At 41.9% G+C, this 69972-nt stretch overlaps 1 protein-coding gene across 1 annotated transcript; it reads right to left on the bottom strand.

Annotated features, from left to right (window-relative positions):
• Positions 1-21218: 21218 nt before the first annotated feature.
• Positions 21219-48652, bottom strand: hs3st1l1 (heparan sulfate (glucosamine) 3-O-sulfotransferase 1-like1). Its single transcript, XM_034609326.1, has 2 exons — positions 48149-48652; positions 21219-22999 (listed from the first exon to the last, which is right to left on the bottom strand). Exon 2 carries the CDS (start codon positions 22811-22813, stop codon positions 21872-21874), a length of 942 nt encoding a protein of 313 aa, XP_034465217.1. The 5' UTR covers positions 22814-22999; positions 48149-48652; the 3' UTR covers positions 21219-21871.
• Positions 48653-69972: the final 21320 nt, after the last annotated feature.

The raw sequence follows: 69972 nt of genomic DNA, 5'->3' as shown, positions 1-69972 counted from the left end.
TAGCCTCAGCTCCCATTGTAGAACGCAAGTAGTTTTGGTATGAAAATGCGAATTTTCTAAATGTAGTTGTATGAATGAAGCCAAAGCAGGAGTCTGTTTTCCGTGATTTACAAGGAAGATTTTTACATGTGTATGAATTTCTTATAATCAATGTTGTAAATACTGTTATTTTGTTGCTGTGTTCAGTTACACGCAGCATTTGTTGCCTTTCTGTCCGTCCTAGGAGAGGGATCCCTCACATGTGGCTCTCTCTGAGGATTCTACCCCCCCCGTAAATATGTACTTTTTGGTAGTTTTTCTCTTCCTCTTGTTGAGGGTTAAGGACAGAGAGTAAGGATGACGCACCTTGTTTATGAAGTGTTTAATGAAAATCTGATGAGGGTTCATGTCACCATCGGCACTTAATGTCATCTGGAGTGAAACTCTTCTTTCTCTGTGCTTGTGACTCACTGCCTTTCTCTGTCTCTGTGTCTCATTCTCTCCCCCCCCCCCCCCCCCCCCCCCCCCCCGCCTCCTCTCCCTCCGTCCCTGAAGGTGGCTCAATCAGGCGACAACGGTGGCTGTCTGCTGTTGTCAAAAGACATTTCAATTTGGAGACCCTCCCTTGAGTCCGGGCACATTACCACTTCAAAAGGCTGCGAGTCCCCAGGTCGCTCCCAGTAGGGCTGGCCCGGTATGCACCCCACACACACACACACACACACACACACACACACACACACACACACACACACACACACACACACACACACACACACACACACACCCTCTCCCTCACCCCGCCACTTGAGCCTGAGCTTGCTCATTCCTCCTTGAAACAAAGATCTCTCCTGGAGCATATGCGTCGTGCTCATAGACTGTATATAAAAAGGTCGTGCTTCATTACTCTGCATGAATAGTGTAACGTCTTAAATGTTCAGTAGAAGAAGCTTTTTATCCGCTGGAAAACTAGCACATGGGAAACTTTAGCTACTTTATTTCTTAGTAGAAATTCTGACAGGAGACACAATCAAGTTAGATGTTTAGTGTAGATCATACGTCCAACCTTAATAACCACAACAGCTAATACAATTGACTGGATGAGCAAAAAGGTCATTTAAAACATCTCTTTTATATAAGTAAAAGTTGTGGTTGTTGAATCTCATTTAAACTAGTGATAGTACATTTCTTCTGACATGGTACATTTTTGAATACTACCTGTAACAGTGGGCAAAGTTAGAAAATCTAAGTATTACTGTAGCTTTAATTGAATAGTGCATTTTATGTCCTTTCGTTGAGAGTTAGATGGAAAAGTTTATATGAGTCCAACAACTGTACACTGAGCTAGCAGGCAGCTAGCCTAGTGCAAAGCCAACACAGTGAGTCCAGTTTATGTTTTTGGGTGCTGGATGTGGGCGACTGTAAAGCTGCTGTCAGACATGACCTCCAGATGAAATCCGAAGATTTGGCTACTGCCTTTACCAGCAGTTTGCCTCTCACACATGCACAACACAGCAGGAGGTTCTCTGAGCAGACACTTTCACAATAGCAACACATCCAGCGTGGGGATCCCCTGTCGTGTTCACACATCCACTTCTCCTGAATTTCTACGGACTTTATAAGAGGGGGCCAGGAGGAGAAAGTCCGCAGAAACTGCGGAGCGTCTCACTCGGACATTTGTGTTCAAACATGATCCCTCTCCATAGAAAACACATAGGAACTGCGGAGTCCAGTGCATGTCTGAAAGCAGACACAGACAAAGATGTCAAGACAGTTTGTGAGGATAAGGGCTGACACCGGTGTTGATGTGCTGGAAACTAAATCCCGTGATCGCCGCAGGAGAATTAATCCGTCCACCTGCTTCACCAACCTTCACCTGAATACTGCAGAGGATTTGTTGCAGTTGTGAACGCGTCTTACTTTATTTTCCAGTTCCTGCCACTATCCAGAAATGAAACCGATATATTCAAATGCAGCTTGTTCATTTGGAGCCACCGTCTGCACTGTAGCAATCTGGGATCGCGCAGATCCTGCTGATACACATGCTTGAACAATCTCAGCAAAACAATCCTAAAAGAAATATATATATATACAACTAAAATGACAACCAATCAACTTCGGCATTATTCAATGAAAAAAGCGCTATCATGACACATTACATTGAAAACATCTGCCATCACATCATAACTTGAGCTTGTGAGCGCCACAAGAACAGGGACATTTTCATTGATTCTTCAGGGAATGATTCATGAAAACATCAGGCGTATTTTAGGGGACTGATATTTAGGATTTAAATGTAACCACATTTAAATAAGACTGTTGGGCCTTGGTGTGCATTGGGCTCTCAGTAGTCTCCCAATCTAGTTGAAAAATATGGTGAGCTGGCTTCCCTGATATCTAAAGAGAGGTTGCTCCATAGCTTTAGGGCACAAGTAAAAAAGGCTGCATCCTCAACCTCCAATAAACCTGCAGCAGATGATCACAGTGTTTTTCGAAGGCAAATAGTTGACAAGGGAGTTAACTGTGAAACTTGGTCCTGAGCCAGTAAGGGGTTTCTATACAAGAAGGACCTTAACATTAATTAAACGTTGTGCAGAGCAGCTTATACTGGAGTAGCATAGGACATCAGCACTATAAAGATATGAATTGAAGAACAAGCGTCCTTATTGCAGTGATCAGATCGATAAAAAGGGATGTGCGTAATGCTTCAGTTGTTTCACCCTGTGAGTTTTTGTTTCGTTGGGTAAATGAATGATGGCGGTCCCTCCAGCAGCAGGCTCCCAGCTTCTCTTGTGTTATTGGAGGGATGTAATAAGCTTTACAGTGAGTAGAGGAGACATTACAGATCTTGGCAGGGAGCTGACAGAGAGTGAAGGCACACTATTGTGTGAGATGACTGACACTCGTGGAGTTGCCATGCAGCACCACCACTTTAATGGGGCGCGCTTCTGTTGAATAGCTGTTTGGTTTAATCTGGACTAATGGTGCACTAATAGGGCAATTAACGATAAAATGCTAATTAATGAAATATTTAGTGTTCACACAATGCTCAGCCCCGCCTCTCCGGATCACGTCTCTGGTGCTTTGACTCAGCTGCTGCACAGAGGTATACAGGTCTTATCCATACACTACATATAAAGATGGAAGACAAAAGTGAAGCCAAAGCGTCTTGATCTCCCCCTGGTGGCTGGCTGCAGCATAGGTCAAAAACCCTGTATCCTCCCTATAAAAACTTTCTCTGAGATGGTTTCTGTAATTTTAGGTACTTCTCAGAACACTGACGCAGGTTTGAATGTTCATTATGGTTTTAAGTGCTTGAATTTTTCCTGTGTCCCTGGGACCAGTCAGCAGAAACGTAATAGAAAGTGCTATTATGTAGACATGTAGGCTTTTATTTTGGGATGTCGCAAGCTCCGAGATATATGTGGATTTATTGTTGAGACGGATATGAGGCAACACACAATCTGGTGGTGATTGAACTCCATTTGATGAGAGTGCATCTGTGACTTATATTCCTCTGTCCCCATTCATTCTTAATGTAATGTATGATTTGTTTGTCCTTTCAATATAATGCACAGACTGGACCTTAACTGGTAACTTAATGTAGGAATGAGGAATAGCAGAGGTGTTATAAATTTTGATTGTTATTAATCTTTTTATTTTTATAATGAATGTAAAAACTAAACTCGTCATTATATAGGGAAACATAATAAAATGGGTCCTAAAGGACACAGAAATGAATACTGGTGTAATTTTAGGAGGAAATTTAAGGGATGCATCTATCAGCTTAACATGTAGCGTGTGTATTGTTAAGTGCTCAAGGAAGTGGGCTGTCGAATTCTGTGCGATTTGGACACTTGAGACTTTCAATATTAATAAACTTTGAATAAACAGGAGACCAGCGCTCTGTAGCAGTGGCAAAGGCAACAACAACTGATTCTCCAGTTTGAGCTTCACTAAACTTAACAAGGTGAACAGCTCTTTGTGCAGCAGCAGCTTCAGGGTTCTCAGGTCTTCACTTACCACGACTCAGCTGCTGTAGCTCACTTTGACACTGTCAGAAAGAAAACTGCAACCAGCATCACCACAGACCGACTAGAAAGACTTACAATATAATGAGGCAAGAAATGTGTGCTTTTCAAAAGTGGCATCCAGACTTATTATGATTTTTTAAAACGTTTCTGAGCAACAGCTTTTATAGATAAAAACTGGAACAAGATGCCAAACTCACTTCATATCATTGTTTTATTTATGACAGAAAATAACTCACATATTATGTTTGGTGAGATATCATTGAAACTCTTCAGTTCATCATTATCTCTTCCATGAGGCATTATTCTAACACAGGCTCCAGGAACATCCCAGCTCTCGTCTGTTGCAACATGCTGACACACACACTGTTCGCACACACTGCTGTGCTGCTAAATTAACATGCATTCGAAAGTGCTCACTTTATGAGGCGTGTGTTAATGTATATGAGCAAACACAGACACAAATAGTAGCACATCGCAGCTGCTGATGGAAGTGGAAATACGGAGCTGTGGCTCTGCCTTTCTGTCTCTAACATCAAGTGGTGCCCGTGCTGTGCTGCGGGGTTCCAGAGGGGAGATGTGAGGGTCGGCAGGTTGTTTCTAGTTTTTGACTTTTCTCCTATTTCTTCCTTTCGATGAATCTCTCGCCCCGAGTGAGTTGAGATCTCTCTCTGTACTCCGTGTCCTGGCGGGACGGATGATCAGACCTGGGCATGGGAAAGCGGGGCTGTGGCCTTGCACGGCAGGGGCTCCCATCGCCCTCCTCCCCCACCTTATCCTCCTCCCACCACCTTCTCTCCCTCCAAGTCGAGTGATAAGAGCTGTATGAAAGACCTTCCTTTCCGCCGGTGGTGGGAACGCTGAGATAAAGTGGGCGATGGGGGCGGCTGTTTGCCCTCTCCAGGGAACAGGGAGTTCTCAGACTCCTCTGATACACTTGTACAGAGGGGATGAAGGTTGCACGGTGTGTATGTTGCGTTTGCGTGGTTGGTATTCGAGTATTTGTTTGCATGTGACATTTTCTCATGCAACATTGTCCCAGCCTGAAGATACCTTCGCTCAAGTTTTCGCCCAACAAATGAAAACTCCCAAAATACAAGTTCCATCCAGCCTCCATCCGTCTCCAACATCCTTGAGAGTCTTGCGGTAGCAGATCAACACCTAATATCTGATGAAGGTCGACCGAACCACAGGTCAGGTCGATCCTGCTTGCAGCCTTGACGTCATTTCCAAAGTATTTCTGCTTCACGTGGATTTTTCTCAAGTTTTAGGAACAGTCAAAGTCATTACTTAAGTCAGAGTGAGTGATAAATCATCAAGAGTAAGACAAAATTGCCCTTGAATAACTGAGTGGCTGTTAGAAGCTAAAGGAGTTGGCAGAGATCCCTTTTATGGTCTTATTAACAAAAATATAGTCCGTCACGGGAGGCGACTCTTAATTAATCTCTTCTCTTATCTCAAGAAAATGTAACTTACAGAACATTAAAGCCGGGACAATTACCTGCGAGGAGGAAACATTCAGAAAGTTCTACCTCTGTGCCGGTGTCCCTCCTGGTCTCAGGCCGGCGTGAATACAAACCTCGGCTTAATTCCTCCACTTTTACCTTTATTTTCTGAAGGTTGTTGTCTGTGTTAAGGGGAGGGTAATTAGCCGCCAATCAAATAACCAGGGTTTGATTCATGAGCAGCTTCCAGGGATGACAGAGTTATTGCTCCGGTGAAACCTGAGCTGCGATGACAGCTGATGCTTGCAGAAAAAGAAACAAACAGGCACATTTGCATCGCTCTAGTTTTTCTCTTTTTTTTCCTTCTCCGAACTGCCATCACCTATTCAGTGTGACAGAAAACGTGATTATCTCTCTCCCCCTCATGTGGCGTACGGAGGGAAAAGGGGGACGAGGTGTGTGTGTGTGTGTGTGTGTGTGTGTGTGTGTGTGTGTGTGTGTGTGTGTGTGTGTGTGTGTGTGTGTGTGTGTTGTTAGGCAGCAGCTTGATGAGCGGGTCCGTGGTCGTCTGTACACACCCCTCCCTCCCTGCTGGATGCACCTTGTGTCCCTGACACTTTCTGCCATTATTAGATACACTGCTTCCTGCTGGGGAGGCCAGGTGTTGCTGGGGCTGTCATACACACACCTCATATCAAGATGCCTCACACACGCAGACCGGCACATACATTAACAAACACACACACACACATATTCACACACACGGTGGCTTGGGAGAGGACAGATGTGATATGTGTCCGCCCATCACTACTACACAGAGGTGGACCTCAAACTTCAAGACCCACTTTTCAGCTATTAGCTGTGCAACATCAAGATGATGAGGACAAGCTGAGGACGTTCACTGGTCTTGGATCTGCTTTACGGAGAGGCCCACAACATAGAGAAAATCATCCTGGAAACGCAATTAATGCTCCTCTTGAGACCAAAAAGAAATGAAAAGTATCCACATATAAGGCATTGTACAAACAGGATTGTAAACCTGATTTAATTTGATTCGACTTATGAACACACAAAAGTCACCACCACAAGATATTTTGAAGAAACCCAAAATATTTCACAGAATTGAATTGCACTCAGTAGAACTCCACCAAGATATCATAGATATCAGTCCCCTATACACGCCTTGTCTTTTTCATCAGGATCCATTAATTATTCCCTCTGAAATTTGTAAAAGCAAATTGAAAAATACCATAGCATGCAATGTTAATTAAAGTGAAAAATGGCCGTTGATTCTTCCCCATGCCATGAAACTCAATGTGTTCTTCCCTGACCCACCACATCCTCCTCATGGTAATCTGCCCAGTAGTTTATTGGGCACTCTTGCTAACAAACAACAACAGACAAATGGACAGGGGGAAATCATAACCTCATTAGCGGTGTTAACAACAAAACTACACCGAATAATTCATATCCACAGCAAAACACAAAGCCCAACAGAAACAGATGAATGGCTCCAGTTAATAACCTGTCGTCTAAGCACATAAACAGGCTCAAACCTGACCTCTACATGTCCCTCTTATTTAAGTCTGCTTCATATTTAATGATACACAGTCCCACAACACATGCAACTCAGCTTCAGGCTGTGTTATTAACTCAAGGTATTTACACGAGTGTCTGGTGATGTGTTGCCATATTACGTGTGAGCACAAATATTCACAAACATGCCTAGTGATTGTAATAGATGCAGGATCTGTTGTTTGACCCTGGGCTGTACAGACAGTTCAGTAGAAATTACAAATTGTTTCAATGTCAAACTCAAGCCAAACAGACACCATCATCAAACAGTAACGCAGGTATTCATGGAATGCATCTTTCACTGGTGGATGGCACACAAAAGAATACAAAACAGTAAATAGGAGAAAATAAAATAATAATAATTTAAAATAACAGTAAAAGTACAGCTTTGGCAATTACAAACTAAACATTAAATACTAAACATAAAGTGCTGTGTGGGCTCAGCTCCTGAAGCCCCTCTGTTGTTGCTATTGAGCTGCATAATGACAGTGGGTTTACGAGCTTAGATAACTTCAGTAACAACAGATTCACAATAGAGTCACTGGTCCAGTGTTATTCCTAAACATGGAATGAGCGTCGATGTAGATTCAGTTCATTGTTGCCTGTTCTCGCTTCAGTCCAAACAGGATTGGTTCATTTTTCCTCAAACGTGTTGAAAGCTCTCTTACACATCTCAGCCCTTTATCTCTGTATCTTGCCAGAAAGCCATATTGCAGAATTGTTGGCACACAATAGAAGCTTGCATTTCACAGGAGCTGGCATGCCACAGAATATACAAAGAATAAAAGAGAGGCATCACTGTCAGGCTCCACACTCCACACCATAATCCTATTGGCAATGCAATTTGAAAAAAAATACATTTCATTTAATTAAAGTTGTAGTCCTTAAGATTTCTTAGGAAACCAAACCCTGGTTTGACTATTTATGGTCAGTGATGTTTCTGTAACCGACACTGAATTTATTTACCCTTACTAATTAAGTAGCTAGCCCTTTTTGGTCTGAACCTTAACTTGAATGAACCAATGTCTGCAGGTGCTCCATCAATATTTTTATTATTGATATCAGTTTGGAACAGTCATTTTTTTCACTTTCTAGTGAGAGGATCCTTTTAAAATGTTGCCAGCGAGTAATAGAATAAGAGGGAGCAGCCACAGTGAGCTGTTACATGAGCTGCAGGCAACATTGGAACAACGTAAACAACTTAACTCCGATCACTGTTGCAGTTTGGCTGAACTGTAAACAGATACACCACAGCCTGTTCTGCTGTGAAGTATAATTTAGTTTCTCTCTCATTTGTAAAACCACTTGCAATAAAGTAAAAAACGCAGGAGTGTCTCCTAATGTAGCACCTCTAGGGTGAAATGCGTGCCAGACCATCATGTCATAGTTACAGCAGTAAAAATACATACAAAATATTGAACTGCCATAGAAAAGAAAGAAAATGCTGACTATTGCTTAATTTTGTGGACCTTTCAACCCAGCCTCCTCCTCCTGACACAGACTTTGCTCCTCTCTACACATACACTTCTTTCCCTAAGTCATAATCACTACTGCTGCATTTGTTCCTCAGACAATACAACGTCACTGGGGGGGGGTCGTAACAAGCTGATTGCACCGACGACACACAGGGTTGATTTTACAGCAGGACAGTCTTCAACCCCCCCCGACCCTCTGGGCTGCTCTTGACTGCAGAGACATTGGGGATGAATCTCTATGATGAATCCACAGCGTAAGAGCTCTGGAGAAGATGTGATCGTAATAAGCAGCCTGCTAAAGTGGAAGATCATGTGCAATTTCATCCGGCCATTTATTCCAAACCCCTTCACGGGAGGATGGGCTCGCACACGTCTCCAGTGGCTCGGTGGGGAGTAAATATCTCACAGTAGGAGAAGCTTCCCTCTGAATCACTGCCGCTCTCTGTGTCATTATCACTATTTCAATTAAATAAATGTGCATTCTCATCTTCAGCACTGATACAAAACTATAAATCTATTTCTCGCCTCCCCCACCCCCAACCCCCTCTTCATTAACTTTCTTTTCAAGTCATTTCCCACCAAGGTTAGGGTTAATTCTTAATCTCTTCTATTAATTTAAACTGTGGGCCAAAATCTAACTTTGTAATTATGGGGCATTAATTATGTCTTATCCGTTAATAGATTGAAAATGGCTTCCTCGTGCCAAAAAGCCTTTTTTAATATTGAAAATTTGAAGCAAATCCACTTCACGGCCTACGTCTAATTAAAAAATGCAGAAAAAGCATAGTCGGTGGAGGTGCTTTTTAGACGGTAAGTGGGCCAAATTTCAAATTCCCTCCAAAAACGCAGCCTTTTGTGAAGTTTATGATGAAACACACAGTCTTATTAAAGGGGAGACACCAGGGGCTCATCTCATAAAGCAGGATTACCATGTCATCTGGTTGCTGTTATGGAATAAAAGCCATATCACATTTTTACGGCTATTTTTCACTCAGCAAAGTTATGCAGATAACTTTATGAAATGCAACAGTGAGACGGGTGCCAGATGGTTTGAGGGCAGGCTTCTTCTTCCGGTTGGTGCTCAGGGTGAATCCACAAACAAATAGTAATAAAAACCAAAGGGGCAATATCATACAACAGTAGTGGTGATACGTTGTTAAGATATTGTCGTCATGGACACAAATCCCTCTCGCAGCCCTTCCTTGATGAAGTGCTGGGGTGAAGTGCTCCCCAGCGACCTGTCAGAGAAAAGCACAACAGTAAATGGACACGTGGCCTCACACCGCCTCTATCATGGACCTTTAGTGTTATTACGAAACAGTGTTGCAACAGTTATGAGAAAAGGTTCACACGGATTGAGTTGTCACAGGTATTAAATGCTTTATTGTTGTACATGTTCTGAGCTTTTAAATCACCGAATGACTTACACACTTGTGGCAAAACAATATTGCAACACAATACTACAAAAATACCTCTTGTTCACTAAAATTAGTGGATATACACTGTAAACCCCCTAAAAAAGTGCAATTGCCTCCTTTCTCATTGCCTCTGGAGGAGTTTTCTGTTTTTTTATCCACTGGTGAGTCAGGTTTGACGTATATATATTTTTCTATATATTGTTGTATATTTCTATTTCTTTATATTCCTTCACCCAAGTACTGCATGCTACTTATGTGATGTCTTCTGCTGCTGTAACATTGCAAATTTCCCCATTGCAGGGACTAATAAAGGACTTCTTATCTTATCTTAACAAACGGGTCAGAGGAGCTCTCCCCCATTTGCTGCCTTGCCACTGTTGCATTTTGCACAAGAAGAAAGAAATCCATGCTGCATGTTGTTTCCAAGATATACAAAACAATAGGTGCAGGAATGTTCATGGCAATTTACGCCCCAACACTCGGACGTTCAATGCGGGGCCACATCGTGGATTGTGAATCATAGTGGCAGCTGATTACAAATAGATTTCTTAGATATACAATATGCCTACTCACATATACTACCATTACTGGGAATACCTCTATCATTACAACTGTCATTACGGCTCTATTCTTCTCTGTCAGGCATTTTCTTTTGTATAAATGAATACACCTCTCCATTCATGTTAGACTGTCTTTTTCTCATGAATGTTGATGTGCTCTGCTACACGTGGCATCTATTGCACCTCTGTCCGTCCTGGGAGAGGGATCCGTCTCCTCCAGCTCTCTCTGAATTTTTGAGTTTGTTTTTTCCTCACTCTATTCAAGGGTTAAGTGCGGAGGATGTCGCACCTTGTAAAGCCCTATGAGGCAAATTGTGATTTGATTGACTGATTGATAATGTAATGCAGAAAAAGTGTAGCGGCAGCGTCTAGACTGCTCAAATTAAAGAAGAAAGAAGCTATTTAATGGGTCCACTTGTGTCTACTGCAGAGTCTTTTGACGTGGGAGTGAATAGTTGCTTTCAGACACGCACTGAACTCTCACTGAGCTCATATTTTCTCCAGAGGACGTGCATGTGTGAATAAATGTCCCAGTGAGACGCTCCCCAGTTTCTGCGAACTTTATCCACCTGGCCTCCTGGTACAAAAATCCGTAGAAATCCCGGAGAAGTCGATGTGTGAACACAGCAGGAGATCCCTCGCTGGATTTACCGTGAGCGAGTGGGGGGGGGGGGGATGATGAAACTTCTAACCCATGAAAGGGGCAAAAATGAAATAAACTAAAAGAAAACAAATATCTCACGGTGAAAAAGCGGTGACACACACATGGATGAAACCAACGAAGATGTCAAGAGATTTTGTGGTGATAAGAGCTGACGACGGTGTCTGTGCGTCACGTGATTTCCGCAATGGAGTTAATACGTCACTTCCTGCCTCCGCCTGCTTCACCCGGCTGCTCCGCCCCTCACCTTAATAATGTGAAGGATTTGATGCTGTTGTGAACATGTCTGTGCAGAAAACCTCCTGCTGTGTTGTGCATGTGTAAAAGGCAAACTCTGGGTAAAGTCTGTAGCCAATTCTCCGGATTGTCCCGCAGGTCGTGTCTGAAAACAGCTTAAGTTGATTGTATCCATTCCCATGACAGACAAAAGCCAGATGTTAGTGTGGAATTTGACCAGTGGGAATATTTATACAATGTTTGGAAGCTAAAGAAGCTGAAATAGACAGGAATTTAAACATCTCCTCCTGAAATGTCAGGTCGGGGCGAAGTGAGTGGGTTACAGAGGTGGACTAGTAAATGGAAAGTTCAATCCAAGCTGGATAAATTCAGCTGTGTCCCTCAGGTTAAATCTACGTGAGGAAAGTAAAGTAGTCTATAGCCCTTAACTCCAGCTGGTTGGTGGCATCAGGTCAGACAGTGGTTGTACTGGGCACTAATGTGCACAGCTCCATTCTGTGGGATTTGTAAAGAACCTGTGTCCTTAGATAACTTCTTTTCTTGAGGTAAAAAGTTCAGATCGAGAAATAAACTTTAAAAATTCACCATGCACCGTGACCGGCAATTGTTTGCGGTCTGCTAAATTAGAATTGGGTCAGCATTACATCAGGAGTCTCAGTCTGTCCCATCTAATCAAACATCAAAGCAGAATAAGTTAGAGGCTCTCATCGAGGACAGGGCGCTGAGCAGTGGTGTGAGAAACAAAAAGTGTCCTGCCAGTGCCCTCTGTGCCCATAAAGAGGAGACGGCTCCCTGTACACACCCACAGGCTGGCAATTACAGCCCAGTCTGACCGTTAGCTGCTTCTTTTTCGGCTCCATCGACGTGTCAGATGAAGTCTGAGATGATTGAGGATGAAAGATCAGGCACTGGGCAGCTGGCAGAAGGAAACGACAGCCGAGTCGGGATGAATTCATTTTTTGTTTCGGGCACAAGGGACATGGATTTTCTGCACATTTCAGATATTGATTTTTTTCTTTGTGGGGAGGGAAATGGCCGTCCAGTCCAACTTATTGACATATAATAGTGAATTATTGCTGCACTGTTAGAAATATATGTTTGCAAGATTACACACGGGACAAAAACACATCACTTGTGCTGAATGAGGACATCACATGACAGAGTTTTGTTTGCTCCGTCCAACTTCCGCTAAAGGCCCTGCCCCTGAAAGTGCCTGTGGATGCCACTGGTTCCTTGAAGGACCTGGAGTGCATGTTTGCTTAGATTATCTCCACAGCCACACGGTTTGAAAACCTGCCTCGGTTTAGTAATTTTGAGACATTTAAAAACTCCCTTTCCTCAAGAGGACCGGAGAAGACTGGCGAGCAAGTGTGGGATTGTACAATGTGACGCCGCGGTTTGATGTCGACTTCCAGAGAAAAAGAAAAGTCATAATCTTGGACTCAGACTTGTCTCCCTTCAGAGAGCCAGGCTTTGCCTATAAATAATCCTTGCTCTCATTTGCTCAGGCTGCTCACTGCCTTGCAAGTGAAAACAGCTGCGAGGAGAAACAACTCCCCCCCCCCCCCCCCCCCTTCCCCCCCTTCCCTCTTTGTTTCTCTTTAATTGACTTTTTAACAAGGCTGTGTTCAAGTTGACCAGCTACACCCCTTCAGTCCCGATTTGAACACTCACACACATATACACTTCTCTTATTGACTGAGGTGGGAAACTCATTAAAACGGCGTGTGTGTGTGTGTGTGTCTTTGTGTGTGTGTGTGCGTGCGTGTGTGTGTTTGCAAAATGCTCCCAATCTAAATGAACATTAAATGAACAACATGTTTGTATGCACAGCGAGGCCGACCCCTGGGTTTCAGTCCGGGGAGGTCAAGCTAAACAATGTACTCTGGCTGAGATGAAAACACTCTCATGGGTGGATTTGGAGCAAATGATTTCCAGCCATTGTCATAAATTCCTATTGAGGCTCTGTGCCACGAGAGTCATTTGAAAAGGTAATCTACCAAAGACTGGGCGGCTAGAACAGCAACTCGAGAGGCTTCATTGAAACGCTTACAACATCATCATATCACATGGGTAGAATGTGATAGAAAATACATGCGTATAACTCACATAAGTAGTTTAATGGGGATTCATCTAGTGTATTGATCTTGTACATTATCAACGTAACATGTACCATGGTATGGAAAAATTATATACAATAAGGACGCTCCATGGCAAATTACCCACTCTGAGGGCAGCACTGCACAAATCCCCCTCGTGTCGAGGCATTTCGATCAGAATTCAAATCCATCCATTCATTATCTCCACCACTTATCATTTAGCAGGAGGTTGTCTGGGTCAGACACGTTCACATCAACAGGAAAATGACACAAACAGGGGAGGGGTGGAGCCTGAGTAGAGCAGCCAGGAGGCAGGACATGAAATATAAATTCCACTGCAGAGATCATTTTGTCTGCAGCACATCAACACAGGCATTGGTTCTCAGCTCTCATACGTAATTTATCTTTCCAGGCTGACGTCTTTTGCATACATGTATGACACCTCTTTTTCATCCTTAGATTTTTTTCCCCCCATTTTTTAAAAAGTTTTACATCCATTGCGTGCTACAAACCTCATCAACACGCCCACTCATCCGCTGACATTTTCCTGCTGTATTCTCACATGGGTTCACTCGCATATTTTACTCGGGGGGGCTGGCAAGAGAAACTCGAGAAAATGTCCGAAGCAACTGAGCGCTCTCACTTACAGCCCCTCCAGAGAATTTCAGGAGAAGTCTGGAGCTCGGTGCATGTCTGAAAGCAGCTGGTTGAATTCATAATTTCTCCTTTTCTTAGAGTTCTGGAAACATATTTTCTCTTACTACTTTCTGACTAAAACATTGGAATCATTCCAGCTATTTTAAGTGCACATTTCAAAACCTTCTGATCATTCCGCTCATCCATGTGCCGCTCACTGTTTCGCAATTATTCATGCGCCAACACATCTGAATCAAATACCAGTGTTCCAAATAACAAGAGTATTTTGAAATCATCAAGAAGTGATGCTGAGAGTTTGTTTATTTATTTTTTTGCTTTCCCCCCCCTCTCCTTCCGTTTGACTTATTTACCTGTTTGAGCTGCCACGAAGCTGGTGGATTAGCAGCCAGCCCAAGGGGGATGTTGTTCACTTTACAGAGGACTTCAGGGGGACTGAGGTGATGTTATCGTTTCCTCTGAAGTCTGTGCTATCCCTTTGAACACACATTATCTTCACATCTCTGTGCTCGCCTGCAAATGGAGCAACACACTGGGGGTGCTTTGAAAGGACTGAGCAATAAGAAGGTGCGTGAGTTACCAGCGAAGCATGCTTAATTTCTGTAACATAAATTAATGCTCTAAAAATAAGATCCCCGTCCTCCCTCTGAGTGGGGAGCTCGAGACAATGGAAGGCAGACAGTGATGAGGGGCGACGTTGAAAAATCTGCAGTCAGACAGTCACCTTCCCCCCCTGAAGGGCCACAGCCGCGCAACCACTAGAAAAGTACGGGGGGGGGGGGGGGAAAGGATGAATGAACGAAAGAGGCGCTAAGCTTCCGAGCATCCTGGGACCCCAGCTGGCGGAGAAAGCAATGCAAAGAGACTGACAGACTTCAAGGGAGCTCACAGAGGCCTTCCTGCTTTTGTCTGGTCCCCTCTTGCTCCTTTCTGCTACGGCTGGAAAAAGCAATTGTGTGACACTTGGCTCCTGTGGGCCCGCGCCGCTATAAGCCGGCAGTGAAATGCAATGCCTTCTGCCATGTCTGCGCACTCAGGCTGTTGTTGTTTTGCTGTGGAGGAATCAGAGCGGGGACTCTGGGCTCTACTGTACACCCAAAGGAGAGCAGATTTTTATTCCAGAGTGAAATGCCTTCTGGCACTTTTCCGCCAGCCCTTGATTTGAATAGACAAGAGCTGCTGGGGAGGATTGAGGGATAAAAGAGGCTGAGGGAGAGAAGTGACTGGAGCCTGGAGAACAGACACAGTCTATATGCTGCATCAGCATTCACACATATGGAGAAACGGAGTGCTGAGGGTGAAGTGACACTAAAAAAGAGGATGCATGTCTTGTTAGGTCTTAGCTAGAGTGCACCACCAATATAATGTCGGTGGAATTGTGTTCCCATTTCAAATTTCTCTTTTAACACTATCCTAACATATAAACATGATTGATGTAACAAAACTGTCAGCCCATGTTATTCCCAGCAGCTTTACTCTACTTTTGAGAAATCCTGCTTTGGAGAGTTAAGTATGATGGGCAACTCTAATTACTACAACACCCATAAACCTCGGCTTCTGTGAGGAGGCTGCCCAGTGGTGGCAGCCCATTTAAAACGCTTTGCTGGCGCAGTTAAGAAAAAAACGTATACATACCGATTTCATCCTAAACTGATCCAGGATCTAAAAGTAAACTGATCAAAGCTGCAGATTGTGTTTCCTAGTTTTGACAACACTGAGTCTTTAGCCTCCACCTGGAACGTGTTAAGCTCGGAGATTACATGTTTCTTATAGAAATGCATCTTGAGAGTTGTATTTAATTGACTTTATCAAACAACAAAATAGTTTCCACGTTTCTTTGAGAGTTTCTGTCACCTCATATTGGGTCTTGTGTATTTTTTGTATTATTCTAAAATTCTCAGACTTTTTCCTGCAAGACTTGTTCATACAAATGTTTCAAGTTATATTCATCCAGTCAGAAATCATTTTTTCAGACTCACGAACACCACCGGTTTGTGAGAAGAAGTACATTTGTGAGATGTGGCACAATCAACACCACTAAAATGCCAAATTGGACTGCCTGATCCGCTTTGTTTTTTAAACTGTCACTCAAAGGTTAAAGGAGCTATACCACACTGTTTCTACTGTCAGAAATCAGCAAACAAGAACATAACTAATCTAGCAGAGGCAGTGATTACATTAGAGGACCCACAACAATTAGAAAATGTTAATAGTGCATCTGTGACGGATCTACCAGGAGAGAGACGCTCTACAGAAATAAAGAGGGCTGGTTTAGGCTGTGAAGTTAGATGCTAAATATATCTTTCTCCATCTCTTGCACTATCCAGAAATGAAGCCAAAATATCCTGGATATGAACGCTGCCATCTTGTGTATTTGGAACCAACGTCTGCACAGTAGTGATTGGGGGATGGAGGTATATCGAAGTGCCGTCAATGCATTTTTATAGCATAAAAAAAACTAATTTAAACCAAACCTAACGGAAAAATGAAAACTGACATACACCAGTGTGATAAAAGATTCTTAAAATGAGAAAAATCATCTTTTAAAAAAAAGGTAGTTGATGTGAATTTTTAGTTTGGTCCCATTCACGAACATGGAGGAGGTCAGGTCAGGGGATGATCGGGGGACTTCGGCTTCCCTTTTGTGGAGCTGTCATGTTGTCCATCTTCATATAGAGTCTATGGTTGAGCCAATCTGTTTGTACAACTGGTTCTTGTATTAGGCCCCTCCATATTGTAGTGTTTTTAAAGCCTGGAGAGGTAAACAATGTGTTTTCTATATCTCTTAAGTAAAAAGTAAAAATCTAAGAAAATACAATACCAATCTCTCATAAAATGATGTTGTTCATTGTTGTTGTTTTGGATAAGGAGCCTTGAACCTCTGCATCAGTGACTTTCTATTGACATTCTGTCTCCCACAGAACAGCGAGAGGTCAACTATCGGAGCGATGGAAGGAGCATCAGCATGTAGAAGCTGTACTTCGTTTTGCCACTCACATGTGCCTACGCAGAGGGTTTTAACAATGAGCGCTGCATACGTAGCCCTGATCTCACCTTCATCCTTTTCTTTCCCTCGCCTCACAGGATTAATCAGGGGCTTTTATAACAGCCGCAAATAAGCAGACATGTCTCTTTCTCCTCCCTTTGACCTGAATGCAGCAGCAGCCTTCCTCCCACTTTGGTAAAGACTGCCATGGGAGCACATCAAACACATGCCCTCTGCACCTGAGGCAATGAAAAATAAATCAACAAACAAATGAATAAGTAATCACAAAGGGAGAAAAAAACCACGAGGAGGCTTTAAAATATGTGCAAAAAACACGTTTATCTGCACAGTTCTTATGTTCCTGAGCCTTTTGTGTTTGTGATAATCCAGCGTGTATTTTGGGAAACGCATCAGTTTTTCAGGTCGCTGATCTCATTAGATTTATGTTCATTGTTTGTTTGTTTTTTTCCCGATCATTACGTGCAACACGTAAAAAGGCTTCAGTGGGTTGGTTTTGTGCAGGACATTGTTAGCTTGAGAGTATGCATCACTTCCCACAGGCTTATTGCATTAAAGCCGCCAATATAGAGCTAAAATCGCTGCATTGCTTTTGGCTGGAAGAGCTGAAAGACTTTTCTTTTAAATCCTGCAACATTTTAGAAACATCTCCATAGTAATGAGAGCTCAGAGGTATTGCAGATGGTTCCCTACTGTGTGCACAGCTATATGTGGAATTGCTGCGTATTTCATAGAGAAATAAACACAAGGATACTCATTCAGAATCTCTGAAGTACTATGAAAGGACTGTATCATCGTTAAAACACCAACACATTCAGTGTGTGATTGATTACTTGTAGAGACAGTGCAGGTGTTCATCAATTCATAAGGGGGGGAAGGGTACCGCCTGCATCTCATTGAAAGTAACACAATTCACTGACCCATGCAGTTTATAGCATACCCGCTGAGCCATGCCAGTCAACTCTAAAGTGTGGATTAGGTTCGCCTTCTAATGTTGACACACAGGTCATTAATTCAAATCATGGACAGTCCTGTAATAGACTTGTATCACACAAATACAGTGACTGTTAGTTTGCAAACAGCTTAGCAAGCAGCAAGCGTTCCTTGTGCTTTGATTCGATGCTAAGTGCTTCATCAATCACAATCCCAGACAGATCATTAGAGGCTTCTAGGGATGACAAGACCAGCCAAAACATCTACTGCCGATTGCCCCAGACCACCCCTCAAACCCTTAATTACGCCTGACGTTGGCAGTTATCAAAGACGTGTAGTGATAAGTGACTCACTCAATAACTGTATCCATTAGTTCAAGCAACTTGTTAGTGTGTCAAGGGTTTTAAATGACTTACCTTGCATTATGGTAGATGCAAAGCAACATGTGCTTTTTCTGTACGAATAAGTAGCTCTTAAACGATCCCTTTAAAGGTCCACAGTGTAGGATGTATCTGTGGGATTTAAATTATAATAATTATTATCACGAGTGTTTTTGCCACCTTAAAATGAGCCGTGCCTATCTACACCCTCTTCAATGGAGTCCGCCACATTGTTCCATGTTTCTACAGTAGCCTAGAATGGACAAACCAAACACTTAAAGCAACCAACTTCATGCTCAATTTATTATAGTGAGAAAGAGCTACATTATAAGTCAGCTGTTTTTTTTTCTTGCTTGATAATTTCTCGACTTTACAAATTGAATCCCTCTCAATATGCACAAGTTACTTAAAAAATTATAATTGAAAAATGTCAAATACAGCCATGCAAATAATTATTGTCATCTGCCTTGAAAGCTGGTACAGAAATTTCATTCCCCTGCCAATATAACAACTTAGGCGATCCCATAATTTGCATATAGCGCCATCATCAGGTCAAAATTTCTGTTATCTGTTGATGAGAATTGTAGTGCTTATATTATATTATATTATATTATATTATATTATATTATATTATATTATGTTAGCATGCTGGGCTAAACTAAGCTAACTCATGTTAGCATGCTACACTCAAATTGTGAATATGCTAAATATTATACTAGCTGTTTAGCAAAGTGCACTGTTAGCACTGTCATTGTGAACAGGTTAGTATTCTAACATTTAGCTCTAGCACCGCTGTGCTATAAATACAGCCTCAAAGAGCAGCTAGCATGGCCGAAGACTCTTGTTCAAGGAAAACACACTAAAGACCAGAATATCCAGGGTGGATCTGATGTAAACAAACATATGGTGTGGCTGTGTCCTTTGATCTTTTTCAATCATTGCAATCTAAATCAAATCATCATTAACAAATCCCATGAACAAACTAAACACTGGCTTGTTAACAGCTTGTTAGTATAAAAGCGTTATATGACCACAGAATATAAAACATCCTCTCGTTGTATTTGTTGAAATGATATGAACTCCAGGGGATTTGCTGATACGATAAAAATAACCTTCTCCTTAAACAACCCAGTGTTCAACTGCAGCTCCTCAGAGTCCAACATTAGACAGCTACAGATGCACTATGCAGCTCCCAGTGTTTCAGCAAACAGCATGCATAGTCAGTCAACTTTGCCTCCAATAGGGAAAGGACAGAAATGGGAATTTGTTCAGTGTGTACTCTTGTGTTGTGAGCATAACATGCCCTTTTGTCCTTCCTGCCCACCTGCTTAATGGAAACACTGCTTCACCAGTGTATCACCTTGGGAATGATCGGTAATGTGTGTGTGTGTGTGTGTGTGTGTGTGTGTGTGTGTGTGTGTGTGTGTGTTGTGGTGGAACGAGGCTGTGCCCTAGGACAGTTCGTTCTCTTCCAGATGAGCGGCTGGGTGATACATACCAGAGCAGGCAGGTGGCCGCCAGGGTCACAAGGTAACTGTCACAGGCCCTTCACCTGTGTGTGCTCCCGACAGAGGGGATCCTAGAAAGAGCACGTCTAGACACATTCCCTCATGAGTTACTCTGGGGTCCAAGTGCCCCCTGGTGAACAGAAGAGAGAAAAGTCCCTGAGCAGGATGAGCTACAGGCGTTTTTCACAGCAGACACTTTGACATAGCATAGCAGGAAATGGACAGGTCTTCCTGATAACATTAACAATGGCTCTGTTCACTTCAAGTGTCCCAGTAAGACATGACAGTGTGACAGTGTGACAGTGAGCCAGTGTGAAAACTACCAGGACCCTGAAACCGAAGCAGATAAATGGAATTCAGCCATCATTCATTTTATTATTTACACCTCTTCATGTCCCTCTGTGACATGTCAGAATGTCTGCCGTGAAAAAAAGGCCTGTGGGTGGTTCCATTTAGCGCTGACTTTGTCATAAAACAGAATTTCTGTGCACACATGAAAATCACACATCATTTTCCAGCCTAATTCCATGAACTACACTATTCATATAAATATTCAGCATATTTCTGTATCGCCCACAGCTACGGTATATTCACCTCCTCCCATGTTTTGCTCTGGATATAGATCCAATGTAGCATCAATGACTACTCGCCTCAGGAGAGTTATAGCGCTTATTCCAGCAGACAGAGTGGGGAGATCACATGAATATCAGTTCCCATTGGAGCTGTAGCTTTGGCTGCTGTTTAAAGCCTAATCAATGAAAGAAACATGACCCGTCTATCTGTTGTGTACAGGACAACAAGATGTTTCTGGGAAAACTTCTTGCTAAGTACGATTTAGAAGATAGATCATTTGCGGAGAAAAAAAACCATCTATGCAGATACAGTATCATTTAAAAATGATTTACAGCACTGGTAGGCGTAAAATTTAATGACTACATTTAACAGCTGAGCAAATTGTTGAATAGAGCAGCAGCAAAATGCAACACAAGCTCTGTGGAAGTGCGCTTGCTGACTATGGAGATTTGACTGATTTAGCTGCAGGCACAGGCTACCTTCAATGTCCAAAGCCATTAGTGATTCCTGTATTACTAAAGCGCTGCTCCAGGGTTCCCATTTCCTTGCATTAATGTCTAACTTTCTCCACAGCAAATCAAAGGCTTATTCTAATGCCTCTGCCTACCTTAGTATACACCCTAAACAATACAGGTTAGAAGGCTAAGGTTTTTTTTTTCATGGCCAGAATGAAATGGAGACAGATGGAAACAACCCACTTTTCTGTTACATTTGAAAGCAGAACGATTTATTATCAAGAACAAGAATATCAAACAAGAGAGAGGGGGGAAAAAAAAGTCCATCAGTTTTGTGAACTTGTTTTCGCTGATCACATAAACACTTCCAGCACAGAGAGAATGATTTATTAAGCTTGGAGATTCTTCCATTTAACTTTACGCCTCGAGTTACAGTATTAGGTTACGCTTTAGATTATGCCCCACAATGTACAGCATAATTACTCCAAAGTGTAGGCCACTAGTACAGTACGCACTGATACAAAGTACCACAAGTTCTTTGTAGATCGCAAGTTGTTACCCCCTTATTCCATCGCTTCAAATCTTTTAAGTACCAACACTACATATATATAGGCATTGGTGTGTACTGTACTATTTCACCGTGAGTACTAAAGACTATACCATACCTCTGGAGTAACTGTACATTTTGGACTGTAATCTAAAGCGTTACCCTGTTTTCACATTTTTTGCCTTATGGTGTAAATAAAACCAGGGATCACAACAGTTGTATAGAGGCTATTCAAGGGCTTGTTAAATGTCAGTTCTGTAAAGTGCTTTATGCCCCCTTTTTGTCCTCATCCCAGGGGGGAGTGGCTTCATTAAGTCCAATTTGTGATCTGTGTTTCTTATTGCCAGTCAAAGGTGCGCTTCACCAGTCTGAAGAAGGTTCGGTTGTGTTCCTGTAGGTAGGAGCGGAGCTGCTGGAGGATGGTGCTATTGACAGCCGGGTGAGGACGTCCCTTCGACTCGTGCAGACATCGCTCTCGACCGTCACTTCGGATACAGTAAAACCCCTTGGTCTGGTTGAAGTAGAAGTTGGAGGACACTATCCTTGGGGGCAAATTAAGGAAGAGCTCCACCTTCTGAAGCTCTGGCAGGGGGTCATGGATCAGAGCGTCCCCATCTACGATGTGTATTTGTTCCAGGGGAAAGTGACGCAGCCAGTTACGCATATGGACGTCATAAAGGCTCCTCTGAATGGCCTTGTATCTGATATTTAGGGCTCCATTACGCACTAGCAGGTTCTCAATGGCTTGCACTGGCTTGTGGTTCTCCAGCCGGTTGAAGTACACCTGTGTGTAGTCAGAGATGACTCGCTCGGCCGGGTCGCGCAAGATCAATAGCAGCTTTATAGAGGAGTTCATGGCGCAGATGCGTTCCGGTGCAAGGGCTGATGTGAAGTAACCAGGAGTTTTCTCCACTGTGATCTGGTGTGGGTAAGAGTAGGGCATCAACTCTCGGTACCACTCAAAGCCCTTGGCATAGTTCTCATCCCAGTCAAAGAAGTGCACCTCAGTGGCTGCAGCAGCAACCTCAGGGTGTATATCGAGCATCTCCAACAGTGCTCTTGTGCCCCCTTTCCGTACCCCAATAATGATACTATGTGGGGCTCTTTTACTTGTTCCTGGAGGTGGAGATGAGGACTCATCTCCAGTGATATTTGCTGATAGTCCAGAAGCAAGGTCCATGGGGTCCAGTGTTATGCTATATCCTGGCTGGATGAGCTCACGTGGAGCAGCATATGTCTGGAAAACCAGAAGAAAGGCTGATATCAGGAAACAAGTCATGGCGATGGGCTTGAGAGTGAAGATTGGCAGAGACAGAAGCAAGAAATATAGGAAGTGGGTTTAGGTGTGGACAAGATCTGTCTTTGTGATCTCAGTGGTAAAAAGAGCGGTGGGAAGCGCAGTCTTCGTCTGCCATTGGATTTGAACTGGAGGAGGATGAGGAATCATCGGCATTCCACAGCACATCTGTAAGCGAGAACAAAGACAGAAAAAGAAAAAAAAATTCAGACATTTAAAGCAGAATGAATGATTGCATTATACTGAAATTGCACTTTCCTCATTCCCGTGAACATCCATAAATACAATCTATGTCAGTGTAAGTGTCATGTAAGTGTTTCATCTCAAAAGGATAATCTCAATTCATCTTTCTTTGAGTCCCTTTTCATCTTCCCTCTTCCCATCTGCTTTCTCCTCTCACTCTATAAAGTCACTTCCAATTGATATTGTAATTTCTCCCACCGAAAAACATTTAGCCAGACAGCTCGTTAGAAAATGTGTCTGCGATATGCAAGTGTGGCTGAAGGCCAGGAGACGAGGCCAGAGCGCTTTGTCTCCCTCGACCAGGTCAAAACCCACACCAGGATCAATACATTCAGCGTACACACCCAAGCATCAATATCAAGGCATCTGGAGACGTTCAAAGACAAATTTATTGCAGGAGATCAGATGAGTTCCCACTTCTGTGCGACTTTGATTTCCTATATGTGCCGAGAACGATCGATACGAGATCCAGCGTACACAAGGAGAAGGATTTACAGCTTTAAATTAGATTAATAATATCGCTGAGGGCCCTTCAAAACCTTGGGAAAAATGAAAACCTGTCTGGTCCTTTGCACTTTTTATGTTAGTACTGCTAAATATCATGAAGAAAAGTCCCTGTGCTCTGTTGCAAGCAGCCCTGAGATGAAATAGCAGAACAAGTTTTTTTTTTGAAATGTCACGGAATTAATTAAAAAAATAAACAAAACAAAAGTATTCAAATGCTTTCATGAGGAAAACAAGCTGAGGGAGCTGCTACAGTCAAAACAACCAGGCCAGGCTATGCAAACATCCAGCCTCAACAGCAAAGGTCACTGTAAGGTAATCTAAATAGATGAGGATATTCCCTGCCTGGGAACACACACACACACAGACACACACACACACACACACATTTTACTTATTATGTATGCTACTGTACTGTAGGTTTCAGATCATTTAAATACATATATTAACATACATTTTGATGGGCTTGTAGCACACAAGGGGAAAACAGCTCCACCAGTGAGATAGTGAATTCCTGCGCCTCTCTGTCTGGATGGCATTGACTGTACAATACAAATGTACAGACTTTTTCTGGAGTTCATGTCTGAAAATACTCATGAATACGTGACATATATTGACTTATTGATTGTGTCTCATGATTCTGTTAATGTCCCAATTTTTTAAATCTCATTTACCTTCATCATGTATATTGTTTTGTTTCGCCACTTTTGTAAAATCCTTTGGCTCAACTCCTGTTGTATTTCACAAACTATATAAATAAATCTGACTTAGCCTATAACGTGAAACAAATTACTTTGTTAGACACACTGATGATCAACTGCTATATGAAAGTCATTTTAACATTTTGTTGAGAAACTCAAATGCATAAAAATAACTTGAGTCTGTGCACTTGAATTGTTTTCAGTGACAAATCTTATTATTAATCATGTATCTGGTTGAAGAAACATTCCACCTCAAGCACAATTTATTTATATAAGTTGTCTCTCTAATGAGGAATATAATTACTCCTGTGCATAGCACATTTGTACGATGTCACCTGTGGCCTTTCTCTCACCTTACAGGCTCTTTCAACCATGTAAAGGCTATGACACATGCCCCTGTTTCCCACTGCGATCTGTGGCTCGATTGTGATCCTGGGCCTGTGAGCTGAACACAGGAGGGTCGACCTGCCCTACAGGGCTCAGGGTTGTGCGAGGAGGCACTTATGTGCTGTGACAGGCGCGCCTGCCTGTCAGCATGTCCCTGGTAGAGAGCTGCCAAGTCCAATGCTAACAGCCAGGCAGCCAGACGAGCTTTCTGTCTCATCCAATTCCCCCCACTCCGCTTACAGCACACCACCACCTGGAAGGAGCCATTGTTTTACATTCCACTGGGCCTTATTGCTTTATTCAGCACTTGATGCATCTTTCCAGCTTTTCATTTGGCACGTAGCTAACCACGCTATCTGGCAGACCACATAACCAAGACTATTTCCACTGAACACTGTGGGGCCAATGGAAGGTTGCACAGCAAAGGTTGGCAGGCCACAGTGAGAGCTGGGAGAAGTAACATACCAATCAGTGAAGCTGTTTTCAGACATGTTCTCCGGAGGAGGAACAAAACAGGAGGTTCTCTGCTCAGACACATTCACAAAAGCAACAAATCCTCCGCAGGATTCAGGTGAGGTGTGGAGCAACAGGTGGAGGCATGAAGAAACCTATTAATTCTGCTGTGGATATCACATGATTGTATTTGAAGCACGTCGACACTGGCGTCAGCTCTTATCACCACAAACTCTCTTGACATCTTCGTCTGTGTTTTGTGTGTGACACAGCTTTTTACTCCTCAGATATTTGGTGTCTGTCGCGTGTTAAAAGCGTCATCAAGCCCCCTACCCGCTCACGGTGAATCCTACAGAGAATCTACTGCTATGTCCTCAGAGCAACTCCTGTGGAGGTTCGGCAGATTTTATACTAGGGGGTCCAGCCTCAGGAAGTCTGCAGAAACTCCGGAGGCTCTCACTCGGACTTTTGTGTTCACACATGCACCTCCTCCGGTCACTGCAGGAGAGAAAAGATTCAAATCTCTTTGGTCACTGTTCTGCTTAAGGAGTCTGCATGTTTGGCTTCTGTGAATCTACTGCAGGAACCGGTGGGAGAGCATAATCGTAATCCTCCACAGGAGCATGAAGGAGCAGTCAGTCCGAAAACAGGCACAGTGGAATCTCACTGTGGAAAAATGCAGGTGGAACTGGAAATATCATGAACAGTTTTAAAAGCAAGTTGAAGAGTCATTAACTTCTGATGATGTCTTTGCACTCATTGTTACACCCCCATGTTCTGCTGATTCTATTATTTCTCTATGTAACAACATTATCTGTTTATTAGGGACACACCAATCAGATACTCTGAATCAGTCCTGGTCAGTCACTTGAAATCTAAGGAGATCTGGTATCGGCTCTAATGTGACTGATCCAGCTTCTTGTCAGTGTTATTATAGAATTCAGTTTTTGTACCAGTTATGTTAAAAATGATCTCACTCACAGAGAGAGGTGTGCAGATTTTAGATTTTTGTACAACAGAGAATTGGTATGAAATACTTAATACCACCAAGAATTGATTTATCTTGGGAAAAGTATTATCATATCGTATTTAGCAGTTCAAATTCAGCCAGATTGGTCATGAAATGAGAACACAAGATAGGACACAACAGTCTTGACTGTCTGGGGTGGCTATGGCTCGAGCGGCCTCACCCATGTCACTAAAGCCCCTTTTCCACTGGTGAAAAAACCAACTAACATCTGGCTTTTGTCTGCGATGGGAATGAATACACTCAGCATCTACACACTGGTGAAATGATGGAAACACGACAACCGGGTGAATGTGCTAAATTGGCAAGACGGTGAGAGAGCGCCTTAGTTTCAGACGCATTTCGTGACGTTGAATATGACGCAGTGGGGTAAACAGAAAACAGAGAAGCAAACCCCTTGACAGGCAATGGGAAAGAAGTCCATCGCCTTTTTTGATTGGGTTTACCCACATTTAAATCACCCGTGTATACCCGCTAATATTGGTGTAAAAGAGGTTCGATCCCCAGCTCCTCCAGTCTGGAGTGTCCTTGGGCAAGACACTAAACCTCACATTGCCCCTGACTACTCTGCGAACAGTGTATGAAAAGTGTGTGGATATAAAAGGGCTGTACGAAAGACTGGAAATGCACTATATAATTATAATCCATTTACATTTACTTTGTCATCAATTAAATGAAAGAGAAGTGAATCCCAGTCTTAGCGCTCTCTGTCTCTGAATTAGTTGTATTCATAGTAAATGGCCACAGATATGTTCAAGACGTTCCCTGCCGCTGTGATCTACTGCAGCACGTCTTTGACCCTAATTATGAATAATTGCAGTAACTGAACTCGGTACCGTCAAAGGCACAACTGCCGATAACAAAATCAAACCTCTGCTCCACTTGAACTCGCGATACGGAGCCTCCACACACGAGAGCTGCACTCGCAGACCATTAGGCTGTGAAACTCGTCTGGCTTCAGAGCAGAATTGCTGCCTGCTGCCTGAGCAGACAGCACCGCCAACAGATCTGCACTATTCATTATATCCCACCAGGCTAAGAGGAGGGCTCCACAGGTTCCCAGCGCCACGGGAAACCAGGTTCCCACTAATTAACCCAAACAGCCGCCTCTATACATCCACCGAGCAAACCCTCATTCATATGCAGGAGGGCCCCCCACCATTAACTGTGGCAGGCAGCAGGTATTGTACAGGGCAGCTTTGTTTTTTAATAGATGCTCATTAGAAATATTAGTACAAATAATTACTGCAATAAAGCTGGATTACAAAGGGGGGCTGCTGTGCTCGGAGATGGATGGATTTCAAATGAGTAAGTTAAAAGTATCTATCATTGTTAGCATTCTCTTTGTGTGTGGTCACATATTTCAGAGAATTCCCACATAAAGCCACAACAGAGGCAGGGTATTGTTTTGTTGTCAGCAAGGCCGAAGACAAAAAATGTAATCTGAAGCAGAGACAAACCTCCTTATCTCCTGCTTGTGTCTCTGCCTTTTTTCCCTCTTGTATCTCTCTGTTTCACTGGCCCACAGCATTCTTAGATGATCTCTTGTAAAATACATTGACCCTTTGCCCCCAAAAACTATCACTTGGGACATTGTATTTTCTTAAACTCTCTCCCCTTTGCTCTTTTATTTCTTTTCCTCAGCCATTCGTGTTGGCGTGTTGTTGGAGACAACACGCCCCTCACAAACAGGCACAATGTATTTCCCACCCACACACATCCAACAGTAACTGAAGCCGCACTCCCACGTGCAGGAGGTGTTTTAAATTATGAATGCATTTTGGTTCACAGTGGGATTACTGGCTCAATTTGTTAATTCCTCTTACAACAATTTAAGGATTTAGCGACTCACGGGGGATCGAGATGTATCATTTCTTTTTCCCTCCTTGACCTTTTCCTTAGATGCGACGACACGCCTCACACAACAGCCTCCGCAGCTTTTCTATTTCTCAGAAGTCAACGCAGTTATAAAATACTGTTTATTGCTGGGGCAAAACAAGACCAGAAAAAAATCCTTCATTCCCATCCACGTGTTTAGTTTCCAAAACCCTAAAAATACACTCTGCATCAGCATGCAAGGGATTTCTGAAGGGGCACCTTGAGCACTGCTGGGCATTTCAATCCCCTCTCAGAGCTGATTTGACCACGATGTTAGGAAATAATGAGCCAGTGGTCCCCACTCATTTAGCTTGCTGCTATATTACAGCCACTTACTGTTGAATATATATATATAGGATGGAGACTGTGGTAACATGAGAACGGAGAGTCGCCACTTTCGATCTCCGAGCTGGTCAGGAAAATGCGACTGCACAGGGAATGAGCAATGCTCTCCCAGCAGAGGTGCCTTTGACTGAGGTGCCCCAAAAACAAGGCATTTACCCTCCAGTTGCTCTGTGGAGTCATTCAATGGTAAATGGTAAATGGCTGAGAGCTCCCAATACCATGATGCTACTGTAATGGTTAGCAGCACCTACAGCTACTTCACTGACTAGAATATCTCTGGTAACCAGTAGAGGTTCTCACTGACTTCTTCTGGAGAGATGCATGGTGTCATTTTATTAGGCACACCGAGATAATGCTGGTGCTGGTTTATGATACAGCATGCAAATGGGTGCTGCTGCTATTTAACCTCCCCTCAGTGATATGAATGGGGGGGACAAAATAGCATGATACACACAATACAAGTCAACAGCACCACAAACAGCAGCGCTCAGAATGAAAGTACCGTAAAATCTAAATCTCTTAACAAAGTATTACTGTCATGACTTATTACAGGAATTTTGTTTTTAACTTTATTAGGTTTGGTGTATCTAATACACTGACTAGTGGGTGTCACTGCAATAGGAACCATTATCACGATAACACTCTCCTCTGGGGCCACCTGCTGGAAAACCATCTCAAATTAATATCATTGGTTTTTAGCTCTTTTTTTTATCATTTCAAAAGCGTTTCTAATTTCACTGAAAAAGAAAATGATGTACCAATTTAAACAAAGTAATACTAATAATTTGGTAACAAATGGTTTCTTCAGCTTAAAATTACGAAAGTTATATTAACACAATTGCTAACCTTAAAAAACGAAATTTATTTGTGTGTTATCAGTTTATTAATAATTTTTTCAGTGTACGTCATCTCATCAACACGTTGCACAATATGTGTACAATAATCTGTGGTTCATATTTCCATTTTCTACATTATTTCTTAAGTTCAGGAACAAAGATCACGTGTGTTGTGATTCTGTTAGTCTGTTATCAACCCCTTTTTCTTTTGTTTATCTCAGCTGTCACAACCCGAACTTGTCCTCTCAGCTCTCTCACATGCTCTCCTCACAGGAACCACAGGTGCCACCACCTAGGAAGTCTCACTTCCTCGATTCCTCATTGTCACATTGGCCAATTATTATTGATCCCCATTTGATCCCTTTGTACTTGAGTCCTCACATCGTTAAACCCTAATTGCTTGGTCTTCATTACTAAAATGTGTTACAGTAATATTGCATCCTTTCTGGCCAGGTCTATAGCAGCACTAGCACTATATGTTATGCTGATTTGGTGTGACAGGATATGATGTTAGGCATTAGACGGCTGATAGAAACCTTGAACAGACTTCAACCTTGAGTGTATGAGGTCTGAGAGAAGATCTATGCCATTATTAGGACAGGCGTTATCTAATATTGACACAGGCGGCTCTATCCGACAGCTCAGCAGCATTTCACACGATGACACCGAGGATGGAAACACAAAATTTCCTTGTTTTGAGCAGAAATTATGCCACAGCTCTGATGATAAGCGATATTTTATCTATTCCGGGAGCGTATGAGTAAGACAATGACCTAATCCACACCCACATGTCAGCACAGGCATTCATTATGGACTTGAAGAGGGTGTAATCTTTCATGTGAGAGTACATCCAGATACATGTGGCCCAGGGCACTAATTACAGTGTTTTAAACTGTGCTCTTCTATACATTGAGTTAAACCATCTCAGCGTGGCAATCTTTTCAGCTCTGTTTTTTTCCTGCAGACTGTTGTAGTGCCTTCCTTCTGCCCACTGCCATCTGTGCAGCGGAAGAACATGAGCCGCCCAACTCGATGAAGGCCTGTGCCTCGTCAACAAATGCATGTTTATGCTACATCGGCAACATTTGCATAACGATCTGTCTCAACAAACATCCCGCACACTTTTACTTTAATTCTGAGTAGAGAGCCGTCATTGGTTTTTCTGATTGTTGCAGAAATGGCAGGGGGTCAAACGAAGCTGCACGGAGCCACAGACTGTCACTTCACCATCACAATACCGCAGCCTTAACACACCCTAGTTGAACCAATACAGCGTCCCTTCAGCTCGCTGGATGCCCCGGCCCTGGCTTCCTCCAGTTTATCTTTGACATTTGTCAATGCTCGGAGATTTATTTCAAGCATAGACTGACATTGTCTGGATTCCCAGGAGGCATTTTCACAGATAAAATAGGTGGACTCGCACATCACCCTTGGATGAGTGGAGCCAACCAAGCCTCAGGGATGTGTCCCGTGGTCGGTCAGAAACAACAACAGACGATGAGAAGGAATTCAATCAGCAAGTGGCCTGATGATCCTCATCCAGCCTGCCACTTCTGATAAAGCACGTGTGGTTTGCACGGCGCCAGCATCCCCGACGCTGCAGCACGGCCTCCTCATCACCACCACTCAGATAAAGCTAATTCTGCTCCGACGATTTAATGTTAATGTAATTCTTATCATGCTCTTCCCATCAGAACTTTCCTCCTTCTCACAATGAGTTTGATCTTCTCCATGTAAAGTAATTGCTCTACAGTTCATCGCAGAGGGAACTCTCTGAAATGCCGACTTAATCAAAAACAAATGCACCAACTTTATTCTCTCTTCGCGGGTCTAAGCCTTTGGAAAGCCGATGCTGTTCTCCAGTCTCGCAGGCATCCTGCAATATACACATGCATTATGGATGAATTACTTCATCAAATAAAAAGGAGGGCATCTTGTAATGAACTGCGAGGATACTCTTAATCTTTGATGAGGCCAATCTGATGAATAGTTTAATGAGAAAAAAAATACGGGGAAGCCTGTTGGGTGCTGACAAAGATATCAGAGCTGAGATGAGCAAACTGCAGAAAGATGCACGCCGTTTAGAGAACTTTACGATCTTGTAGAGTTGTTTATTAAATGCCATCAATCTTGCAGCTCCTAACCAGCATTAAGTTACACATCTGGAGTAAATCCCACCTTAGCCAAGTCTTGACTTACAGTGCCTTGCATAAGTATTCACCCCCCTTGGACTTTTTCCCATTATGTACTGTTACTAACTGGAATTCAAATAGACTTAAATAAACTTTTTCCCGTTTGATCAACAAAACATGCATAGTACTTTGGAGGTGCAAAATAAATTTTATTGTGACACAAACAATAATGAGAACAAAAAAGTTGACATCTGTTGGGTGCATAAGTATTCACCCCCCTGTGTCAATACTTGGTAGAACCCCCTTTCGCTGCAATTACAGCTGCAAGTCTTTTGGGGTATGTCTCTACCAGCTTTGCACATCTAGAGATGGAAAGGTTTGTCCATTCTTCTTGGCAAAAAAGATGAAGCTCAGTCAGATTGGATGGAGACCGTCTGTGAACCGCAATCTTCAAGTCTTGCCATAGATTCTCTATAGGATTGAGGTCTGGGCTTTGACTGGGCCATTTTAAGACATTAACATTCTTTAATCCAAACCATTCCTTTGTAGCTCTGGCTGTATGTTTAGGGTCATTGTCCTGCTGGAAGATGAACCTCCGCCCCAGTCTCAAGTCTTTTGCAGACTGCATCAGATTTTCTTCAAGGATTTCCCTGTATTTGGCTCCATCCATCTTTCCCTCTATTCTGACCAGTTTCCCTGTACCTGCTGAAGAGAAGCATCCCCACAGCATGATGCTACCACCACCATATTTCACTGTTGGGATGGTGTGCTCAGGGTGATGGGCAGTGTTGGGTTTTCGCCACACATAGCGTTTTGCATTGAGGCCAAAAAGTTCAATTTTGGTCTCATCTGACCAGAGCACCTTCTTCCACATGTTTGCTGTGTCTCCCACATGGCTTCTGGCAAACTCCAAACGGGATTTTTTATGGATCCCTTTCAACAATGGCTTTCTTCTTGCCACTCTTCCATAAAGGCCAGATTTGTGGAGTAGACGACTAATAGTTGTCCTGTGGACAGATTCTCCCACCTCAGCTGTGGATCTCTGCAACTCCTCCAGAGTAACCATGGGCCTCCTGGTTGCTTCTCTGATTAATTTTCTCCTTGTCCGACTCTTCAGTTTGGGTGGATGGCCTCCTCTTGGTAGGTTTGCGGTTGTGCCATATTCTTTCCATTTTCTTATGATGGATTTTATGGTGCTCAGAGAGATGTTCAAAGCTCTGGATATTTTTTTATAACCTAACCCTGCTTCATATTTCTCCACAACTTTATCCCTGACCTGTTTGGTGAGCTCCTTGGTCTTCATGATGCTGTTTGTTCAGTAATGATCTCCAACAAACTCTGAGTCCGTCACAGAACAGGTGTATTTATACTGAGATTAAATTGCAGACAGGTGGACCCTATTTACTAATTATGTGACTTGCAAATGTGACTTGTGAATGCAATTGGTCGCACCAGATCTTTGTTAGGGGTTTCACAGTAAAGGGGGTGAATACATATGCACTCAACACTTTTCAGATTTTTATTTGTAAATAATTGTGAAATCCATGTAATATTTCCCCCCACTTCCAAATGATGCACTATTTTGTGTTGGTCCATTACATAAACTCACGATGAAATAAATTTTAATCTGTGGTTATACCATGACAAAATGTAGAAAAGTCCAAAGGGGGTGAATACTTATGCAAGGCACTGTATATACTGTGGAAGCTGTGCACCAGGGCAAAGGATGTAATACATTCGAACTGAGTTATATGTGCACTACAGGGCTCAGTATTTTTTTGGGACAAATATCTTGTGCTTATTTTCCCAAGCTACAGCTGGTGTGTGCAGTTCTACATAACTTGGAAAACCTTTCCCTCTCCCTGGCACAGCCGCATCCTATTGGAAGGCGCACGCCACAGATCTGCCAGTGTTTTCCTGCCATCGCAAATATGTACTCGGCACTGCAGAACTTGAGGTTTAGTGTGTGGACCTTCTGCGATGTGCTGCTGGCTGCCAAGCACTGAAGTGCTTCAACACCAGGCTGCAGTTAGTGAGTTGATAATAATGCACTCAACTTGAATCGGCTTCCCACAGGGGTGTCCTGCGTTTGCCCGCATCAGAGGTCGTAGCATCGTACAGTTAGACGTGTGCGTGCTGGTTATGGCGCTCCCTGCTGCACATCCCTGCATGTGTACGGTAAATAAATAAGAGGGAGAGCACTGTGTATCGCCAAGCTGAATACACAGCAGCAGCAGGGGATTGTGAGGCAGAAGCAACCTGTCGCAAAACAATATAGCCCCTATAGTTTCCTGCAAACAACCAGACCTCATTGGAGAAAGTCAGCGAGCAGGTATCGACTGGCCCCCTGTGTACACAACTTGACTGTCTCATTTGTTTGTGCCGTACGTGTGAAAGGCAAGTCAAGTCAAGCGTAACTGTTAGATATGCAGATCAGAAATGGAAAGAGTATCAGACTGACGCCGACACCCACACATGTCTGGAATGTCATTTGGCCACAGCCGGTGACCTTGGACTCCGACTGTCAGAGTATCAAGCTACCTCATCTGCATAAGTAATTCAAGTTGTTTGCTTTACATGCTGGTCATTGATTGTAACTTAATCACAGGGAATGGACTGTGTGGGCTGAGAGGGCTCGGCTGTCTCAGTGCAGTGAGTCTGAAACTTTTAATGAATCGTGTTCACATCAGACACGTTCACAACATGTCATCATAGGAGAGATTCACAGTCAATCAAGTCTGTCAACAGTCGGGGTCCATATGTGCACTGATACATGTTTTTTGATCCTTTGCTAATGTGCTTTCAATGTAAGCATCAGGGGGAAAAAATCCAGTTTGACAAATCAAGGAGATTTCTTCCATAATTACAGGCTTTATACATTTTGATTGCGTTTTGCCAAAGTGTTTTTCTTGAAGACACAGGTAATTTTGTACTGAGGAGACATTTGAAGTTATTAGGATGTTTAAAAATGTGTGATATGCATAAATCACTGTATATTTTTTTTCAAGTAGGCCTTTCATGATTCTATGACAGGGTATTAGGACCACTTAGAAGGAGTCTGAGATTGAAGTCGTAATATTATGAGAATAAATTTGTAATTTTGCGGGAACATATGTTAGAAGGGGATTATCAGTAGCTCTCTCTGAAATGTTTGACAGTGGTGATAATCAATGGGGTTTTGTAGTTTCTCAAGAAACAATGAGATTAGTAGGCCTCACCAAGATTTTGAATCCAAAAGGCAGAAGAAGTGGAAATCCAGCTTATTTCTTACTGCGTGTTTCTAAAAAAAAAATGTTTTCCTTATTGTCGCAATTTTATTCAATATGAACCGAATACTATATGATCTAGGCAAACCTTTTTTTTTTTTTTATATTCTGGAATATAACATATTTAAGGATGTCAAAAATGTATGAAAAAATGCTCCATGTTACATCCTCAGATGTCTTGTTTTGTCTTTAAGTGAAATATACTAACTTTAAAACAATATGAGACCAACAAAAACAGGAAATATACACATTTGAGCCCCTGCAGAGAAAGAAAACTTCGGCACGTTTGTTGATTAAACAAACTCGAAATCATTATCTGCGTCATTTGCCGAGCACAGTTTGTGACTGTGCACTCTCACACCTCGGAGGCAAGTGAAATCAGAAGCTGCTGTGCTGCAGCCTTGTAATTTCCTACTTGCAGGGTAAACTAGATTGTAAGTGTTTATCTATAATAACAATCTCCAGCTCTGCGACGGTGAACTTCTTCAGAGGTCTGCCTGGGCAGAGATGTGGGAGCGGGTGTAAACCATCATAGCTCCACGTGGCTGCCGTACACTCCCTTATTGCAGCGTTTACAGCCTTTGCCTTCCAGCACCGCTCCACACCATCACTGGTGCTGGTCGGCCGTACCTCAGCGCAGAATTTTCCTCTCTGCCTGACGGGATGAACACTCTCATGCCAGCTGGGCTTCACATCTGTTTACTGACATTTTCAAGGAAGGCTTACCACAGGTACTGGCATTCTCCATTTCCTTACACCATCTCGTCTTGTTCTTTCTGGCCAACATAACACCAGCAGCGGTTCGAATGCAATCCTACCATACACTTTCTGTGCTCGGCCTGCATAGCGAGGTGGGATTTGTCATCAGTTTAAATCACTAGAGCATGCACGAACTGAGATGAGGTGGGGGGTTAAGAAAGAATCACTGCCGGCTTTAACTGAATTTAATGCACATGAAAAGGAAAACAGAGCAGCTAAGTGAGGTACATGCAAAGAATTCAAACTCATTTAAATTGCTGAGAAGACGCGTCTGCAACTTAATGACAATATCCGTGCCAGCGCGGCTCTGACAGAATCAGGTTAAGACGATAGAAGGAATAAAACATCGTGTCATTTCAGCAGGGTGACTTTTCTGAGCAGAGCTTTGTCTCTGCTGGGGTGATGGTAAACCCACAAGCTACCGTCAGAGCCCTGGTAAAGCTAATGAATATGTAATATCTTTTTTTGTTTATTTCTCAGCCAAAAAAAACAGCACAAGCACAAGTATTTTATCCTTTTGAAAATCACAATGCTGCAGACTGACTTGAAGCCCAGGCCAAAGATGAATCAGCTTCAAGTGTCAGACAAGCTATGTCAGAACTACATAACAACTATGAGGACTTCTCACTGTCAATTTCATCTGTGCCCTCTTGTTGCTGCATGAATAAGTCATCAGCCCCCCCTCCCCCTTCCCACTGTTCCCCTTTGGCTTATTGCTCGTGCGGCCCCCTCCTCGGTCCTGTAAAACCCACTGAAGTGTTTATGGGAGACAAGAGGCAAAGGAGGTCGCCGGCCCAATAACTGCTTTTATCGCCCCACATTCTGCAGCGAGGGCCAGTTTATGGGGGGGGGGGGGGATGTTTTCTGAAGAGCGAATTCTTAATTAGAGAAGTTTGTGGACCCTGACATCAGAGGCCTAATTGGGGGAACAAAAGGAACCAGAGAAGGGGGCTTCTGCAGGATTGCTTGTTGGCCCGATTCTGAGGCAAAGATGAGAAAACAGCCTTTTGTTGTCAAAGCAATGTCAATGCCTTTTTAAAAAATGGGCTTTGCGAGGCTTGTTTGGTTAGGTGTGAATGTTGTGTTTGTCTAGACGAGTGTGAGTCTTCTTCGAAATTAGTTGGGCTTATTGATTTTCTTGGAGGCTTATCTTTATTAAAAGGAGTCTACCTTGTCAACGGAATTACTGCCTCAGCCATTAAGGTGAGCCGATTCTATTTCCCATTATTGTAAATGCCTGCCCAGGAGACCTAAATGGCTCAGGTTAATGGGAAATGCAATGTTTTGTCACAGGCTTTTCTTATTAGTCAAAAAGTTTGGTGAAAATAAAATCAAACTTTTATTTCCTGCACCTTTTTAAAAACTCTGTCAGAACGATTAAATTCTATTATTTTAATTTTGTATAAATATCCATCAAATTGAGCTAATTAAACAATATATTTTCTAATCAATGTTGTAAATATTTTAATTTTGTGTTCAGCCTCACATGTGGCTCTCTGAGGTTTCTACCTCTTTTTTCCCCAGTTAAAAGGATGTTACACCTTGTTAAAGCCCTATGAGACAAATTGTGATTCGGGAATATTGGCTACACAAATAGAATTTGACTGATTGATTGATTGATACTCTTATTATGCTGGTCCTTTGGGAATTAGGGTTTTGGATTTTAGGAAAATAAATCTTCATATTTTTTGAAAATATTTTCGTGCACCAGTAATGAATGACAAATGGATTCATCTTATGAACAGTGTGATGTGACCATGATGTGATCAGCCTGTATACAAAACAGTATATCTTTCTCTTTTTCCTTTCGGCCACAAACCTAACAAAGATTAAATGCTGTCTTTTCTTCAATAAAAGTTTCTGGGAGCTACAGTCCAGTAGGTGGCTATTTTTACCATAGATAACTGCATGATAATAATTTTTTTGTGTTAAAATGCTGCTCCGATATCATGAAAAGCCACATTGCACAGTTATGAAACATTTTTTAATATCCTGTGTGAATCCCGTGTTCCCAGTCGTCTGCATATTAACTGAGAAAAGGGGAGAAAATTAATTACACTCTGACTGCATTACTTTAAAAGCCCATAATTATCTCAACTCCATAGCAACAATGAAGCAAGGGTAGATAGAGTATAGGAGCTTCATTTCCTTCTGTGGACTCCCGGAGCAGAAGCAGACTGGGACTTTACCTTGATTGTGATTTGTTGGGGATTCTCTCAACCTAATTCTTCTTAAAAAACACAACAAGAAGTGGCACAGTTTCTGCTGCCGTTAGCCCAGTAGAATTGACGGCTAAATTTAGCAAACCTTAAAACAATGGAACATTAGTCGATAAGTGCGATGCAATCCTCCGCCTTCTTCGTTCATCAACTGCTGCTGTAAAGCCTAGATTAAGCATCTTTCACTTCATTTAGATCGAGGATTGTTTTGGGGTTTGTCTGATTATATCTGTCTCGAGCACATGCCACGCTCCTATTGGTATTTAACGAAGATTAGCTTTAAATTGATGATTAACCTTTGTAATCCTTCGTGCATATTGAAAATGGTTTGCTTGTCTTCACCACGGCGACGCAAAACAGAGGCCGCATTATCGTTCTGGGGAAATTGAGGCTCTGAAAGCAAATGAGGCGGTGTTATCTGCCTGGTGCTGGGCTGGATAATGAAGACATATCATCAGACTAGAGAGCCATCTCATAATGAATCCCAACACATGAAATCTTTTGCGTTCTTACCGTCTTAACATCTTTTAATAAAACTTTACTGTAGCCCTGACAAGCACCCACCACCCTTATCTCGCAAAGAAGCAGAATTTACTTGGTGGTAATGAGTGGTTGTTGTATTTAGATGAGTGTATTAGGAAGTAATCAGACATTAAATGAGTAATTTCTCCATATTTAACTCCAACTGGGGAGGTAATGGTTTAATTTGCTGGGCAATGAGTTTCCCCATGTGGAGAGCTTCTTGTATTAAATCAGAAGCCAGTGCTACTGCATCTGTTTCTCTGCAAATCATTAATGGGCACGTGTAGCTGCTCAAACTTCCCTGAGCAGAGCACAAGTCAGAGAGATTCTCTAGTGATGGCACCGTTTTGAAAGATACAACATGAATGCATAAGCTACAACACAACCGCAAAAGCTACACAATTGAAACACAACCACAACAGAAGTGAGTAACAACCAATGTTGACAATGAAATGTGCAAGTATGATTGTGAACAGTGCTGTTCATTGTCTGTATGAATTCATATGTACTTTGTCATCTCACATCTGGACATTGCTAACTTTAGTCAGTCAGATGAACATAACCTAAGTTGCATTGTTGTATGGAGACGGAGAAATATTTAGTCTGATGTTTAGCAATTCTTTAACTGCACATAGCTTGAATTGGAAATGAAATCAATAAAGCACTTCCATTGTGGTTGTGTTTCCATTGTACGGCTCTTATGGCACTTGTGTTTTTCAGTAATGCATTTGTGTGAGACATCTCGGCCACTGTAGTTTAAAGAACAAAGTAGGAATAACAACTGATTTCTTTTGGCAATGATTTCATTTGATATAATTTGATATAATATAATATAATATAATATAATATAATAATACCTATCACAGCGGCAGATTTGAATTGCTTGTTTGATCTGATCACTCCAAAACCCAAATATATTCAACTCACTATAAAAAATGAAGGAAATAGCATTTGAGGAGTTGGAACCTGAGAAACTTTGGGCTTTTTGCTTGAAAATGACGACTAATCAGCTATTGATCATCTGTCATTTAGTTTCTTTCAAAGCTGAAAGACCTGCGTTGACTTTTAGTGCTACATCGTGGACAATGGCAGAGCCCGGCTCCTCTGTCCTGCTCTGTACTGATAAGTGATGAAGTAAGGATGGTATATTATTCTTTGACACCTTGGGAGCTGACATCAAATGCCATATCTAATCCCAACAGGGCTGCAGACCTCTGGAGCAGATATATGCCTACAACTTGTAATCCCATTGCAGTTTATTGAGGGGATTTGATGTAAAAAGGAAAGCCTGTGATGAAAAGTCATTCTAAAGGTGAGGGCCAGATTCTGTCCGATTCTTATTGGGCTGTGCCGTCCTCCAGTTATCCTTTGAACGGGGACAGTCTTTATCACACATTCACATTTTGAACCAGCTGGAAGGTGTGATCTAACATGATGAAAACTGTGAAAGATACACTCTGAAAACATTATTAAACCAGTGTAAAACCTTAATATGGATGTGCACAATTAATACTGTAGAAAACAAACCTGTCTGTTACCTCCCTATGTGATTTTTTACCTGTGTGTAAATATATAGCACAGCCCCATTTCCCCCTGATGATGCAAACACACATACAGTGACATGGAGAATACACTTTGCATGCATGCCATGAAATATGAAAAAATAAAATGCAGATAAGTCAAGTTAATTTACAGTAATACATGAATATTGAAACACACATTTGGACACTATGCATTGCAAATAATCTGCTCACATCCATTCTGAGGTTAATTTACTGAATAAGAAAAAGAAAAATCAATCTTTTAAATATAAATAATTTCCAAAGCATTTCAGTCTCTGTATTATTTATTGTCATTTGCTCGAATCCCATTTATAAGATAATTTGAATTTGTTTTGCAAAGATGATAAAACTATGAGCAAATATGAAAATAATAATCATCCCCTTATTCCTAAATTATCACGGCTCACAACAATATTAACTGATCCAACAATACACACTAAACATGCTGAACATCTGCTACACACATTTGTGGAAACAACAGAGGTAATTACAAGATTACAATCATGTGGCAGGAACTGAAATAGGAAAATAAAGAAATATAATAAAAAGGAACATAGATAAATTAAAAAGTTAATCTCAGTGTTTCTGATATCTAAATACGCTTTACAGCTTTACAGTTGAGTGTCGAGCTTTAGTGCTATGGTGGCACCAAACAATTCATGTTGTTCACATGTGCCTACTCATGGCAGGGAAAAAAGATAATAATATATTTTTTGTGTGTCTAATTAATCTTTATGTAGGTTTTATTTTGGTGATGTCACAGATCAGGGTCGAAACAAGTTGTGACCATAGGCATCATCTTCGACGCACCTATTTTACCACTGTATCCATTCAATTACTTTTTTACTCAATTGAAGGATTATATATAATATTGTGTAAATTTGACTGTAAAAATGTTATTTAAATGTGTTCCCACTTAAACTGGATATTTTATCAGCAATGAGCTGTGTTTAGTGCCTTATTTATGACTGAAAATGTAATCAACATCTTTTTGGAACATTGACAGTAAATGAAAAAATGGATAGCATTAATAATAATTATACATAAATGATTAATTGTTCAGCCCCCCTGAGTGCTATCTGCATGTATCCCCCTCAGCCCTAACCTCCACCTACAAGTTAGGGCAGCCTGAATGTCGCCTGAGAGGCAAAACCCAGGGGAAGGAGTAAGTGCATCATATGGTACTAATTGTAAGGGACATTGGAGAAAACTGAAGGGTAAGAGAAGAATGTGAAGAAGAGAAGAAGAGAAGAATGTGAAGAGTGTAAATCAACCTGAAACCAAGGAAGTGAGGGAGGTGGACAAGGGATTTCCAAAACCTGAGTGGAACATGTCCCATGCACAATGCTTTTGTTTTTCAGACTGTAATTAGTAGAACTGCAATATGTGGCTGCAACTCACATTTCTTAAATGGTTGGTGAAATTTCAGTAATTTATTTTCCCAAATGATAATTTAATAATTTTGTCCATCTAGATAATAGTGAAAACATCTTGTCACTGCTTCCCAGTTAACAACTATCTGACAAAGTTTTGCAAAGGCAGAATGGTATTAGTGACAATATTTTAGTTTTCCATTACATTATATTCAAAGCTCTAATGGCTAAATGTTTCCATTCTTGATTAATTTATCAAATATCTTCCAGATTAAATGATTAATAATTTGATGAATAATATAATCTGGAAATAGGAAAATGCCCAGGAGGAGGCTTTCAGAGGGAAATAACTCCCATTAATCAATTAATCATAATATGGTAGATGATTGTACAATACTGTTTCAAATATTTTACTTCTCCACATATATAAATTATGAAAAATAATCTATATTTTAATATAGTTCTAATATGTGTTGAGTGACAATCATCATAGAAAGTTTCAGGTTTTTACAAATGTAGGATGGTGCTAAGACTTTAGTGTAAAACTAATTACATTGTGGAGTGTTTCTGTTCACTCGTTGTGTAACTGCTGAAATCTGCTGAATCACTTAATAAAAAGTAAAAACTGCTTTGTGGCATAAAAGTGGACAAGAGGCCGCTGCTCTTTCGACTCCAGAGCGGCTGCAAAGAACCGTCTGAGAGCTGCTATTCTCTGGCTGTAAGGGGACACCAGGCTGCAGGACCGAGTGCTGAGCAATATCCACTTTAGTGTACAGTCACTTTCAGTAATAGTTCATTTGTAAATACACAATCATTGCGGCAGTAAATCCTTGTTTGTAATTGCGGCTGTATTGGTATTTATTTTCATAGACACCTACTTTTAACTCTGTAATTCAATGCACAATGTGTTTGGTTTTGGTTGGAGTTAAAAAAAAATTCTTCAAGTTAAATCTTTTTAAAATATATAATATTGACAATTTACTGACCATTGCTGAGCCGTTACCTACATCTCCGTGATTCTTAAGTGTTTCTGTGTCTATATCTATCTATCTATATCTATCTATCATCTAATTATCTATCTATCTATCTATCTATCTATCTATCTATCTATCTATCTATCTGTCCATCTTTCTGCATATCTATCTATCTTTCTATCTATCTATTTATCTATTTATCTTTCTTTCTATCTATCTATCAGATTCAGAGTTTAGAGAGTGTTTTTTTGTGAGCTCTTTGCCTTTAAGCCAGTTTCAATTTCAAGTGTCGGATGGGAGGTGTTTCCCTTTGAGGTGGGAAAGAGAGAGGGGATCAGCTCCTTTCCAAAAAGCCAAGAGTAAGTGGGTCATTCAGCACCATGGACAGCCCCCTGCACACAACCGCCTGCTGAACCCTCGGACACAAAGAATGACTGAGACGTCATTAACACCGGTCCGAGAGATTCTCTGCAGATCAATGTGACTTACTTACTGTAAACTGTATGTCTATGTAAAAGACCTGTTGGACCTTGTAGTGATCAGTTCTCTACCTAATTAATAGGTAGAGCTTGACTGGAGCTGAGAGGGTTTCCTCTGAAGGACAAACACAAGGTCATTATTTTCATCTCGTGTGCACTTAACTTAGAAAACAAAGCACAGATTGTCCGCACTGCCTTTGCTCGGCTTGTGACCTTCCCACAATACACTTAAATCAATGTGCCTAAATATCAAATTTCACATCTAGACAAACCCAGCTCTGCGCTTTTAGAACAAATGTCAAATGTTGCTTCTGGTGGTGGCAATGGGCGCGAGCCAGGAGGACCAGCGCTTGGCATTTTGTTCTCATGAGTATTCATCTGCTCCTGTGAAATTACTACCAGTGATGTGTAGAGGAAAGGAAAAGCAGGAAAAGAGGAAAATGGCTTTAGCTACCTCGACATTACACTGGTTCTCTTCCAAATAATTGACAAAGGCTTGATGTGTTTTACTGGGGATCCAACCATTGATCTGACTTCCTCTCTCCTGATGTTCTTGAAAAATACGTATGTCTGGGTAAAGAAATCCGGAGAAACATATTTCACACACAGAAATGTCACAACGCTATCGTCTACTTTCCCTTCCTCACAGAACTGCAGACACCCACACAAAATAAATTGATACATATGGCGGAGCAGAGGCATGCGAATCAAAACAAATCTCACTCCACATGACAGGGTCGTGATCTCTCTGAAGCAGCAGATACTATTTATCTGACAAGTATGACAAGACATGCGTGTGATACAAAAACAAAATACCAATGTTTGACACACAATCGCCGATAATGAGGGATGAGGCTGGCATGTGCCTACTCATCTGAGGCGGGCAGGGAACAAAGGTAATGAATAAATAACTTAGCCCGTCATCAAGTGGAATGATAAATCTACTTCATAACGCTTGGCAATGATGGCGCCGTCAGGCTTTTCTTGAACCTCTCGGTGAAAGAGTGGCCTGTGAAATGTGCTCACTAGAAGGCGTCACCGCGCCCCCCCCCCCCCCGCGCTCGCTCCGTCTTCACCCACTCCTACTCCGTCCTATTATTATTATCAGAATTGAATTAAATTAAGCAGAAAAAAGCCTGTTGTCTGACTCTGTCATCACATTCTACATGCCTTTAATAAGGCTTCCCCAAAGGCTGAGTTGAGACTCCGAGGCTTTTGATGATGAAGACGAGGCTCCCATGTGCCAGGCAATGACAGTTTCCATGCTGTTTTTTAATACTTGTGCTGTTGGTGCACATGGTAGGTAGCAACCCCTGAGATGTGGCACACAGCATATGGACCAAGGTGGCTCTTTGCACCAAGGGCCGCTGCCTGCTGCACACTCATGAATTATGGAATTCGGCACAAATATGCAAATCTGGGCATTAGCCTAGTTATGCCCCTGTACTGTAAGTTACAGTGACTTATCTATTATGTATGAACCAAGGATTGGAGTGAAGAGGTCCTTGCAGCCGACTTCATGGCCCCCAGTTTCTCACTTTCACATCATGAAAGAGAATGAATAGCAAGGGAGGTAGCACCAGAACACTGTCTCTCTGCAGTGCCACGTCCTCGTAGACTTGGGAGAATCAGAGTTTGCTTCCACGCTCAATTGCCAAGCTACTTAAAAACAACAATGGCTTCCACAGGATTTAGAAGCCTGGAAGATACGTAGGGAATAAGCATGAAGTTGTTGCTAATCCTCTAATTTCCCCCCACAAGGCTGATATGAAATGCTAGTCTGATCAGTAATCAGTCCATGGGGTAGGCAGACAAGGGATCCAGCCAACTCTACATGCACACACAAAAACACTGTCTCTGTATGACATTAGCATCACAATGCTGCATGAGTGAGTGTACTCTGCTGATCTAATCATAGAGGTGTACATATCCAAAATCAAGAAGCTAAAAGGACAGAGAACCTGCTGCGTCAAACGGATGCGTTTAAAAATCATGTTCTGCTCTGACTGAGAGCGTAATGAATAAGTCCTGCTGCTCTGAGACCAACACAGTGATCATTAGCTCGGATCAAAGCCAGTCATCAGACACATGACAGCTGACAACTCCTATTTAACAGGGTGAACAGGAAATAATGATACCTGGTACCTTGTGAACTCGGTCGCTATGGAAACAAGAGAAAGCCACTCCTTCACACTGTCCCATGATCCCAACTATCTGCTATATAAAGATATAGTGGAGTGATGGCATCCTGAGCAGAGAATGAAGTCTCTCTCTCTGTGTGTGTGTGTGTGTGTGTGTGTGTGTGTGTGTGTGTGTGTGTGTGTGTGTGTGTGTGTGTGTGTGTGTGTGTGTGTGTGTGTGTGTGTGTGTGTGTGTGTGTGTGTGTGTGTGTGTGTGTGTGTGTGTGTGTGTGTGTGTGTGATGTTATCAGGAGCGTGTTCACTTTTATGCATTGGCACATTTAACATTCTGTTGAACCAAAAACACAGCAGCAGCAGCACCTTCTTTTTATACACTACTCACACAAGGCTCTGCCATGCTAACTATGATAGTAATGCTAACTACCAGCTATCCACCTGACAGTGTGCAATGCTTTTAAAAACAACATTTACTGGCCAAAGCTTTTCAGACAGAAGCTCCAACACTGACAGGAGCACCAACCTGTGGATGAGACATGATGGATCCATTATACCAGTCTGCACTGCAGCTGGCTGGATTGTTTTTTTGTTGGATTGCCTGTACTGAGGCTACATCTATGATACTACGCTTTATTTGAAAACTGCATTTTCAAGTTAAAACGATCTCTGCCCAAACAACATTGGCTACGCATCAGTTTGAATTCCTGTCCAACACCTGAAAACACAGATCACGTGGCCACTCCGGTACACTGGCTATGCGCCTGTAAGCAGGAATGGGTTGTTTCAAATGCATGTAAGCAGTTGTATCGTTGTAAAATGCTGAGTTTAACTGGATAGCTGCTGTTCACAAAGACAACAGGGTCAGCAGTGCTGGTAATTGATTATCCATGTTGCGTTCTTCACTGTTAGGTCAGGGCCAACACTGGTTGTTTTCCTCTGGAAGTGGGTCATGTGACAGGAGTCCAACAAGTCAGCTGGCTGCATCGTGGCTACATCGTGACCGAAAAGTACCAATGAGCAAAAGCGGTTGTGAGTGTGTGAGTTATTGTTTCCTAACAGCTCCTTTTCTGCTCGTCCCGACTAAAGTGCTTCCCCAGAGTTGTATATTGAAACTGGGCCAACAGTGTTTCCAAATTTCCACATTTTCGCAACTCCAAAACTAGGGTGGAGTCATGTGGACACCAGGTGTATCCGTGGCAGAGACGGTAACAAAAACAAAGTAGTGTGGATGTAGCTTCAGGGTATAGTTACTCAACACCTCACCTAAGAACACAAACGGGAGGGGGAGATGTCGCCAACAAATATAATTTGTTTTCTTCTTTTGATGAGCGCCCACACAGATCCTGCTCCAATCAAATTACAGCACAGGAACTAAAAATTCATACCGACATTTAGGATTGCGCTCTAACTAGCTGCAGAAAAATAAATGTGAAAAATTTCATTTCATTTTTATGGTCATTCAAATTCTGACCAAATAACACACATTCAAATTAGAACAAATACCAAGGATGCATATTCTAATTCTTCTGTAAAGATACATTTTGTTATAAGTTGGACTTGAATACAGAAACTAAGGCCTTGACATTGCATCAAGCGCATTGTACAGCAAAAAAACACAAGAGCTCTTTTTTTATCTCCTAATAAGGAAAAATCAGCCAAACCAAAAGAGAAAAAAAGTCAGGAATTAATTAGCATTTTCAATAAATATTCCCGTGTGCACTGCCTAATAGTTTTCATCCTTTAACTCAGCAAACATAACTTCATCAATTATTTATTCTATTCTCTTGTTATGTCCTATTGCTCTTGAAAAAAAAAGTTGAGGAAAAGAAAAATGCACTTTTGTCGAGTTGCTCCTCTCATCCACCCCCCTCTTTGTTCAAGTGGGGCCAACTGGATAAACTCCATCAAACAAAACACAATAACAGGAAATTGAAGACAACAAACCGTTTTTCTCTTCACCACCCCCTTCTCCTCCTCTCTCTATCCCTCCCACACGGAGCTCTCCACACATTATGATGCAACATCCACTGACCCTGTGTGTTTGTCCAGTCGTACATGACTTTTCTTTTGGGGGTTTAGAAAACATAAAACCTCGGCAGGCTGCGATCGCCTTTACGAATGCGCTCGTCAACACTTACAGCCTCTATCTACACCTTCATGCATTTGGTTTAACAAAAAAATTAAATAATCGGTCCCATAGCTGCGGATAAACAGTGGTCCCATTCAAGTTGATTAGTTGGATATGAAAATAACGAGGGTGACCCCTCTCTCAAGTCGACCAGTCTGACCAATTAATGGCCTTTCAGTTTTGATGAAAGATTTGACATTAATTCTGGAGTTCAACTCTTAACACATACGCTGTTTAATTTCAAGTTTTTTGAGATTTTTTTTCCCACACCATTGGAGCTTTAATTTTCTAGATTTTTCATATCTGGTTCCCAAAATGAATAAAAGAAAGTGATTTGCTTTTGATGGTAAAGCATGATGGAAAGGAGCTTGTTACATCTTAGAAACCATACAGCCTCACTCCCTCTGTGTAATAAGTACTCACACACACTGCAATTGTGAGAACATTTAGAGTCCACCCCACTCTCCGGAACAAGCGCTGCCTCTGACTAAACACTGCACAAGAATGAAACAACAATTAAATCCCACTTTTAGCCATGGGACAGGATGTAGGTGGTGATGCATGCTGGGGGGGGAAAAAGCCAGTGTGTTTCAGTTGAATTTCATCAGAGATCTTATTTCCGTCAAACAACTCGGCTGATGCTTTTGAGAAACCCTTCAGCTCGCAGAGGCCAACACCCCCATAATTAAAGGTGAATATTGAAAAGCCTGTGGCAATTTGCATCCTGAGGCGTTCAACCGCGGCTGCTGGAGCATCACTATTGGGCTGGTGGCAGAGAGGAGGAGACGCAGAGAGGGAAACAATGCTACATCAAGGCTGCGTTCGTTACAACAGGACACTGGTAATTATCATCAGATGCTCTTGTCTGGTTAAGTGAGCTGAGAATACACTGCTAAACACCACCAGCCCTATAGGAGCAGAACTTCTGTGAACAGCTCACATGGGTTTGAATCTATTTTAAACTTTTAAAATTCAATCAAAAACTTTTAAAACATGTTAATGTGAAGTGGACTTTTTAAACCACGACCCAAAGCATCTCCATAGGATTGTTCTCTTATGAAGCTAATTTATTGGATGCAGCGTTTTAATTGGTTTGATCAATACACAATCGCAGAGCATCTAAATGTGAGCTGCAGGGGAAAAGACGATGCTCTCGTTTCACATGAATGAGTGGATGACCACGTTTCAAAATGCCAGAGATTTGTTCTTGCTGTGAGGCAACACTGGATTTATCCATGCTTAATAATTGATCAATTAATCGCCCGTGAATCCAAACGCAAAACACATCCTTATTGTCAGACGCTGGAGATTTCAAGTGTTGCTTAAAAAAAAGGGCTTGTGAGTGAGAGAAGCTGCTGGTGTTGTTTGAAAGTGGAGGAAAATCTGGTTACCTCGCTCAGCACAGGAGGATGTCAGCGCGCCTCGTGGGTTTGGGTTGATCTCAGGAGCGGAGGAGGAGGAGGAGAGGGAGGAAGAGGAGGTGGAGGATGCTGCTGGAGGTGATGATGCTGCTGGAGCATGGAGCGCACCTCTGCGCACCGCCGGTCCACATTGAAGAGACGCGTCCGTCGCTCCTCTCGGCCACTCTCATCACTGACTCATGCGGAGGCGGACACCACGGGAGGTGAGCGGACTCTTCGGGTTCTTCTGGATAAGTCGACTCCCGGCTCCGGCTCTCGCAGACGAGCCCGTGTGCACTGAGACGCGGCTGGAGAGTTGTGGCCAAGCCGCTGTCTGGTTTGCGTGGAGCGGAGCGGAGGGAGCTGGGAGGAGCCGTGCGCCGTCAGATGATCCGAGGTGCTCTCCTCCTCACCGAGGCTCCGCATCCAGCAGCAGATCCACTTCACAATACAGCACAACAACACAACCATGCACATTCATAATGCAACTCACACCTCCTCTTTTATTCCCATGGCTGTTACTTTGTGTTTTTTCTCTCTCCCTCCCCTCTCTCTCTTTCCTCCCCTCCTTTCTATACCCACCTCTCCTCCCTCCCCCATTTCTCCCCACTCACCCCAACCGGACGAGGCAGACACCGACTGTGGTTTTGTTAGAGGTGTCTCTCTGTTAAAATGGAGGTTTCTTCCCTTCACAATCATCACATTCTTCCTTGTAATGGGAACTGTTCTCTGTATAATGAATCTTTGTAAAGTGGCTTGATAATGCATGTTGCTATTTGGTGCTGTACAAATAAAATAAAATTGAATTGTATTTTCTGCTTGTGTATAAGCTTCATACAAAATCTACTGGGTGACATAAAATCTTATTGTAAACCTTGACTATAATTTGTTTTATGGCTAGAGATTAATACACTAAGAGCCTGTTTGTGTTTGGTGTCCTGTGCTGCCTGCAGAAAAACCATACCATCGCCCGCTTGTGTCTCCCTTTATTGGCTGCCAGTTAAATTTAGGACAGATTTTAATGATCTTTTAATAAAATGTAAAGCCCAGCACAATCTGCCCTCCAAGTTACTTTATGGATTTATTAACTCCCCATGCTCCAAGTCTTAATCTGAGATTTTCTTACCAACAATTGCCAGTAGTAATGTCGCGTTCCAATAAACCTTGAAGCTCGGAATTACCGACCCCCGAGTTGGAACTTGCCACTGGAACGCCGCATAAAGACGGAATTTCTACTCAGAAGGTCGGAGGAAGCTCACCAACCCCGACTTGGAAATCTAAAATGGCCCCTATATCAATAGCCATAGTTTTTACTGTTTATTAGCACTTCTCTCATTAAATGTACACGTAGTACTGTCCAATTACTGTCCGTGGACGTTCCGAGGTGTACTGAAACGTGGCATAAATCTGGGCTAAGGCTGACCAGGCTTTTACCATCATTGCCCAGAGGCTCTGGAACTCCTTGCCTGAGGAGATTAGATCTACCAGCCCGTTACACCTGTTTTTAAATGATTGCTTGAACATATTTTAAGCGGAAGCCTGTTAATGGCTGATTTCTTTTTTTGTTGCTTAAGTGGATGTTTGTTTGTCATGTTATCTTTCTTGTTTTTTCTGTATTGTGTTTCTGTATTGATTCTTGTGTATTTTGTAAAAGATATGATGATGTCATCAGGGTAGCCTCAGATTGGGTTTGAATTTACACTTTTGAACAAAGGGGAGATGGGATACTGATTACATTTGCAGCTCACATCATCAGACTGTGTTTCCATTGGGGCATTAATAGTGTTACATTTGTTTGCTTACACAATAAAGCCACAAGTAATTTTGCCCACAAATTAAAAAAAAAGCGAGAGCGAGGAGAGAAAAGAGAGAAGATGAGTCCGGCTTTCTTCCTCAGCTCAGCGGCTGTGGTCAGTCATGGTGTGAAGAGGTTGTTAATGTTGGACTGTCAGTTTAGGTAAGAAATGGTCAGACCAGTGGGGCACCGCCAGGGAGAGCAAGGCACGCACTGCCTGACCCATTAAAGCTAAAAATAGACATTAATTACACGAATCCAAGTGAAAGCAATATCTCTCCTTACATCTGATCTCAGAGCAGCATTCTGTCCAATGAAGGATCTGATATTGCCTGGTTTGATTTCATTTTGTAATTTAGTGGCTGTTGTCTCTGGAAGATAATGTGCATGTTATCTATTGTTTATGTTAGTCTCAGAGTGTGAGCGTGCACCGTTGAATAGTGTGAGACTTGACAATCTGAGGGGAGAGCAGCATTTCTTTTTGGTTTATATGGGAGACAGGTGAGTCTGCTCTTGACTCATTTTCCACTGTTCTGAGATAAGATATGATCCCTCACACCTTACTCTACACACGCACAGATGCTTGTGCAAACTGTACTTGTACATTAAACATTTATTCGCCAGTCTTTTCTTCCTGAGCGATAAGAGGAAGCAGGTAAACAAACCAATGACACTGATTTATCATCTCTGTGCAAGAGCTGCAGTAAGTGTGAGAGCTCTGAGTGTATCGTTACACAAGTGGCTGCTTAAAGGCCAGTTCAGTGCATAAGCTCTGTGTGTGTAGCAAGTGAGCAAGAGAGAGAGAGAGAGAGAGAGAGAGAGAGAGAGAGAGAGAGAGAGAGAGAGAGACTGTGTGTGTGTGTGTGTGTTCCGACGCTATTCAACCATCCGACAAGCAGTTCAAAAAGAGTATAATAGCCCTTAAACACCTCAGTATACTCTAACCAAAGTGCTTGCCAGATGCTTGTGAATCTCCCTCTACACACCTTTGTACTCCTAAACTGAAAAAGTAAGCAGGGTTTGGACTTTTCAGATTTTTTCACATCAATTTCTGTCTCCATTTGTGTGTATAAATGAAGTGCAACTCTTGAAATGCCCTCCAGGAAAGATTGCCAGGAAGATTATCACGTCCTGCCGCTCCATGTGACACCAAGCTGTACAACTGCGTTCAACCTGGTTGTTACCTGGTGACTGTGAAGTCCATATTATTATTATTTTCACCATAATAGTGAACAAATTTATCACAGTTATCAGTATTATCACTGTATTGTTCAAATGTGCTGAAAAGGTTCAAAAAGTACTGATACACAAACCAAAGCAATTTCACCAAATCATATATTATAGGTTTAAACAAGTCGATCAACATAAATAAAACTTAGTAATGTAATGTAATAAAGTAATTCAAATGTGCATGTAAGAACAAGACAACCATCTGTAAACAAAGCCTGTGTCAGGTGTTGATGACACATAAGATAACAACGCAGAGCCAGAATGGAGGAGCGAACGCTGACAACTCATTGTGTTGAGTGCAGAATAGGAAACCAAATGTCCACCAGTCAGGGCAAAGTATCAGTATATGTTACTAGCTATGGCAAGAGCTCTGGCAGCTCATGCTGTGGCCGTACCAACCAAATCACCATGGAAACCACCATAATTAAAGATTGAAGCGGTAAAACTATTCACCAGAAATGTTACCACTGTATACCATTACAAACCAGTAACCATTATGAGCATCACCATTCATTACTGTTTTGTTTCTCCAACTCATTTAATCCCATTTTATGTTTAGTGTGTCACATTTAGTGCACAGGTTTTGCAGTAGAATATGTGTGATATTGTGTGGCATTATAATCTAATGGTTACCTGGTAGCTATTTGTCCACCACAGATATCTCCATGTTATGCTATTTCTAAGTAATTCAGTTGTTTCTGCCCCAAGCACGGAGGAAACATTTAACTCCACCTTGGTGTGAAGCAGTCTTCCTCTAACTTTGACCCACACACATTAGCATAAGCACCAAACTGTACTTCTTCACTTACCCTCCGCTGACATCAGCTTTGGTTTGAGAGTCTAAAAAGAGTCTCATCGTCTCACAGGTGGAACGTGATGTCTGAAGAAGACAAAGCTCTTTTACAAAGAAACGGTCAGATATGCCTGGGAGCGACATGTGAATCCAGAATCTCCATTCATAATGGAGGTGTACAGCATGTGTGTGTCTCACATCCCCATTGACTACGCCGCCTACTTTCTACAGGAAACTGTCTCAGAGTCTCCGCTGCTGTAGCCGGGTGCCTAAAGCGGGAGCCAAAGAGAGGGCAAGCAAAGGGCGCATCTATATTTCAGCAGCTCAGTCCACCTTTTGAGAGAGGGAGAAAGACAGAGATAATTTTTGATTGCTTAAAAATGTATGGTGTTTGTAGGACAAAAGATTGCAGCTGCCTGAAGATCTACATACTGAGAAATGGGGACAGGGAACAAGTCACAGCATAGTCAGCATCAGTGAAGCTGCATGAGAATTCAAATCTGGCAGAAAAAAAGCCAGTTGCAGCGTTAATTGAGCACAAAAGAGCCCTTTCCAGGGCTGGGACAGCAGCTTGGAGAGTGGAAACTCCAACTCTGTCCCTCTTAATAAAATATGGTGCTGCGCCAGATAGAAAAAATGTTGGGTTATGAGAAATCTAGCACCCAAGGGCTTCTGACCCTACTTTGAGGAGTAGTGGGGCGTGAGAGATGGGAATAGTTGCAGGGTGTGCTTTGCAGTGCGCAGATCTATTTGATAATTTATCAGGTGCCTGTTTCTCCAAGAAGTAGTGTTAACCTGCAGCCCACAGTCTGTAGGACACCTCGAACAACGATGCTCAACATGAACTTTGCATTCCGACTTAAAATCATACTGTTAACTTTTAAGGGAGACTCTATGATCAAATCTGAGATCCAAGCTATTACCTTTAGACAAGGGATTTTAATAACTTGAATATTCATCCCCCTGCTCCTTTACCCTGCTTGTCCTTTCATCCTCCACACTGGATCATGATGAAATGGATCCCACGTGAACATGACCCCTACTTACATGAAACCGGTACAGCTGTCCTTCTCTGTGATTTGAGCATGCTGTGTTTGCTGTATGTTGTGTCATCTGCTTCCACGGTACACAGCCGGAGAGCTGCACCAGTGCTGTTCAGACTCGTCCCGTCCCGGCCTGGAAAAGACTACCGCTGATGAAATTTTCATTGAGCAGATGAAGCTGAGTGTAGTTTCATAATTCCCCCGTGTGTTGCATCAGCCTTGTACTTATATCGCTCTATCAAGACCCACTGAGAGCGGATTTTGATGTCTTGATAGCTGAGGGGAACTGTTTCTGTTCTGAGGGGGAGTGTTTTGAGAAGAGGTGGCACTTAACTAACTGTCAATACAAAGATGTTCTCAGGCTGAAGTGACATGGAGATGACCATCAAAGAATAAAGGCCTGACTGGGATTTGACTGCTGGAGTATCCCATGTGAACCTGAGAGAGAAAAATCCATGTGTTTCTGGAGGGAATTAAACATCCCTGTTGTTTCTTGATGTAAAGTATTTACTTGTCAAATCCTTGCATAAGTGTGTGGTTAAAATTTAATTCTGATTCAAACATGTAGGAATGCTTCAGCTTCCTGTTTGGCTCCAGCGAGGGCAGAGATGATGATTTGTTCAGTAATACATCATCACTGGACAATTAAGCTATTTTCCATATTTCCTTCACACGTCTGTCATGGCTTCAATCATGCTCACACTTTAATGCGGCTGTTTCTGATTCGTTTAGAACAGCGTGTCTTGCCAAACTGTTGCAACTGTGGCATATGCTTTGTGTTTATTTAAACAGTAGGAAATCAGAGGAGGCTGGTGGCTTACACCGGGCTAATCAGTGGTTTTCCATTGTGTCCATAAAAACAAGACTTTTATTTTATCAAAGTATTTCCTCACTGCAAAAGGCACACCCCACTGTGATCATTTCAACCACACATCCACACTCATTACTGATTCCCCTCATGTCAAGTGTTAACATTTTCTTAAATACATTTCAGTTTGTTAAACATATTTTTGAGTACATCTCCCTCCATTGTTGCGGCCCAGGAGCCGATGGTGCCAATAAAGCAAAGCAAATTTACGCTCCTGTTCCTCCAGTATAAGTTTATTCACCCCGAACAACCATTGGACCATCTGCACAGAAGTTAGCTGTCCCTAGCTAACAACATCCACACAGACCGTCCGTGTGTGTGTGTGTGTGTGTGTGTGTGTGTGTGTGTGTGTGCGACCGTGCGTTTCTGTGACATTCACACTGACTGATCTCCTAATGGTTTTATAGCTCAACGGTATCTCCAGTTCTTTCTGTTATATGCCCCCAGTTTCTCTCCTTTCTTCTTGTGTCTGTTTGAATTTTGAAGGTGGAACCACAAAACCTCAGCTGCTCGGGTTGAATCATTTTTAAGCCACACACCTGCACCTCCACCTTTAAGCTGTATTATTTAACTTTGGTTACCTGAGGGCAGAAGGTATAATATAAAGTTAAATTGGCGAGCACATTACAGAAAGTCACTTCACATGCACAGCAACATTAGCATTCATTTGGAGTTCCCAGCCCCTGAATGAAAGTCCAATATTCACTCTCCTGACCTCTGTTATTGTCTCCCACACCAGCTCCTGATCTGACTGTCTAAATGCTCCATTAGGTTCCCCAGCTATTTGCTATTTTTTTATCAGTAGTGTGGTGCACAGTGTGATAACAGTTTGCTTCTGCAGAAAAATAACATTAATGAGAGTGGAGTTCGGGGCATGGGAGGTGAAACAATGAGAGAAACGTTGCAACACTCAAATGAGCTAACTTGAGATACGAGTAAACATTCTTTGTGGGTTCATCACAGAGATGAAGTCCTTTAACTCCTTGTTATTATAAAATACATTCATCAATGCAGGTTTATTCCATGCTGCTGGAGGAACCTTAACCCTGGACCCACACCCTTGTCTCGGATGTGTCAACCAATATGCTGCTCATTCACTTTGAATGGGGTGATGTAATTTGTTGCTGAAATATATTGTGGTTCCATTGGCTTTGTGTTGCTGAGCACAGCAGAGGCTCGGCAGAGAAGCAGCAGCCAAACAAATCATCTTCTAACAAACACTTAAGGTCATGTGCTAGCCAATCAAATGACATTACCGTGAGAAGGAAGCTGGTGAACTTGGTGTGCTCATCTGATTGAGGATTTTATTTCCAGTGTACTCCTCTCTAGCATTGTAATAATAGTGTGTCCCAAGCATGAAATCTTTTCCAGTATAAAAAATAAAATCTCCAAAAAAGCCATTTTCTTTTTCAGATGAATTGTGACTTTTTGACAGACTGACTTCTGGTTTGGTTCTTATGATTTTCTGCAAATGGAAAGGCAAACACTCCAGGTCATTTATTGTGCCTGCTCAGTGCCGCTGGCTGAACGTGAAGAGAATAAGGAACCACCACCAACTGTGAGGTGACTCAATCAGCGTGGTCACAGAGGCCGCCCCATCAATTCCTTGCATGGAGATGAAATACTTTAATGAGCAGGAGGACGGAGGATCAAGAGCTGTGACCTCCCTCTCCACTGCTCATTCACGACGCGCAGCGCTCTGATTATCCCGTGAACGGAGCCAAATCACGGAGGAGAGGCAAGTGTTGGCCTACGAGGTGCGTTTGAGGCTGGCCCAGCGTCGTCTGGCTGGAGGAGCTGAAGGAGCATCAGAGCAGATGAGGGAGCTCTGAATCCAGCTTCAAATTAATTGGATATGAGGTTTGAAGTGTTTAGCAGTTCTTACACATTTTTCCTGCTGAGAGGCAGATAAAGCTTAAACTAGTTTAGCCTAGTCAATCCTAATTTCCGGTCTCTAAACTAAGCTACGCTACAGACCGCCTGGTTGTAGCTTCACATAAGTTCCATCAGTCTGCTGTCATGACTCTTGGCAAGAACAAATAAGCACATGTCCTAAAATGGGATGGTATGAAAGAAGGACAGAGTATTAGGTCCATTTTGAAGAAAATAAAGTTATAATATATGGCTACGTGTCAAGTTAGAATGGGGATTTAAGGAGATTGTCCTGTCCCCTGTGTTAAAATGATGAATACGGGGCATCATGTTAAATTATACTTTATCATTGCAAGAAACTGTATCTATCCAGAAGAAAGAACCTGAAGGAAATCGCCTCTTTTGCAGAGGAGGAAATGTTCGGTCGTGGTTTCATAGTTTCACAATGTTATTGATTCCAGATTTTGGATCCAGGAGTGAAACTCCAGCAAAGACAGGTTCTCCTCGCTACTTATATCCAATTAAAAAAATGTATGGCATGTTTCCCTCATAATTTTACGACTTTATTCTTGTAATATTAAGAGTTTCTTTTCAGATACAACTTCATTCTTGTAATAGAACAACTTTTTTTCTTACTAATACTCCTGCAGATTCCTGAGGATTTACTTGTTCAGTTTAATACTTTATCACGTCATGTCATTTCATCATCTGCTGAACAATGGAAAGTGAATAGATGTCTGGCTGTGTGACAGGAAGAGTTTCCAAGCTGTCATTTCCCCTCTGTGTCCGGTGCTCAGGCTGAATCTGAGGATGGGCCGAGCTAATTTAGGAGCAGGTGATGTGGAGACATTATAATTGCGCTTTTGTTCACACTTTCACAGCTGACAGTGTCCCACCTGCCGCTGTGTGAATCCAGCACTGACAATATGTCGCACTGGGTTTGCCATGTGGTTTTCACCCTGAAATCCTGTAGCACATTGCGTCTACTTCTCCAACAGTTCAGAGACGCTTTGTGAATGAGCTCATTGGAGATTCTTCTCTATCAGTAGCACTTATAAAGTCCAGGGAATCTGCATCTTTATGTGTTATTATAAATGTAATGGCCATACTCTGAATTTAAAACAAGGTATTTAACATCTGAATAAAAGGTTGGGAAATGTATGAGTGCATTATTTCATTGTAATGTGAAATAATGTGTGGCCTGGCTGCTGGAGATCATTATCCTGCTTGTGGCCTGGTGCCAGTTAGAAACCTCTGAGCAGGTTTCAGATGTGTGAACTTCCCCCGCAGTGTGAAATCAGGTGACCACACGTCTCTGAGTCTAACTAACTTGTTCTCATTCGCCTACGAGGCATCCTCCACACAAGCCAGGGAACGTGTGACAGGCAGATAATTTTAGACACCTTATTTGGAAGTGACTGAGGTGTGTGGCTGCCCTGTCAAGTCTCAGGAACTTTTCTTTTTCCAGGATGAAATGCCTAACTTGATTGAAATTGATCAGGCCTTCTACTTGAATGAAAAAAGGCTGCTCAAGTCCCTGAACTTGCCACCTATGCGTTGTAGTTACTTGACGAAAGCAGTGTTGTCGAAAGGCATTTTGTTTTGCTGCTCAAAAACATACATCCTTCAGGCTATTTCTGTTTGACACAACTTCAACTCCCCCATGCACCGTCACCACCCTGAAAAAAACAGAGACTTCATCAACAATAAAGACGCTGACAGGAGCGTGATGTAGGCCCTCGGTGAGCAAATCCGACAGGGCTACACCGAACGTCTCCTTGCTGACTTATTAGCATCCTGAAAAGTAGGTCAATCAAGGGAGGAGACGAGAGGCATGTTACAAAAACACTTTTTTTGTGTTGGGAAGAGTAGAGCTGAATTTAAAATACACATTTGTTTGTATCATAGTAATACTATTTAATATAATAGGTGTAAAGGCCTAAAGGGGTGTTGCATTTAAATATAATGTGAGACAAAACAAGTTCAGGGGTATTTGAGAGACATCTTTAAATAAGTAATTGTCGCTCATTAGCTCTATATCTTCTCTGTTTCAAGCCGCAACAGTTTCTTATGAGCTAATTGCCAATTAATTAATGTAAAAGCCTTTCAGAACATTCATTCCCTACTGTCAGAGAAGGACTCTCAGTTTTCCATTGTTGTTGCCAAGCACTCAGTAGGGACGGGTACATTCATCTTACAGTTAACCAGTCTCAATCATAGCATGGTGACATGCAAAAGGTTATAATGGCAATCAGGAAAATAAGGTAAACTCTCTTATATTATAAATGTAAACCAGGTGGAGCAAGTATATGTTCCCTTCATCACCAGATCTATTCATGATTATCAAAGACAGGATTTCAAGGTGCAGCCGTGTCGAGGAGAGAGTTCATCTCCGGATCCTCAGAATTGCATCCCTGCCTTTTGTGAATGATGTGGTTCTGTTTGCTTCATCAAGTCGTGACCTGCAGTGCACACTGGGTGGGGGGGGCTTCAGCCATGTGTGAAACGGTCGGGATGACAGTCAGCACCTTCAAGTACAAGGCCATGGTTCTCTGCCGGAAAAGGGTGGATGGCTCTCTCCAGTGTGTGTGGAGAAGCAAGTTTAAATATCTCAGGGTGTCGTTCGTGAGTGAGGGGAAGATGGAGCACAAGATTGACAGGCAGGTCGGTGCGAGGCCACTAGAAATGCAGGCGTTGTACATCAAAAGGAGACAGTTGAGGTGGTTCAAGCCTCTAGTCAGGATGCCTCCTGGGTGTCTTCCGTTGGAGGTTTACAAGGCAATGCTCAACTGGGAGGAGACCCCTGGGTAAACCCTGAATTCGCTGGAGGGAATTACATTCCCCATCTGGCCTGGGAACACCTCGGGATCCCCCAGGAGGGGTCGGAAAGCGTGGCTGTGGAGATGGACATCTGGAATACCTTACATAGCCGGCCGACTCTGTGACCTGAGCACGGACTAGCAGAAGACAACAGATGGAACACCAGGTATATCATTGTGATTAAGGAGAGCTTATGCTATACGTTGTCACACAGTGATAATAGTGACGATAATGTATTTTTTGTTTGATTAGAGGTTGAGGCCTTCAGGGACCCATGTAACATCACTGCATTAAAAATAATGATGCTGCGAATGATGATGATAAATGGCACAGATGAAGAGATCATCGGCAGGCAGGTGGGAGCAGACCAAGCCTTGTATAGTAATTTAATGCATGAAATGGGAACGTACGTGTGTGTGTGTGTGTGTGTGTGTGTGTGTGCCTTGGTGTCCATTGTTTACATAGTCTATTACTATTTTATGCAGAGCACCTAAATATTTAAGTGCATGTAAAGGCTTTTTTTTTTTCTGGATGCTGCGTTTGCATATTTATTTGCTTTAAAGGCTCAGCAAACAACTGTGTTGACGGCTCACTGTGGATTCAATAAAGTTGTGATTATGGGAGAGCATGGCCTTTTTGCAAATGGACTCCTTGTACATTTATCATTCATTTCAATGGGACTATAATTCACTCTCCGGGCCCATAATTTAAAAATCACAATGCAAAGCACATATTGCAAATGCACACATACAAAACTGAGGCCTTTGACGGATTTGTGTTATAATACGTGTGCAACATCCTAATTATTCTGTCCGCTGGAAGGGCATTGCCAAGGAAATGCAAAGCCAGAGTACCATGGTATTGATAATACAGTTGCACATAGCTCTAGGTAGACTTGTGTTTTGCAGTTAAATTGTTATCCTGGTTGTGCTGGAAGCTGTCCACACTCACTTTGATCGCTCATAATCATGACCAAGGAGGAATCAGCAGATATGATACTCTTGTCCCACATTCAGCTCTGCCCTCATCTCCAGAAATGAAATAAGAAGAAAATGAGAGAGGCTCGTGGTTTTGGGGATCTCTGACAGATCTTTGGAGTTATTTGTATCCTCAGGCAAAGCAAAAGTACCGAGTGTGATATCTTCTTATTCACTGTATAGTTGGTTTTTGTTGTGTTTCTTTTCTCAACTTTTTGTTATGCAGAGTAGCATATTTTAGACACACTGATGGCGTCTGAGCCTGAGGGAGTTACAGCTTGTCTGCATGCCGAGTGCACTTGTTTGGGTCTCTAGGTTCTAGCGGTGGAGAGTAAAATAACAGTGTAGGAAAGTAGAAAGATAGGGAAGTGCTGTGGAAATGTGTCGTGCTGACAAATTTTTATCCTAATGGGCCTGTTTTGCCCTTAACAGTCTCATCTTTTGACTTGACGTGAGAAACACGCCAAGCTCCAGTCATGAAAATACTATATTATGCAAAAATATATCTCAGACATAGCATTTCTGTTGGGTTGTTTGGATTTGACACATACGATAATATACATTATTTGATAATAATCAAAGAAAAAGAAAAATAAACTTAAAAAGATAAGTGAATCTTTTAAACAAGCCTTAGAGTCAGCACTCATGCTAGCAGCTTTGGGAATCTGTGCTTTGACACAGTCATGCTTAGGGCTTGATGCCGACGTCATCATCTTAACATATCTAACATAGCAAGCATCCGGGAATAATTAAAGTCTGTGCAACATTTTGTGCCACTCCATCTATCCAGGAGATCTTAAGATATCTTACTATATACGTGGAAACTTTAACCTACTGGTGTTGGTAGAAGATTCACCATCTTGCCATCAGGGATATCTGTACCAACTGTTATAGTTGAGAAAAAAAACTTAACAAAAAACAAAATATCAACCTTATAGTGACAGTTGAGGCAAAGTCATCATGATTCCTCTTTTGTGAAAATTAACATTCAAAATGTAATCCACCAAATAGTTGAGATATTTTAATCCAGACCAAAATGGTGGATTGAGGACAGGTCAAGAACAAACAAGCATTGCCATTCTTCAGGTGTGGCAGAACAGCTTCAGTGTATCGTCAACACAAAATCTCCCTCTGACACTCCTCCACTTACTTCCCACTTGTTGTGACCTTCCTGGAACTAATATGACGTGCTTCAGCCCCCATTTCTTAAAATGATATGTAAATGAGTAAATGTTTACCGCTATTGATTCCTGAATCAATTCCAATCATTTCCTTGTTCACAGACGAATAGAGAGTTGAAGCAGGCCAGCGGTGGCCCCGCTGTGTAACCTGTGACTCCTGCTCCAACCACAACCATCAATCACTCATTAAATGTCTTTCTAAATATACACCCTCCGCTCTTTTTTGTGTCAACGTCTCGTAACAGCGACCCATCGTTCTCCCACAGGTGTTTAACCACCTAGAGGACCCCTGAAAGAACCTAAAGGTCCACTTGAAACTTCCTGAAGGCCTACTCGGACTAGAACACAATAAAATCACAGTGCCCAAGAAATTCCTAGAGAACCTACAACCTCCTCATGGCCACTAAATGAGCTGACCTGAACTTGAACAACCTTTAGAATCTTAGAATCATAGACAACTTAAAACTCTAAAAAACTCTGTGACCATTTAAATCCTTCCTAAAAACCATAGAAGGCATTTCTGTCTCCAGGTCATGTAAAACTCCTCCCCAGTACAATCTCTTAAAAGACTTCCATAACCTCCGAGAGGACCACTAGAACCTTCCTCTACTTCTACAACATTTCCAAACAATCCATAGAACTTCTTTAATGACCTCCTAAAAACCCATAGGAGAACCTAAAGGACCTCTAGAACCTTCCTATTGACCACTTAAACATCCTGAGTGACCCAGAGAACTGCTAGAACATTCGTTTAGTGTGCACATGTATCTTTGTGAGGCTTTCGAACGATGACAAGGTGATTTGTTTTGCATGCAAATTCAGGTGTTGTATTGTTTTTAAAGGTGGAAGAGTTTCTGAGGAGTGACCTGCTGTATTTTGCATATGCAGATCCAGTGGGAAACAAGCTGGCAGCACATCAGAGGTCAACACACTTCTCATCTATTGTATCCTACAGATGTGAAGTATTCAAAGGGCCGTTTTGGGCAAGCAGAGATTAATGTTCAGGTAGATGCATAGATACATACACAGATCATAGGTATAAGTCTGCAATATAGTGTTGTTATTTAAGGGAATTCTAAACAACATGAATCATAATTAGCTGATTATAAGATTTCTTATACATGTCAACTCAACAAATCCAGTGTTATTCAGAATAATTCTGGTTAAGCATGAAGAATGATCTGATTGTGTGATAATTGACTCCATTGTACGATGTATAATGTCTTAATGACCCTAAACGTGCAATGGAGGTTCTTTCCAGTGGTTTGATCTGCTACTTCCCCCAATCTGTGTGAAAATGCACTCGTGTATTTGTTGTGAAAGCTCTTTGAATCAAAAGTAAGTGTGGGTCTCATCGGTACTCAGTAAGTGTTTAGAGGGGATGATATTAGGATCATGGATATCTGACGTTTCTCGATTCTCTTCCTATGTGTCCTTTCTCTGCTTGTTTCCCTGATAGCTCGTGTGCTGCTGGCTGGGCGTGGCTTCCGGTTTCCCTCATCTCTCGCCAACTTACCCAAGCACCTGCAATTCATTCATCACCACCTCCTGCTGCTGTGTGACAGAACCGCCTCAAACACCACTACTCTGCCAGATCGTCGTGTACCCTGTGGTTTCAACGCCTCAGCCAACTCTCGTCTGAATATTGTGATATTTTTGGAAAAGCTTTTAGTATTTCTGCCTTAACCCTATCTTTCTCTGTTCAGAAATTGCAGATCACAGACTGGACCCTGTCGGACCTGGAACCCCCGTGGTTTTCTAATTAACCATTTTGCAATATTGCTTAGTACGTTCATTATTGAACTTTGTTCTGAAACATGTTTTTGAACTTTCATCGCGCCTCTGTCTCTGTTTTCGGACAAGACTCTGATTGCCACTGAAACGTTAACAGATGATTCTGAAAGACGAACTGAAACATCCAGACTGAAAGAGATGTGTGGATGCTACTGGAGGAAGGGGGTGGGGGCTTTTTATGTGTCTGGGCCCAGGGGCTCATTTTCCCATAATCCATTAATGAAACTGACACAGGTTTCTGAGTTAGGTATGACTGGGAAAAGCAATATTTGCCTCATATTCTAATATATTTGCATAATGTAATTGAAGCACAAACTACCATGGTAGCAGACACCATATTCAGCGAATTGTTTTTATATTTGTCTTCTAAAGCATATGCATAAAGTTATCTTTTTACCTGATAATATAATTACGATGCTTCTATGTAATAGTTGCAAAGGTATAAACCTTCAAGACTGTATACTCAGCATGAAAGTCATCTCGAACTGTTTGGTTCGTGTTTTATCTTTTTATTTTATTTTATTTTATTTATTTATTTTTTTTTTTTTAAATTGGAACCAATGGAGCCATCCATCCATTCATCATCTATACTGCTTATCCTTTTCGTGGGGGGAGCTGGAGCCAATCCCAGCTGGCATTGGGTGAGAGGCAGGTTAAAGCGTATCACAACCAATCACATTCACACCTACAGTCAATTAGGAGTCTTATGGTGCCATATGGGTTATGTTTTACATCCATATACATACAATATATATTGTATATATTTACTGTTAAGTGTCATCTGTAGGACCTCATTTTTATACCAGGGCCACAGCTTTCTCACTATCTGTGTTCAGGTGTTTAGGGCTGCTGTCTCGACTTTAGAGAGGGACACATTCAAAGAGGATGGTTAGCGTTCCTACAAACTAACAGACATTCATTGTAATAGCTGAATCAATTCATGTGTGAAGTAAGTTTCAATATTTGCACTATTCATATTATAAGAAATGCAAACATTGTGATAAATCAAGCTGACAGGTGATATAGACTTGTGCATTTGATTTGTGCCTGTTGAGAAACTGATTGACTGTCATGTAGTTCTCATTTACCATGAAAGTGACTCCCACAGATTATAATCCACTTGATTAGAGGGCGATTGTTCCCTCAACAAAACAAATCAAAACAATCAGAAGTGTCATTCTGTTGTGCGACTGCAAGTGCTGTTGACTCGATTCAATCAACCATGTGCTTGTTACTAAAATTAGGCTGAAAAAAGCCTCATCGACTGCTTTTCTGCGTCTTTAGTCTTCTCTCCTGCGATCAGGCAGAAAACACAACATGCACCAGTTCAATCCATATTTTCAAAAATCTATTATATCCTCTGTTATAGTTTGCTGAGTCATTGAGTTCCATAAAAATATTTAGGAAACTTACAATATAATTTCCCTGAGCTTATCAACTTATTAATTAACAGGGAACGTGTTACCTGCTAAAGCCGTCATTAATTTAAAGCTATTAGGATTTGTTGATTAAAACAGTGTGTGGGTTGTCATTCATCAGAGCAAAAATTGGTCTTTAAATTATTATTCATGTTAAATTAACACTTGAAATGTGGACATAATTGCCCTTGTGTCAGATATGGTAAAATAGGCCCAGGTGAAACAAAGACAATTAATAAATGTATGAATAATAATCTTCTAATACAGCCAGATAAAAACATAAATCGAGCACAAAGCAAGACATCAAAGAGGTTGTAGCAATTCATGCAGATATGATGGCAACATGTTTTAACCACAGTGATCTTCACAGGCACCAGAGGCAACAACAACCTGGAAATATGAAAAACAGAGGAATTGATGTCAGACGACCTGGGACGGATCATAAAAATCTGTAAAACCATATAAAAGGTTTGTGCATGAGGTTTAATTCATCTGCAGTTGTTCACGTTTTATATAAAAAAATGTCACTTTAGGGGTGTGTTGCCGAATATCTTTGTCTTTTGTGAACAGATGCAAATGAATGTTGATGGGTTTGATCTGATTGTCAGATCGCTGACATTAACGTTTGTCTGCAACGCTGTCACATCGACTGAAGACATCCAATGAAATTCAGCACAACACGGAGTAAATTTATTTATGCAACCTGAGAAATGAAAATTGAAATTGAGAGAGGGAAACAAAGACAGCTCACCTTCAAAGTAAAAGTTGAGGGTTGCGCATTGGCTGCGTGGTCAATTTAATGAGAGCTTACCTGTATAAATACCCAAACAGCATACTGATTTACAGTTATAGTTCTGAGCATTTTCCCAAACCTTATTGTTAGCAAACTGCCAATGGGCACAAACGTCTCGTGTTGAGCTGAATTCAATTGTTTGACGCAACAGCAGCCCAGCTGTTCCACAATAAGATCACACCCATCAACATTTGTGTGCATATTTAGACAATGCAATTAGGAAATAACATTTCTCGATACAAAATGTGAACAACTGAAGATAAATTATACGCATTGACCATAAAATGTTTAATATTTTAATGTTACTTTCAATTACTGGATTAAAATAACCATTCATGAGAATCCACCATTAAACCAAACCAGCCAACCAAAATGATGCAAGAGAGATGCAAAAACAGACTGAGTTCCTCATTCAGGCTTTCTGGTGTTTTGGTGTCCAGATTTAAAATCAGTTTGGCTCCTGCCCGAAGCATCAGAACCAGGTTGTAGCTTCCACTGCTGATGGAGAGTTTGATCATTGTGTTGAGCAGAAAGGTCCATGTTATAGGACGAGGGGGGGGCTTTAATGTTTAACGGTGCATGTTCTCAGGGTCCACTGAGTTCTACCCACAATATAGTTTAGTGGTGAGGGCGCTGAATAGAGAAACTCTTCTTCCGCTCTAACTACTTTGATGGTCTGCTCTAAAAACCCTTTCATAAAATGTGGCTGCAGATACATGTGTGTTGATTAATGTTGGAATCAGTATAATACACTCGTTATTAGTGTAGTTAATACTGAAAACACTCCTTGAGCATGGTACTTTGTCATAAATATCTAAAAGAGTAACATGTGTATTACTGGTGTCATTGATTAACCATCTCCATCATGGCATAAATAACCATGATCTGATGTGGTGAGTGATCAAGGTCAAAGCTAAACTCCAATATATTGTGTTTCCAGTGACTGCTTCACAATAAAAGCCACTCAGTCTGTCACTACTTGAATGCTTTGAATCAGAGCAGCAGTAGGAAATGTGCTGTTGTGCATTAGCGGTACATTAATACGGCTCTGATGTGGCTTATGAGACAGTGAGGCTGACATTAATGAGATAAAATTGCAAACAGTAGCAGTAATTACATGTATCATTTAACTTTAACAACTTTTGTTAAACAGTGACTGCATTTACATGAGCACTGGTATCTGCATAGCATAAACACAAGTGGGGGCACAAGTAACACAAGTAAAAGCACAAGTAAAATGATGCCCTACTCATAACGTTCGCTCCTTTCAGTGTCCTTAAAATCCATCCTGATGACCCAATCCTGACAGTCACAGATACATAGGCTGTGTTGTTGTAACCATGGTAACGTCCAACCGCACAGGTGCCTGCTCAGAGAAGCACAGAGATGTAAGTAACTGGAGCACTTGTGTTTATCATGTACTCGTACAGTGCCCATTCTAAACATTTGTTTGGAATGTTCTGTTCTCTTGTCCTGTGTTAGTGCTTCGGAGCTACTTCAGAATTATTCCTTGTCTTTAGTGAGTCCTCCTCAAACAGTTTTACAATATACTGTCACGTTTTACTGTTTGTGTGCTGGACGTTGTGTGGAAATCCTTTTATAAACAGTCTCTGGTGCAGAGTGATGTTAAAAAACTTAGTGTTCATCCTACCTGGTTCATCTACAATTAAGATGTTATAGTCAATGTGTTTCATAAAATGAAACTAAATTTGCTTCATTACTGTTCATGTGTGTGGCTACATTTTTATTAATATTGAACGTATCGCATGTCCAAGTCACATCGAACGTGGCACTGCACTTCCCTGAGTCCTTGACAATCCACATGCTCAGTGTGAAGTAGAACAGTTGATACGTGTTTATGAACCAGATTTCTCAATGTTCCATGTAAACATCACATCCACAATATGATCAAAACCGGGATTAGCCTCATAACCGGGATACTGAAATGAGGATAAAATAATGAAAATGCAGTCAGTGTTAAAGATTATGTTTCCAAACAAACACTACCACTACCTCGTTTCTGCATGAAAAGAATCAGTACGCAAATGCAACTGAATGTTAAATATTTTCTGATGTAAAACGGTTCTCGCAACAATACTGACTCAAAAGCCTGTGCACACTGACCACAAACAATTTGACGCCCCTCATGCAAACACCCACACAGACACATTCAAATTCAAAACAGGTGCCACTATCTCCTGGAGCAACGTGCGGGGGAGTCCACCTGAGCAGAGCGGCCAGGTCGTGAACGCTCCGTGACACCGACGTGTGAATGCGCCTCGGCATCCATCCCTGAATTATTTGTGGGCTGCCACGTGAACCGGGTTAAATGGTCTCCTTCAGAGATGCACTCCGCTCTGCAATTTCAACTGGTCCACATTTCATGCATCTGGGGCCGCGTTTCTTTCATGGAAGAAAAAAAAAAATCAAGGTCACAAAGTGGCGGTTGCATAACAGAATTCTCAAGAATGTATGTGCCACTCTTTTTCCGACCCACTCTGTTTGACTGACATGTGCAGGGGAAAGAAACACACTCCACAGATTAAAATAGTAGTTTCTGTGAATATGGCTGGTACTCTATCATTGACACCTGCCAACAGACATATAATTTCCTCCTGCTGCCATTGAAAGGAAGACATCTGAAGTGCACTGCTGTGAATTACTGCGCTCTGGCTCTTTGAAAAGCATCTCCTGCTACATACGGTAAGTTAGTGATGTGTAATTTACTGTCTATGCCAAAGCCTAATCTCACATATTCTGTGCCATAAATACAGTATCTTAACATTAACTTTACTGCACAGTGCAAGTGAGAGAAACAGGTGATGATCGGACAAAGAAATCAGACAAAAATGGTGGAAATCAAGCTTGTTGAAGTCAAGTCACTTTTCAGGGGCGGCTGTTTGGTGCAGAGCATCTGGCACACAATGGGATCAGAGCTTTTTCAATGACAACAGCTCAAAACGGGTTCGTGAGAGTGGTGAAGAGAATAGGAACCAAACTAGAAAAAACAAACACACATAAATACTACTAAGAAAAAAGAATTAAAGGAAGAAAAATCACCAAGGAAAACCATAGCATCACTTCAAAAGGTCCTTCAGGTTCTTATAAAAGTGAATAACAAGCCTCTATAGCTGATTCTTTCACTCCATGGACTCAAATAGTTGACAAGTACACAATGTCCAGACATGTCAGAATCCAAACACAATAAGAGAGCGAGTTTGGAGGCTTCCAACGTGTGGAAACCAATTCTTCTACTGCTCTGAGTCCAAATAATACAGCTCCTTTTTTGTTAAGCCATTAGGACCAAATGCAAAATATATGTGCGTGTATATATATTTAAGAGCGGGTTTAACGTCAATCTAATGACAATCTAAGCGATGGGAGCGATATTGAAGCAGAGAAAATAACAATGTAGGTTCAGACCCAGACGATTCCTGCTGACCTGCTCTCCAAGGCTCAAGACAAATGAAAGTCAAATGTTTTAGCTGTCAAATGTTGTTAATTTCATTTCTCTATCGGCTTCAGAGGCTAAGAAATTAAAGTTTTTCTGATCGTTGGCAGTTCTGTCTGCTCTTCAGAAAACCTTGGGTCTCAATGGGTTAAAGTTGGGCCGACATTTGACAAGTCCTTCAGAATAAGTGTGACAGGCGAGCAAAGCAGCTTAATTTCACTCAGCTTGGAGAGATTAGAGGCAATAGTCCTCCACCATCATACATTGGGGCACACTCCCAGAACATCTGAAAATAATAGACCAGTCAGAATGGTTTTCACTGACACATACACTGTGTATAAAATTGTAATGAGCTTGCAGGTGGCTGAAGTTTCTGGTGCTAACCCAAAATTTGTCTCAATCAAACATTGGCCTCAGATCTGGGACATCTGTCCTCCCCAGAGCAGCTGTGACAGAACCCAGTAAAGTTTAGAGCCCAAGTCACTTGTGCTGACCCACTGCTGATATAACTATATGGATTAGGGAAGCTATAAGTACAGCATGAGTTTAAAGCTGCATTCATATTGTAAGTGGCAGGTGGGGCGGTACATGCAATCCATCCACGTACCTTTTTTCGGGGTTTGTGCTCAGCACCAACGCTACCAAGATACATTCCAGAACATAAAGTGCTCAGCCAATAAATGATTTTGAATTATTTATGCAGTGTTATTGCAACATTCCCTTGAGACAATAACAGAGCAATAATGGCAGGAAACTGTGGCCAAAAAAAAGGGGGGAAATTACTGATGCATAAGATGTGAAGAGTTATCAAAAGATTTAGGAGCCCGATGAGATATAACTCCACAGCAGAGTATAATCACAGTCGGCTCCATCTCCGCTGAGTATACATCACAAAGACGCAAAGTGCTTTTCTTCTTTGTGAATTGTTACACTCAATGCGGGGGCTTTTCTCTCCGCTGAGATTACTGACGCATGCTTGACCAGGGAGGAACAATGGGGATATCAATTAGAGGAGTGCGTCTCCCCCACCTGTCGAGAAGCCCGGACCATCTGCAGGCTGGAGCGCTCTCACACATGCATCTTCCAATGAGCCAAAGCTTGGGGGGAAAATGTTGGATTCACACCCCATTTAGCCCAATATTAACATAAATCATTTTGGAATAAACACTGTACTGCAGCTCAGCAGTCTATGCTTTCCTACTTTACTTCTTTCATGTGGTTTTCCATTTTTCCTCATTAATGAAGCTTTTTTATTATTACAAAGGTTTTTTTTTCTACCATGAGTAACAAGGGATTTCAAAGCTAAATCCCTCATTCTTATGTAGAACGTAATATCAAGTAGAATCCAATTTTCATTTATTTCACAAGTCAAATACTTATTTATAGGCTAAAGCTGAATTTAGTTCCACCCAATCTGGTGTCTTTTAAGGTAACATTGAACACTCAGGCTTGTCCCCGTAGGTACAAACACACACAGTCGTAGCTGAAGCCTGAGCAGCGGTTTAATTGCCCCGAGCATTGTAATCATCATCCACTATGAATGCATGTGGCAAAAGTGTAAGGAGACGTCGCTCATCTTTAATTTAGCAAGCAGGCGTCTCAGGCTGACAACAAACAGTGCAGTGCACCAGAGGGCCCAGGTTATCAGACCTTACACCGGGTATGACCTACCATATATAATGCATTTATTTCCTTCCGTGCAATACGTACTACAATCGTGCTCTGCAGATTCACTGTATTATTAACATTACAGACTACTTACCATATTTGGAAGTAGCTT

The sequence above is a fragment of the Hippoglossus hippoglossus genome, chromosome 15, assembly GCF_009819705.1.
Source record: "Hippoglossus hippoglossus isolate fHipHip1 chromosome 15, fHipHip1.pri, whole genome shotgun sequence".
Lineage (NCBI taxonomy): Eukaryota > Metazoa > Chordata > Actinopteri > Pleuronectiformes > Pleuronectidae > Hippoglossus > Hippoglossus hippoglossus.
The sequence above is the reverse complement of the archived record's forward strand: the minus strand, read 5'-3'. Positions and strand labels throughout refer to the sequence as shown.

Coding starts and splice junctions, on each gene's coding strand:
- hs3st1l1 (XM_034609326.1), bottom strand. CDS start 22,813: ATGACTTGTTTCCTGATATCAGCCTTTCTTCTGGTTTTCCAGACATAT.